Here is a 72,089-nt window from a genome sequence, read left to right as displayed (position 1 = left end):
TGCCCGTGCGAGATATCTGGGGCTTAAGGCCTCGACTCAATTGTTTACTGTACACTAAAAAGAAGAAAAGAAAACAGCCTGAGCAGTGGTGCAGAGTGGAAAAGATGAATTAACAGTGTGAGTCTTATTTCAGAGCGCCACATCATTGTGATGGAGATTTAATGAAAGGAGGAACACACGGACAAAGAAGAAGAGAAAGGGGGGGGGGGGGGCAGCCCTTGAACACGATTGCCTGAGGTATTAAAGATCTGTACTAAATTCTGGTTTCCAGTGTGAGAAAAGTCACGCAGTGCCAGTATTAGAGCTAGGTTGAGTGATGATTCTAAATTATTGTAAGTAAATCATCGTAGACCGAAGTTTCATGATAACTAGGATCTAGACTTTGTTGAACCCTGGGCAATTTGAACAGGTAAGATTTGAGTGACCAAGTAGCATGTGAATAAAAGTTATTGAATAAGGGTTGAGATAAACTGGCAGAATTAAGAGAACTAAAACATTTCAAGAGCTCAAATTACTTAATATGGAAACGGTTCAATTTTGTTTCACGAACACAAAAACATATAGGTTTATGAATATGAAAAGGTTGAGGTGGTGTTGATTTGACTCTGTGTAGGTTTAGGTTTGGCATTTTTACTGATAGGAGGAATATTCAGTGAGAAGTCCTAAGACCCGGGCGTCTGTATTTGTGTTTTTGTTATCCTTCATTTTATTTTGTTTTATATTTTGAACAGTGCACTGATTTTTGTTGGTGAATCTTTTCTTTAAGCAGATCTGCATATCGGAAATTACAAGCATTACACGTCGGCGAGGAAAATTGTTGCAAGTGAGTTTCTCTACATTAAAATGGGCTCTGGAGAAAGCCACTGAGTGGGACAATTAGAAAATGAGAGTCCCTGCCTAAGAAGGATTCAGCGAGGTAATCCGATCTAAAGTTCTTGTTTTTCTGTTTGAAATGAGCTCATTTTGCTGAGGGCGGAAATCTAAATGCGGCGAGGGTTTCCACTATCAGCAAAGAAAAGAATGGATGAATGAATGAATGAATGGATGAAAGACTGGAAATAAAAACAAACGGACTGACTGGTAAAAGCTGACAAGACTTGACCACGACTCAAGGTTAACCTCCACCTAGATAGAATAAGAGGGTGGATGAATTTATGTGTGTTTCTTTTTACAGGAGTAGAAGGATGACAACATATTCGAGGATGAGTGAACTTTTAATTGCCACTTTTGTGTCGTGTGTTGCTTACAGAGGTAACTGCGCAGCGTTAACATTTAAATTTTCTTCTCTACAGCGTTACAGTCCTTAATGTTTTTCTATAACAGGATTCCTGGGCTGATGTGTGAAGAAACGGTGTTTATAGGTTAGGAGTTGGTGATGCCATTACACTGTACTCTTGGGAGAGTGTTGGATAAGACACATTCTGTCTTGAAAACTGTGATTCTTTTTACAGGAAATCTTTTTATAGCACCTCTGGAATGTGGATGGCTGACCGCGGTCAATGTGCTGCTAATGTTTGCTTTGCTTTGTTAAGAATGCGTGAGGAGGGTGCAGTAGAAAACAGACAAGTGACATGAAAACAAAGAATAATAATAAAACAAGTAATAATAACAAATAACAAATTTGGGGACAGTTTAACGTAGAGCTCACTAACTGGCCATTAGGGGGCTCTTAGTGATAAACAAGTGGAGTAACATTGCCCAAGTGTGAATAAAACAAATTGCGGCAATAATAGTGATTTAATGATCGGAGAAAACCTGAACATGATACTTGTCTGTTGTGCTGAATCTTTTATTACTCTTATGATTTACAGGTGGTTGTAAATAAGCTGTTTAATTTAACAGATTTGCTTTTTAGGTGAATTGGGAGTTAAAGGAGCTTAACATGTAACTGCTGACTAATGTTTTACACAGGGTTACAGGTTGGCGAGAGAGTGTTTTAGAGAGGATGTTCTTGTGCAGTTTGCAGTGGGGAGATTGCAAATACAACTAGAACTATTAATTGAGACTAATTAAAACTAACCTGAAACTGAGGAGGTTTTAGATAAGGAAGAATTAAAACGGATATAAAATGCATCTGATCTTTGATTGCAGGTGTAACCATGAAGATTTTTGGTACATATTGCAGGTTGTTGCTCATTATAGAATTGTGCTCAGGTTCATAAAGGCAAAAAGCTATATAAGGGGTCTATGATTTCGTTTGTGTTTTAATAATTTAGGTATGGCAAAATTAAAGGTTTCTAGACAATTTAGAGAACCAGTGAGAAGCATAATTAGATGATCAGAAACTGAGTACTACACTTAAATGGAAGTTATAATTAAGAATGCCCAATTTGTTGTGAGGTCTGTTGTTCACTTTTATACACACATTGCAAATGTGCTTATAAGGAGCTGGCACTTAGTCTGTGAAGGTCAAAAGCTTCATCCGACAACGGATCGGATTGATATATTGGAGGTATTGACTTCAAGTGCAGAGGGTTAAATGCATGCACGCTTACACACATAGGCATAGCATAGGATTGGAATAAACAAAGTCAACAACATTAGGTTAGGAGAGCCAGCGAGGGAGATGTGTTGGGTTTCTGTCTCTTGCAGAGAAAGGAGTAGACACCAGACCAATGAGGTCTCGGGGAATGCTTGGATGAGACGTGAGCGGAGAGAGGCGTCAGGGATCATCTTGAGCAGAACAGCGGACATGGCACAGAGACCTGGGCTACTGAGCTTCCAGGAGATGGAGAGGAGCCTTCGCATAGTAACATGCTCTGCCTTAAACCTTCAGCAGCATTGGAACATGAAAACCGGAGGGATGGAGGGAGCGTGCCAAGCTCCGGAAGTAATAGTTCTGCTCCCAGTGGTCTCAAGGTGAATGAGCAGCGGGGAGCTCAGGGAAAAGCTCATTCCAAGTCACAACACGGGTGGTAAAACAGGGGCAGAATAATCCTCTGCAACATGGCTGGCTCACTCAGTAGTCTACCTGGGGAGCTCAAGAAAGAAGAATCCGAGGGCGTTTCTTCACTCCAAAGAGGAGGTGGCAAAGAGGCCTGAAGCGTGACAGGCGGAGACTCAAGTCTGAAGCTAAAAGGACAGCTGGGTTGTGGGGAAATTGGAAATAAAGGGGGTGTTGACATGTATGAGTGTTGCTACATGTTTGTTTGTTTTTTGACAGACGGGTGAATTGCCCAGACGCAGAGGTCTACCCGCTCGAGAGTCCAAATTGATTGAGTCGCCGGATGGGATGGCTCAAATTACTAAAGGACAGCAAGTAGATAATTGTGTTGCTGGTGCTATTCCCAGGCCTCGTCTGTTTACTGAGCCTGCGCCTCTGTATCCAGAGGATGACTGGGGTTATCAGTGCATTTTGAAATTAACTAGAGAGGCTGTGGACACAGGTAACTGCACCACCTTATCAGGTTTATATCCGCAAATTGACAAACGTACGCAAACACGTCGATCCACGCCTAAACGAAATATTTACACATGTCTTGAATTTGCGACGGACGTGGTGAAAAACACTTTAACAATGCATGTACATTCAGGTGTGAACACGGCACTGGAGGATTGGATGACGTCTGTTTTTGGGCAATGGAAGGGTGTGTTTATGTCCGCCATGTTTTCTTTTGTTACTCTTATAGGTATATTGGTGAGACACCTGGGGAATGTTGGCCTTTTTCAAGGCCAAAGAGGAGGAGTGTGGACAAGAGATATTTTATTTTGTATTCTTATGGTGACAGTTTATAGTCAGAACTATCATTGATCAATCATTCATCATTGTTGAATCAGTTGATAGAATATTCTTTGAATTACATCTATGTTAATCTGAGCAAATATTAATGTATACAGATTATCATCACTTTAATCAGTCTATTGTTGTTCTGTATTATTCTTTCTATCTGCGTAAGCTGTTGTCCATCAGTGTATTCACACCACTCGATCTGGTGGGTCCAGCTGGGCCTGTTCCAGTCACTTGCACATATTCAGGCGAATAACAACAGGCACATAGTTATGTAAAACACGCACGTTCACACACACACACACTTATTAAGGACACGGAGGGCGTCTCAGGACATGCTCCCTGTTTGACATACACACACTCACAATCGACACGAATAGATATACACACCACACACACTGGTTTTCTCTGAGTGTTGGACTGAGTGGAAACATCTGGAGGCCATATAAGGAGAACTTCTTGAGTTCTGAGAACTGACTGATACTTATCATGTGACTTGACATCATCATTGCAATAAAAGCCTTGTGACATGGTTGTTCGGGGGAGATCCGCTCTGAAAGGTTTATGATGCTCATCTTCCCCACATATATATGTGTATAATAAAAACCACTATTTTGACATCTACTGAGGACCATGCAGTCGTTTGTCTCCTCCTCAAAAACTCGAACCTTGACAAGTGCTACTGCCCACTTCCCTCGTTAACCCTCTTTGTATTTATGTCCACGTTTCCCTCAGTTCAGTGTCGTGTCATCAATGTCTCTTCCCTGAACCTGTGTGCCTTTCTCTGTATTCCTTCAGTCCCCAGTTTAGTTCTGTTTCTTTGTGAAGCCTGCAATAAAGCAGAGATTTTGAATTCAGCTTTTGTCTCAATGAGTTTTGCATTTGGGTCCTCATCTGCCTACACACAGCTAGTTCATGACAGTTAGTGTTTCAGAATCAATTCCAGTAAACATTGAAGCTGTTGCAGAGGCATGTGTTGTACAAATACTCATGAACTTGTCTTTGCCACCTGCTTGTACACATTGCTTCTTTGGTTTGGGTCTGTCATGTGTTTTTACATAGTTGTGTGTTCCAAATCTGCCGGAAGAGAATACTTTTTGTGTGTAACTTAATAAAAAAATAAAAACTAATTTGTAGGTCTAGGGCATATTAAAGCCCAAATTAGGCATTCATTTATTAAGTGATTCCGCAACTTACTGTTACTGTAATACAAAACACTTCATCAAAAGGAATGAAACAGTAAAACACAAAGACAGCACTGCAATCAACCAGTAAAACACAAAGACAGCACTGCAATCAATCAGTGAACTTGATTCTGACTGGAATGCAAGATTTTTTAAAAGATCAATTGTGTACAAAAAGGTAAAAGTATAATGTCTTGATCACTGTATTGTAAAATACTACATGAAATAAAAAAAACAAACAAACATCTGCAATCAGTGATATTTTAAAAGAGTACAAAAAGCTAAAAGTTGAATGTCTTGATCAGTTTAAAAGTCAATTTGCCTGCAAATCCATATGGGGTGCCATACCAGGTCCTGCTCTGTAATGGAAAAGCCTTTTTGAACCTCCCCAAGCTGGTCGACCATGGAGGTAAAGTGCTTGTAGCTGCTAAAAACTATGTTTTTCAGACCCGTTGATGGGGACGTCATTTTTACAGAGCAGAAAGTGTTTTAAAAATATTTTTTATGTCCTTGGGTTGGTGAGCTCATATTTCAACAGGGGGTAGTCTTGAGGAGGGAGTACTGCTGGCTGGTGTGGTGCTGGAGGTAGGTGTGCAGATGAGATGGAGGTGGTCTTTGTCAAAATTGATGGATGTTTAGTTGCATGCAGACTGAGGATCCTTTCTTCCTGACAGATGAAGTCCCGCGCAGTCTTGATGTTAATTTTAGGGAGAGGAATGTCTGCTTTACAGAGAACCATATCTTCCACCAGAATCCGGTGCTGTATTCGCTCGTAAGCCTTTAAAATAGAAAATTTCTCTGGACTGTTGCGACACCCCTGAGGGGAGGGCAACCACAAAAGTTAAACCAGAGTGCTGCTCTGAGCGCTGGTGTCATGTTGTGTGGGTGCATAGCGCTTGGACATCTTTATTCTCTGTATAAGAGCAGCATCAAGAAGGTCATCCCTTTTAATGCGGCAGTAGAGGGTGTTGCCCCAGTGGGTTTTGTACAGCTGGTTAAACTTTTGTGGCTGCTCATCATGCTCCTCCATGGTATTCCAGGTTTGGAGGACCTTGTTCCTCTGCTCAGTGGTAAGTGATAGCTTGTCCTCTATCAGGCCAATCTCCACAAACACAGAGCAGAACATTTCCAGCTTTTCAAATCCAGGAAGAGGGTTTGAACTGCAGGCATCTTCCAGGAAAATGAATCAGATACAAATTTGGTTGGTAAAGATTAGAGATGGACTGATCCGATATTACGTATCGGTATCGGTCCGATACTGACGTAAATTATTGGATCGGATATCGGAGAGAAATAAAAAATGTAATCCGATCCATTAAATATCAAAAAAGCACCTCACAAAACTTGCGACACGGCGTAACTCGGCTCATAACCATAGCACGTCGGAGCAGTGTTCTCACGTGATAGAGCGGCTGTGTGTATTTGTAGCCTCGCTACCAAACCAGCATTTCATCTCCAAGGAAGTTATCCCAGAGAGAAGTAAAGCAAGTGTGTAAGTTCATCTCTGAATGTTTGTAAAGCATTCCTACGTTAAGCTTAACAACCGATATATGGAGCGACTGCCTCTTCTTTCCCCCGTCTCCTGCTGCTCCTTCAATCATGAAACTGATCAATGATCAGCTGATCGGCTTTTCTGTCGTGAGGCCGTCTCTCTTCTTTGTTTTTGGCCCACTTTGCACCAGAAAGAGGAAACCAGCAGCTGAACAACAGCAGCACGTTTAACCTTGGTAAGCTGTTGTTAGAATTTATTTAACCCTTTAAAGCCGGTCGGAGCGGACACGCTCCGTTTTGCTACTATTTTAGAATCCCGGTAGCACTGCAACCAGGTAAGCTAGCGCAATATTTTTTTTTGCATATGAAACCGGAGGAGTTGTACTTACATCTTATGCCATCAGCTTGTCCTAGGTCACAGTTTCCTTCCACATATAGCTTTGCAAAAACTGCATAAAAAGCACTTGCAGCAACAAAAACATAATATTCCAGAAACACGCTTTGCTGATCCGATCAGCTGTTCATAACACTTCCTACGTTCATCGGCGTGAACTATCGCATGTCCGCCATGACCTGCCCAAAACCGGAAGTGACGTCATTTTGAGGAAATGTAGTTTTTTACCATCAGGGCCTCATGAGCCCATACTTGTGTTTTTTAAAGTTATCTTTGACTTTATGACTTTCTGAATAGTTTCTGGGATGCTTAGGACTCATATTGCACTGCTGGAAATAGTTTATTTTGATGCATATGCTGCTTTTTTGCAAATTTGCATTATAATATTATTTTCGTTTTTCCTGCAGTATATGAAAATTGGTGTATTTCAAAAATAAAACTATGAAGACACTTAAAAAAAATTTCCTGTGGTGGGAAACTATTTTTTGCAACTTTTTTGTATTTACAGTTTTGAGGGATAAGCCTCCCTTGCAATTTCTGTAATTACTATGCACTTAATGCATACATATTACTAAAATTTGGGCTATAATTGTTGTATTGATGTATATCAACTTGAAATGCTCCCAAAAATGGCACTACAGCATGTAAAAATATAATATAAGCTCTGGCGGACTTGGTTCTATGGTAGGTCTTAATGGGTTAATATTACTTTCTACACCAGGATTCTTTTCTACGTAGCTGACGGCTGGTAACTGTGCAGGGGGGGATCTAGCAAAGTTTAGCCAGGGGGCCAATAGGGCATTAACACGGAAAAGAGGGCACAAAGACATACTTTTCTTTCTTATTCTCATTTAAAATGTCTAGCTTTTAATAAGTAATTATCTGAATCTTACACACCAAGTTTTTATCTTATGTAAAATATATAGAAGTCCATTACTGTATATAGTAACTGTTAAGTCTAATATACCCTAGTAAGCTATACTATAGCTTTTTTTTTAATAAGTAAATTGAACATTAAGTGTTAGTTTTTCAAGCAGTTTTACGTTAGACAAGGCCACTGTTAGCTGTTTCCATTCCTTAAAAAGGCTGAACTACCTGCTGGATTTGAGAGTTAATCATGTTATTAACTCTGGGCCTTACACAGAGTTTCTGTCTGATTTCTCAGACTTTATATCTAATTTAGTTTTGAGCTCAGATAAAATAATTATTGTGGGTGATTTTAACATCCATGTAGATGCTAAAAATGACAGCCTCAACATGGCATTTAATCTGTTATTAGACTCAATTGGTTTCTCTCAAAATGTAAAAGAACCCACCCACCACTTTAATCACACTCTAGATCTTGTTTTAACATATGGCATAGAAACTGAACATTTAACAGTGTTTCCTGAAAACCCTCTCCTGTCTGATCATTTCCTGATAACATTTACATTTACAATAATTGATTACACAGCGGTGAAGAGTAGACTTTATCAAAGTAGATGTCTTTCTGAAAGTGCTGTAACTAAGTTTAAGAATATAATCCACCCACTGTTATCATTTTCAATGCACTGTACCAACACAGAGCAGAGCAGCTATCTGAACGCTACCCCAACAGAGGTCGATTATCTTGTTAATAATTTCACCTCCTCACTACGTACGACTCTGGATACTGTAGCTCCTGTGAAAACTAAGGTCTCTAATCAGAAGTACCTGACTACGTGGTATAATTCTGATAGAAGTAACTTTTAAGTTTAAACTGCAGATGTCTATTATTAAAAGATACCTCCGTTATAAAGCTTTCAAATGTATTAAAATGTTCATATATTTTTGTATCACATGCCATTACATCCTGTCACGTACACACACACACACACACACACACACACACACACACACACACACACACACACACACACACACACATGCTGATAAGTAAGCTTGAAAAACAGGAAATGCTATGCAACTGTCTCTTGGTATAAATAAATCTGACTGCAATGCCTCGGTTGTGAGTATCACCCGATCACTCACCCGTGCACGTAGCTCTATGAAACTCCTTATGACTGTCTTGTATTCCTTCATCGTATTTAAAAATGTCACACACCACTGACAAATTCTCAAACACGTACCCTAAAGCAGATGACTCGTAATCTGGAGAGGAAATGGCGTGTCACAAATCTAGAGGATCATCATTTAGCCTGGAGAAATAGTTTGCTGCTTTATAAGAAAGCCCTCTGCAAAGCCAGAACATCTTACTATTCATCACTGATTGAAGAAAATAAGAACAACCCCAGGTTTCTCTTCACCACTGTAGCCAGGCTGACAAAAAGTCAGAGCTCTTTTGAGCCAACCATCCCTTTAACGTCAACTAGTAATGACTTCATGAACTTCTTCACAAATAACATTTTTATCATTAGAGAAAAAATTACCAATAATCATCCCACAGATGTAATATTATCTACAGCTACTCTTAGTACCATTGATGTTAAGTTAGACTCTTTTTCTCCAATTGATCTTTCTGAGTTAACTTCAATAATTACTTCCTCCAAACCATCAACGTGTCTTTTAGACCCCATTCCTACAAAACTGCTCAAAGAAGTCCTGCCATTAATTAATTCTTCGATCTTAAATATGATCAACTTATCTCTAATAATCGGCTATGTACCACAGGCCTTCAAGCTGGCTGTAGTTAAACCTTTACTCAAAAAGCCATCTCTAGACCAAGCAGTCTTAGCTAATTATAGGCCAATCTCCAACCTTCCTTTCATATCAAAAATCCTTGAAAGAGTAGTTGTCAAACAGCTAACAGATCATCTGCAGAGGAATGGTTTATTTGAAGAGTTTCAGTCAGGTTTCAGAGCTCATCACAGCACAGAAACAGCTTTAGTGAAGGTTACAAATGATCTTCTTATGGCCTCTGACAGTGGACTCATCTCTGTGCTTTTCCTGCTAGACCTTAGTGCAGCATTCGATACTGTCGACCATAATATCCTATTAGAGCGATTAGAACATGCTGTAGGTATTACAGATACTGCACTGCAGTGGTTTGTATCATACAGTGGGGCAAAAAAGTATTTAGTCAGCCACCGATTGTGCAAGTTCCCCCACCTAAAATGATGACAGAGGTCAGTAATTTGCACCAGAGGTACACTTCAACTGTGAGAGACAGAATGTGAAAAAAAAATCCATGAATTCACATGGTAGGATTTGTAAAGAATTTATTCGTAAATCAGGGTGGAAAATAAGTATTTGGTCAATAACAAAAATACAGCTCAATACTTTGTAACATAACCTTTGTTGGCAATAACAGAGGTCAAACGTTTACTATAGGTCTTTACCAGGTTTGCACACACAGTAGCTGGTATTTTGGCCCATTCCTCCATGCAGATCTTCTCGAGAGCAGTGATGTTTTGGGGCTGTCGCCGAGCAACACGGACTTTCAACTCCCGCCACAGATTTTCTATGGGGTTGAGGTCTGGAGACTGGCTAGGCCACTCCAGGACTTTCAAATGCTTCTTACGGAGCCACTCCTTTGTTGCCCGGGCGGTGTGTTTCGGATCATTGTCATGTTGGACGACCCAGCCTCATTTCATCTTCAAAGTTCTCACTGATGGAAGGAGGTTTTGGCTCAAAATCTCACGATACATGGCCCCATTCATTCTGTCCTTAACACGGATCAGTCGTCCTGTCCCCTTGGCAGAAAAACAGCCCCATAGCATGATGTTTCCACCCCCATGCTTCACAGTAGGTATGGTGTTCTTGGGATGCAACTCAGTATTCTTCTTCCTCCAAACACGACGAGTTGAGTTTATACCAAAAAGTTCTACTTTGGTTTCATTTGACCACATGACATTCTCCCAATCCTCTGCTGTATCATCCATGTGCTCTCTGGCAAACTTCAGACGGGCCTGGACATGCACTGGCTTCAGCAGCGGAACACGTCTGGCACTGCGGGATTTGATTCCCTGCCGTTGTAGTGTGTTACTGATGGTGACCTTTGTTACTTTGGTCCCAGCTCTCTGCAGGTCATTCACCAGGTCCCCCCGTGTGGTTCTGGGATCTTTGCTCACCGTTCTCATGATCATTTTGACCCCACGGGATGAGATCTTGCGTGGAGCCCCAGATGGAGGGAGATTATCAGTGGTCTTGTATGTCTTCCATTTTCTGATGATTGCTCCCACAGTTGATTTTTTCACACCAAGCTGCTTGCCTATTGTAGATTCACTCTTCCCAGTCTGGTGCAGGTCTACAATACTTTTCCTGGTGTCCTTCGAAAGCTCTTTGGTCTTGGCCATGGCGGAGTTTGGAGTCTGACTGTTTGAGGCTGTGGACAGGTGTCTTTTATACAGATGATGAGTTCAAACAGGTGCCATTCATACAGGTAACGAGTGGGGGACAGAAAAGCTTCTTACAAAAGACGTTACAGGTCTGTGAGAGCCAGAGATTTTCCTTGTTTGAGGTGACCAAATACTTATTTTCCACCCTAATTTACGAATAAATCCTTTACAAATCCTACCATGTGAATTCATGGATTTTTTTTTTCACATTCTGTCTCTCACAGTTGAAGTGTACCTCTGGTGCAAATTACTGACCTCTATCATCATTTTAAGTAGGAGAACTTGCACAATCGGTGGCTGACTAAATACTTTTTTGCCCCACTGTATCTATCTAATAGACTCCAATTTGTTCATGTAAATGGAGAGTCCTCTTCACACACTGAGGTTAATTATGGAGTTCCACAGGGTTCAGTGCTAGGACCAATTCTGTTTACATTATACATGCTTCCCTTAGGCAGTATCATTAGAAGACATAGCATACATTTTCACTGCTATGCAGATGACACCCAGCTCTATCTGTCCATGAAGCCAGATAACACACACCAATTAGTTAAACTGCAGGAATGTCTTAAAGACATAAAGACCTGGATGGCCGCTAACTTTCTGCTTCTTAATTCAGATAAAACTGAGGTTATTGTACTCGGCCCTGAAAAGCCTAGAAATATGGTATCACAATACAATACAATACAATAATCTAACCCTACTCAACAAAACAGAAATTTTCTCTGGTAAAAGCAAATTGTTTGTCCACATTTATTCATCCCCACCTTCATCCAGTCACACACATCCACTCACATGCATTCACACCATATTTTTTGCTAATAGTGGAGCCTCCTGCGCAAGTGATCAGATTCTCCACCCTCAGCAAAATGAGCTCATATATTTGTTTTATTTTCCATAGGAAAACAGTTCTTTATGCTTTTGGACTGGATTGACTCGCTACAATCCTTTTAGACAGGGACTTACGACCTGATCAGGTCCCCACAGGTAGCTTTCTCCTCAGCCAGTTGTAATCTGGAAAGCCCACCTTATATTCTCCCGAGAATTTGTCAGCGCTGGTATTCACTGTTGCAGGCCTGCTTAGAACAAAAATGAGAAAAAGAGAGCTGATTATTAGCTCATGAAAACACAAAACAAAATCACCTGACAGGTTTTCTCTAAGTGCACTGTTACAAAAATAATGGGCCCCCTCTTAGACATGTCCATGTTTCCTAAAACTCCCTCTATTAAAACAAAAAACAAAAACAACCCGAACCTAACTGACAGAATCAACCCATCACCACAACAACCTCAAAAACCTTAAACACACAGAAGTTTTGCCACCACATAATTTCACCTCCCCAATACACCGAAAGTCTTGTTAAAACCACACAATTTGCACACAACAATCACCCCCTTTATGCACTTTAACATACTTAGATTCAACATAAGACATAACCCCCTTACAACAACGTATCATCACTAAACTATAAATTCCCTATTTAAATCTGCACTCCTGAACATTCTGCCATGCTTCCTCTCCTGAAAGCCTCAGTCACACACACACACACAGGAAGCTCCTTCGTCACCACTCACTCCAGCTAATTTGCATACTGAGTCATATCTCAAGAAGTTGCCGTAACAAGAGAAACATATGTTTAAACATTACCAACTTATTAAATTATTTTATTTCTTTCTACAGTGATCACTAGTGTTGATCACTCAGTACCAGAGCACTCCTAAGTCACTTTTTTTTAAAACTACTTTAATCACTTTTCTTTTTCCATAACTCACTCCCTTCATAACTCATAGCTTCTTTGAGTTATTCCTCAACTTCAAACTCAAATGTATTTTATTAAACATTCACACCATTCTATCACTCATACAAATAGCAAGCTGTTCTTCATTGCGTATGTTTGTGTTCTTAGCCAGGTTTAATCAGTGTCTATGCATTAATCTTTATGAGCTTGTCCTTGTAAGGTTAATGCATTTTCTGCTTGTGTATGTAAATTTGCATATGTTGCTTTTTGCAGTGTTTCAGACTCCTGCACAATTCTCCACCTAAGCCGTCAGTTTTCTCTTTCCCAAATTTGCTAACCCAAATTTTAAGTTCCCACCTTAAATAACAGCATTCCTGGTCCTCAAACATAGGTCGGAGTTTGCCTGTGAGGTTCAGGGACACATGGCACTGTGAACAATTCAATCAAAAACTTGCCTTAACATGTCCAGTCATGTTAACCTATAGGTTTCTTCCGACCGCTGCATGTGGAGAATTGATCCAGGTCTGTTTCGCCCCTGAAGAAACACACTTGAGAGATTTTCATTATTATCATGAGTACTTAAACTACCTGTTTCCCTCTCTCTGGTCAGAAATACCAACTTATGTTGTGTGTATAAGTGTAAGCAGGTCTTCATTGCTTTTCCTATGTATGTATGTTAATGTTCAGTGAGTGTAAGCTGCTTTCTTCATTGCCTCTGTATGTTATAATCAGGTTTAACTCATGCATCTTTTCACTGATTTCTTAATTCAAAACTATCTCACTTCTGATTCTTTCCAGAAATAATTTCACATGTAACACTTTGTGTATGTGTGTTTTCTATTCATTGATGTAATTGTCAGTTATTTTCTCTCTTCATTTTACCTTCTTTTTCTTTACCTCTTTAGTTTTCTGGTGGACATCTCTAAACACCATCATGAGTTCAGGCTTCAATTTCAACTACAGATGGCACGATACCACTTTTTTATGTCCGATACCGATACCGATATCATAAATTTGGATATCTGCCGATACCGATATGAATCCGATATAGTGTTTTTTAATCAACAAAACTGTTTTTTTAAAATATCTTGCTGCATTTTGTATAAGTTCATACTCAAGTTTAAAACAACAACTACACTAAAGCTATTCTGTTATACCTGTATGCAAAAAAAAAAAATTCATATTTCAGCAATACTGATCGATCTAATAAACTTAAACCTACACCATCCTTCCTATTCTGGTATTTTAAAGAGTACTTAGCGTAAATATTAAGCAAACTAACTAATAGGGTTCCAACTCCCAGCAACAAAAATAAATAAATAAAAAATAGGGAACCACCCCTCACGCTCCACCTCATGATGCTTAATCGACGTAATCAACCTTAATTTGATGCAGTGTGAAAAAAAAATGCACAGAAATCAATTATTTTTCAAGAAATATTAAATAGATTCAACATCTTTCTTCAACAAAATTGCAGACTGCACAGAAGGTACCTTCCCAAAGGAAAAAGTACTATAGCTTACTAGGGTATATATATTAGACTTAATAGTCACTATATACAGTAATTGACTTCTATTCATTTTAAATCAAATTAAAACTTTGGGTGTCAGATAATTATTTATTAAAAGCTCGACATTTTAAATGAGAATAAGAAAGAAAGTATGTCTTTGTGCCCCCTTCTCCCTGTTAATGCCCTATCGGCCCCCCTGGCTAAACTTTGCTAGATCCACCCCTGCACAGTTACCAGCGTCAGCTACGTAGAAAAAGATCCTCGAGTAGAAAGTAATATTAAATAAATTCTAACAACAGCTTATCAAGCTTAAACGTGCTGCTGTTGTTTATCCACTGGTTTCCTCTTTCTGGTGCAAAGTGGGCCAAAAACAAACAAGAGAGACGGACTCGCGACAGAAAAGCCGATCAGCTGATCATTAAGCAGTTTCATGATTGAAGTAGCAGCAAGAAGAGGCAGTCGCTTGTTAAGCTTAACGCAGGAATGCTCTACAAACATTCAGAGATGGACTTACACACTTGCTTTACTTCTCTCGGTGATAACTTTGTCGGAGATGAAATGCCGGGTTGCTAGCGAAGCTTCAAATGCTATCCAGACCACTGACAGGTCCCGCATGCCACAGCCGCTCTATCACGTGATGCATACTGCTCCGACGTGCTAACGTTCTGAGGTGAGTTACGGCGTGTTGCAAGTTTTGTGAGGTGCTTTCGTGATATTTAATGGATCGGATTACATTTTTTATTTTTCTCCGATATCTGATCCAGTAATTTAGGTCAGTATCGGACCGATACCGATACGTAATATTGGATCGGTCCGTCTCTAATTTCAACCCAATTATACCCTCTATTCTCACAGTCGAACTCGTCCGGCTTCACCTCTCACTGGTCCCTGTCCTCTTCTCTCAGTGTCCTTTTGTTGTCTTGAATTCTCCAGCAAACACAGTCCGTTTCTTCTCTGTTTCTCTTCAGTATTTTTGGATTAAGTCCCAGCCTGGCAAAATATCACATTCAGTGCCTTTAAACAGTTATGTCACACTGTTCTTACCAGCCTGCAGTCCACCGTGCATGTTTCATCACGTGGTTTCTTCTTCTCTGTTCATCCTTTCAGTTGTCTCTTTCAAGATTACTCCAAGCATGGCAAATCTGACAATCAGTGTCCAGTGCTTTACCACCATTCATTATCCCACTGTCCAACTGCCCAGCCTGTAATTCACAGTACATGTTTCCACCTCGTGGTTCCTTACATGCTGCTGCTGATATCACCAGTCGACAGTGTCAATGGTTCAGTAGCACTGACTTTTGCCTGCTATTACTGTAATTCTTCTCAAGTCCACGTTCTGTCGGTCTTCATCAGGAGATTAACTGTCCTTTGAGCTTCTTCTCAGGATCGGGACAAGTGCGAGTGTAACCGGTGTGATTCTGCATTGTGTCTGATAAAAAAGGTAAAAGAAAGAAAGACCTCCAAGTAAATAATTTGCCCACTCCAGCTCCTCTCCCACAGGGGAATTGTAGAAAAAGGGGCTGGCATTTATTTTTACATTACACATAAAATATGCATTTACACGTAACATATTTGACATAAGATAAAACAAAAACAACAACATGAAATCCGACATACCTGATAAAAAAGGTAAAAGAAAGAAAGACCTCCAAGTAAATAATTTGCCCACTCCAGCTCCTAGACCAAATACAAACAGTGGGGAAGAGGGTTAGCTCAACCCACCACAGCTCCCAAGCTAGCAAGGAGTATATATTCATGCTAGCATTTATGGCGCCTAAAACACATTTATGATACACACATACTACACACTTATCACATCTTACAAAAACAGGCTTAATAATGACAATAACTGAACTAACATCGCAATCATAAACATCAGGGTGGCTAAATATGAATTATGTGTGTTTTTAAGGTGTTGGAAAGAAACCTCTCCCACAGGGGAATTGTAGAAAAAGGGGAGAGGCAAAAGGGGTACACTGTATTTATAGCATTACACCAAAGAAGAAGAAGAAAAGAATGAGGAGGGGCTCTAACTGATAATGAACACAACTACAGGCTTGGAGGTCCTAAAAGTCAGGTATAAAAGGAGCAGTTTGGGGGTTTAGAACACATTTTGTGTAATTATAACAATGTGATTTATGACCCTGTTACACGAGGTCAAGCTGTAAGATTTTAAGCCAAAATCTGGCCTGTTTTCTCCCAATTATGCTACTCTACTGGTTTTGGCGCCGTACTCAAAATTCCAGGTTGAGAGAAGTCCACCTTTATTTATCTGTAACCTGTATTGACACACTAAAACATACAATTAATATCCTTTTCATTTCTTTTCTCAAAACCTCCATTCGCTTTATCTGCCTAGAGTTTAACTCATCTGTTTCTCTCTCTGGGTGCTCACTCGTCACAGTCTCTCCTTCTATGGGCATGCAAAGTTCCTGTCACACACATCATTTCCTGTTAGACACACACAGCACTCAGAGGATTATTTTCGGTTTCTCTTTCCTATTTTACAACCTAATCAAACTGTTTAGTTTTACTAAGTCTTGATCTAAAAACGATGCACCCTTATTTCACGCACACACACTTTTAAATATACTAAATTCTTTGCATTTGTCAGCATTCACATCACAGCCTTCAACGTGCTCACTTTCAATCCTGCAAGACGCAGAGATGGACATCTCCTTCACCTAACATAAAACTAAATTACCACATCAACATACAATTACTGAAATTCAAACTGAAATACACCGTCTGTTTTAATAAAGTCAAAGAGTAAGCGGGTGTACCAAATGTATGTACTTATGTGTTTTTGAACTGAAAGAAAAAGAAACTCAAACTCTTATAACATCACTCATGCATCTCTTAAGTTAAAAACACTATAAAACTTTAAGACATCCTACTTTGCATCACCAAAAAATACCTCTCACACCTTTATTTATCATTCAAAACCTTCTACTCACCGCATTCACACACTTAAACTGTGACCAGAGTTGAGGAATATACTCAAAACACGCTTTCCTAAGAGTATTTTAGACATGCCTTTCATAATCAGAAGGAGCAAGTCAAAAAACAAACAAAAAACGATTGAAACCTTTATTAATTCTCACAGCACACACAAGAAATTGAAAAAATAAAACACACCAGCATTTATTGCTGATGAGAGGTTACTACTGGAAGTAATATGTTAGTCTTAAGTATCTACAATGCACTCAATATATTTATATATCTACATTCTAACTCAGTCGATTACTATACATCCACTACGGCAACTCAAAACTTTATTTATAGTCCTCTAATGAACATAAATGGCATTTTAAACACACACTCAACAATGTTTGCAGCAGTATTTGTAAAACCAACTGTGGTTTAAACAGTTCACTACTTACTAATTTGCATTTTCACACTCACACACACACCGTCTAAAAATAGCATCAGACAGTCAGTGCAATACTGACTCGACACACAGCCTCCTCTCACACCAAACTCTCTTATTTTATATTACAAAGATGTCTTATATTTACAACCACTGTCAGATCTCTCAGCTTTAGCGGCTAAACAATTTCGACAAATTTAAGTTAACGGTCCAACCGATAAAGTCCAACTTTTTTCAGAGCTCACGGGTGCGTCACTGCAACTCCCCCTGGCTTCTGCTCCGCGGCTGCTGAGTGAGCCCTCATCTGGGACTCTCCTCAGCTCTTTCTGGGACAGTGGCGCGGCTGCCCCTCTGTTAGTCTTCCTTGGTCTCTTGTGTTCTGGGGGCCTCTGGATGTCTGGAGTTTTGATCTCCTCCATACCTGCTTCATGCCCTTTAGGACGGGGCTGTGGCCCCCCCACACCCTCTAGCAGATCATTACATGAAGGAACCTTTTAAAAAAAAACAAAAAAAAAAAACAAGCGCGTCCATGCTCACAGGTGTACACACGGGTGATCACACCCACAAACTACACCCTTTTTGGCTCCTACCTCAAAGCACACTGTGTTCTGTTGATCTTATGTGCTGAACAATAATGTTTAATATTTTGTATTTACTGTCATATTCCCATATATCATTGTGATGTTGTTTATTCTATTACTCGTTCTCTTCTGCTTGCTTTCTTTTTTCTTTCTCAGCAGGTGATCCAGGTGATTGATATATGCATTTTTTTTCTTTTTTTTTTCTTTTTCTGCCCGTTCTGTTGGTTTTTGTCTTTTGCCCTTCTCCCCCGTCCCTCTTCTCAGCTGTTTCTCTTTCCCTCTTTCTTTCTCCCCTTCTTTCCCCCAGTCAAGTCTGTCCCGTATTCAGTAAGTGAAAATAAAATAAACAATAAAAGGTGAATCAAATGGACCATTACGGCAAGGCTGGGATGGTCAATTTGGTAAAGTAAATCCGTTGGGCATCTTTCTTTGCCTTTAGACAACAATTCTGATGGCAAAAGAGCCAAACGGGACAGGCAAAAAAAAAAAAAAAAGTCCAACTTTTTTGTGATCAATTAACCAGTATCTGTCCAACAGTTTCTGGCCTCATCTCTAAAATCCCTAACTCAACTTAAGAGTGTCCAACTCCCAAGGTCCAACCTTTGCTGCCCAAAAAAGCGCAGATTACTGTTACAAACGGTAAAGTGGTCCAACCACTAGCTTATTCCAGGATGCCCTGTACCCCACAGTTAAGCCACACTGAACTAACCCTCTTCGCCGAGAGGTCAATGTCGCGGGTCCACGACAAGGAGGGAGCGTAAACTCCGGACTATGCGCTTCTAACCAGTCCAACTGGCGTTCTTGAGTAATTTATAATACTTTGGAACAACAGTAAAACACCCAACAAAGTGTAAGACTGAAGCAGGTCCAACCTTATAACCAAAAAATAACTAAATTCCCTAACATACTAAAATCATTGAGCAGTCCAACTGCTTTCCACGGTCCAACCGTATTAAATCCTTTTAGCGGTCCAACCGCATTCAATCATTTTCAGCAGTCCAACTGCTTTTTACGGTCCAACCGTATTCAATCATTTTCAGCAGTCCAACTGCTTTAAATCCTCAGTACTGTCATGAGATTCTCATCAAAATCAAAGCAGACATTTACCGGCAACTTTTACTGAATAGACATTTAATTTTATCATCCAATTCAGCACACTTCGGATAAAATCAACAGGCCTGTGCCTACCTCTTTTATAAAGGCGCCTGTCCCCTCAGTTTGGTTTCCGGGTCACGCCTGCCTGTCTGACCACAACGGACCACCAAATTTCACCGTCTACACCTCCAATTCTCTCCCTCCTCAACCACCGGACGAAGCCCCCAAATGTTAAGGTTCACATATTGAGGAAGGAGAGTACAAACAACCATTGGTCCAGAAGAGCTTGGTCAAACAATTGATTTTAATGAATACACGTGTGGGAAGACCAGTCTGTACGCAGACAGGGATTGATCTTCGACTTAATCAAAGCATACACAGATTTTTATAGCATCAGGGTTTGAATTAATGACGCCCCTTCATACGTCACAGACAGAATATATACATACGTCAAATCAAAACCACAATGACTTTTAACACAGTTTAAAAGAACGTTGTCTTCTATCTTCATGGCAGGTACATCCTGTCACTGCCGGATGCTCGCTTGTCATCTTGACACCTCAGCAGCAGTTCTGCGACAAACTGCTCTTTTTGCAACCCCAAGCAAAACATGATTAAACTTCCACCTATAAATGATTCTCTTTAACTAAGTGTGTGTGTGTGTCTATGTCGTCCTCAAATGCTCTCTCAATTCACCCGTTGCACTTCTGACCTTTTACCAGAACCGAGGCTCATCCTCACTTGTAATCCTCAAAATAACCTCCACTTAGACTACTTTCGGTTTCAGTTCTGCAAAGCCTGCAACTTCCTGTCAGCCTGCAACTTAGTCTTTCTGAAAGACACACACACTGTTTAAACATCTGAATGCAATATCAATACTGTAAATTATATTATTAATGCAATGGTAATGATGATGATTATTTAACAATAGCAGTAAAATAATTTCCCTGATCCACAGAACTTTGCTTATCAACTAATTCATTTCAAAACCATCCACAATACATGTATTACACCCTGTAAGAGTTTTCAGATGAAACTACAGGCTACATATTACTGTCACATATGCAACAATTCATCACCAGCCACATTTCTACACATACTTCGGAACAGTCCAGGTATATCTGACTTTTGGGTCTATGTAAACTTTGTGTTATCTGATGTACTAAAGTTTTTTAAGTACATCAGATTTAAGTTTTCTAATCCTGGTCTTTGCCTCCTTAATGATACCTCTGACATCTTATTCAAACAAATCTAATGCAAAATGCTGTTTGCTGGATTCACATCCGTAAAAAAGACAATTACAAAGCACTGGTTCAGTCCTGACATTTGTATGAAATCATTCTGGATACAATGTCTTCGCTGTATCGTTAATTTCAAACATACCATTGCAAGATTTAATAAGGCTCGACCCACATCTGTCAAAGCCTGGAAAATCTTCCCTTCCAACATTATGTGTTGGCAGAGGCAATAACTTATTGTAACTTTGTGTACGTATTATTATTTGTTCTTCCTCTGTTTTTTTTCTTCTATTCTTCTTTGCTTTGTTGCCAAAGTTGCATTGTTATTGCAGTTTATAATGATGCTGAATATGTCTGTACCCTCACTCCCGCTCCCGAACCCTGTTGTAAATCAGTAAAATTTTGATCAGACATAAAAAAAAACCATTTTAATTGTTGCTAAAAAGAATTTAAACGCTAGTAATCCTCACCCCAAAAGTTTTTTTTATAAGTCTCTCTACATCATCTTTACACTGAGGCATTAGGAAACTACTGTAATTAAAATCACTGTTAGCAGAAGAGTACTACCAAATTTTGATAGAATACAAGATGGAAAAATAGAAAAGTCACTTTTTACTGTCTCACAATGACATGAGAAATTATTATAACTTAGCTACACCTGACATGACAAAACAACCTTTTTAGGTGTTTAGAGATTTCTTTCATTTTCAGACCATATATAAACGGATTTAAGAGAGGGTTATAAAAAATCACTTGCAAAGTCATTATTAATTGTGCAGTTTTTGGAAAATCTAGTTCTAATCGACCTATAATGACATCATATGCACACAAAGTAGTAAAAATGCTTAAAACAAACAGGTGAGGTAAGCAGGTCTCTGCTGCCTTTTTCTGGATAGCTCTACTGCTTCTGTAGGTTATTAGAAAAATCTTTGCATAGGTGAAAAGTATGAAAAACACAGGAAAAATAACAACACTTAGCATCACAACTAAACCATAAATTAATGTTGCTCGTGGGCTCTCACAGTAAAGTTTCCACAATGAATTATTGCAAAGGATTCCTTTCAAAGTGAAATTACATAGTTTATTATTAAGAACTAATGTATGCAACACTGCAATTTGAAGACCAGGCACAAACCAAGATAAGAATAGCAAAGTATTGATGGTTGTTTGTCTCATGATGACTGGATACTTTAAAGGCTTACATATAGACACATATCTGTCAAATGCCATTGCTGATAACAGTAAGAAATCAGAACCAGCTATTGAGTAACACATGAAGTGCTGAAATCGACATGCTGAAATAGAAATAATCTGTTTTTCAGATAACATATCAACAAAGAGTTTTGGGTAGGTCACAGTGCTCAGGAGAACAGAGTTCACTGACAAAGCTGCAATAAAAATGTACATGGGTTCATGGAGATTGTGATGAATGCAGATTAGGAAGACAATCACTGAATTACTTATAATTATTAAAACATAAAGTGCAACCATAATTAAAAAATATAGATATCCGAATCTCTTAAGATCAACATAACCATCAATGGTTATATGTGTTATATTTAATTCATCATCCATTGCTATATTCAAACAATTTAAATCCACAAACAATATGACAGACTGTATAAACAGACTGAGAAATCAAGAGAAGACTATATCAATTTTATACGTATGAGATACCAGAAAGTCCTCTATCTCAGTCCACATCTGTGAATGGTTGCGATCAGTTGAATGGTCTTATGAGTGTTTTTAATCTGTGTGGATCTTATTAAGAAAACTTTACTGCTGTCGTGCAAACATGTTAATCAAACACTGTAGGCTTAAATCTCTGGGATTTGTTAGTGTTTCTGCAAATTTTGGTAAGATAATAAAAAATATTATACCAGTAACATTCAACTCTTCATCCAATCTTATATTCTTGAGAACATAATTATGATGAAAATATTATATAACAATATACAAAGATATGAGACAAGTAGTCACACGGATGGTTAACAAAAGATTTCTTTTCACAAAATTGAGTCAAATAACTTATTTCCAATTTTGTTTTTCAAATTTTATTCCATAATAAGATCTGTATGTTTTGTAGTTTTAAATAATAAATAAAGCAAGGGAAGCAGAACAAGCAAGGCCAGAATTAAATAACTTTTTTTTAAATATAGTTGCGCATTGTGGATATTTACATACAGTAGATCTTTACATATCTATGGTACAGTGTGTTGTGTGGGTTGGAGGTCTTCTTTACTCTTACAGAGTCTGCCACTGCTAATCTCCTTCCCAAACCTAGTAGATCAGTGAGCGTGAATCTGAGTGAACCTGTGCTAATTCTGAACTGGAAGGCCGTAGATCTAAGATTTTTGATATACACTCAACAAAAATATAAACGCAACACCTTTGTTACTGCTCCTATTCCCCATGGGATGGACGTAGAGACCTAAAATTCATTCCAGATACACAATATAACCATCCCTCCCAAACAGTGGTCACAAATCAGTCCAAATGTGTGGTAGTGGGCACATCTGCTATATTGAGATAATCCATCCCACCTCACAGGTGTGCCACATCAGGATGCTGATCTGACATCATGAGTAGTGCACAGGTGTACCTCAGACTGCCCACAACAAAAGGCCACCCTGGAATGTGCAGAATCTGCAAGACCTCACATCGAGTACATCTACTGCGGGTGTGGTGCCTGTTATCGGACCTGGAGTTAGCAACATCTCCCAAGAACCCGAAGAGCAGAGTTCTGGCCCCTAGCCAGTGTAGCAGAAATGATGATGGATGATGATGACCCGTTCTTCTCTGGGTGAGTAGCTTAATGTTGTTCATGTGTAATTTACGTTGAGTAGGCTAACCACATTATTAAATTAATGCACGTAAGGTGAACTAGCAAACACCATCGCAGTTACATGAGGCTGTCTTCTTGTTTGATGGCAGATACTCCCTTCACCCTGGACAAGAAGGATAAAATGACCAAAGAACAAGTGGGAAACAGCTAAACATGAGATGTTTTTGGACAAAGTTTGTGTTTTTCCCATTGTTTAAGCACTGCTTCCAGCCAAGAGTGATACCATATATGCCCTATAGCCGCAGAAAAGGCTAACACTGTTATCTTTTTACAAAAAAACAGCTAAATATGAGAGGTTTTTGGACAAAGTTTGTGTTCTCCACTCTTTAAGCACTGGTTCAAGCACCGTTTAAGCACTGGCACCGTTTCAAAAGTACCAGTTTGGCACTGGTATCAGATAAAACCTAAATGATACCCTACCTAAATGATACCCATCCCTAGTCAGATCATGCTGTCACAGCTGAGCAGCTAAACACGGGAAAATGGACTCAGAACAGGCAAAAGCTTCAATTCTGTCACTTTAAAGTCATACAAAAAGGGAAGCCTGAGACTAGCTTAACTGTCCTACTACCAGTGGGATTCAGAGTTGGCACTGAGTTCACGGGGAAGTGGGGTCCATGAGTGAGTCTTGGAAAGAAACCTTGCAGCCACTGCAATGATGGAAAAGGTGTTAGGTGGTGACCCAGTCATTGTTCCAGAGTGCAACAGGTGTAATGCAAACAGTCTTACTTTGGTTCAGCCGAAAACAAAGCGTGGAGCGGGTGGCAGGCAGGAGTAGAGTAGTGGATGAACTGTGAACCGATCCACCTCTGACCCATGACGAGACTTAAGAAAATCAGAAATCAGGGACGGATCAAGAATAAACAAATGAGGAACCCACATGCGTTCCTCCGAGCACAGTCAGCTCCACGTGCTTCTCAGGAAACATGGGAGGTTGATAATCTTAAGCCACTTCGAAGGGCGACAGGTTAGTGGCGGCGGATGTCAGGAGGCCGGATTGTGTGAGGCGAAGCAGCGGAGCACTGTCTCCAGTTCTTGGTTCAGCCATTCAGTCTGACTGTTCGTCTGGGGGTGATAACCTGAACTAAGATACGGTTTGGCTCCCAGGGCAGAGCAAAACGTGTTCCAGGCCTGGGCTGCTAACTGTGGACCCCTATCTGGAACGGTTTCCGCTAAAATGCCATGTAATTTAAAAACGTGGTTAATGAGCAGTTACGCATTTTCAGAGGCAGACCATGAAAGGGCGCAGATGACATCGCTCCTCGAGTGCCAGCTTCACTGCGAGCAGTTCCCGGTCGCCCATGTCATAATTTCTCTTAGCAGGTGACAACCGACGCGACAAAAAGGCGCATGAGTGAATTTTCACTGAGGGTCCACTCCTTGTTCCACACATTTTGTCAATGACGCGATCGCATGCCACATACAGTATGTAGATGACACCTGGATCAAAATCAAAACACAAGAAGTGGAATCCTTCACTGCGCACATGAACGCCGTGGACAAAAACATCAAGTTCACCAGGGAAGACACAAAGGATGACTGTTTGCCCTTCCTGGACTGCACTGTGCACATTGAAGAGAATGGCAACCTCAACATTGAAGTTTACCGGAAGCCCACACACACGGACCAGTACCTCCTCTTTGACTCCCATCACCCTCTGGAACACAAACTTGGAGTAATTAGGACCCTACACCACCGGGCAGAAAATGTTCCCTCTAAGCCTGAAGGGAAAAAGAAGGAACACACACATGTAAAGGAAGCACTTAAAACATGCGGTTATCCTAATTAGGTGTTTATAAAGTTAGCAAAGATGTACAGAAAAGAAGACCAGACACTAGTGAGGGAGGCTAAGAAAGACAGACGCAACAACATTGTCATCCTCTATGTAGCCGGTGTATCAGAGAAACTCAGGAGAGTTTTCGCCAAGCACGACATCCCAGTGCATTTCAGACCAAGCAACACACTCAGACAGAAACTGGTTCATCCCAAAGACAAAACTCCAAAACACAAACTTAACAATGTGGTGTATGCTGTACAGTGCAGCGAGGAATGCTCAGACCTCTACATTGGAGAGACCAAACAGCCACTTCACAAGCGCATGGCACAACATAGAAGAGCCACCTCCATGGGACAAGACTCAGCAGTTCATCTGCATCTGGAGGACAAAAGTCACTCTTTCGAGGATGCCAACATTTTGAACAGAGAGGACAGATGGTTTGAAAGAGGAGTGAAAGAAGCCATTTATGTCCATTGTGAGTGACCATCTTTGGCGGTGGTTTACGACATCAACTGTCTGCCATCTATAATCCAGTTTTGAGAACCCTTCCCATACGCCTTAATGCCCACTCACATCCTGGGCCATCTGACCTCAGGAAATCACATGATAGGGTGGGGCCAGGTTTCACAATGAGCTCACCCGAAACCCTGGCTGATTGGGACTCACACCCGCTTTCACACCTTGGCTCATGTGATTAGGTAGAGGATCATCAGGGGGTCCCACTAGGTTTAAATCTGGGACTCTCCACCATTTGACCCTTAGAACTGAGGAAGCTTCTCGGATGAGAGGTGAAACGTCTCCAAGCAACTCAAACAGTTGGTATTTTTGTTGACCTCAAAAAGGCCTTCGACACAATCAATCACTCAATTTTACTGGATAAATTGGAAAGATATGGTATTCGAGGGAAAGCTGGTAACTGGTTAAAAAGTTACCTAACAGGTCGGGAACAATATGTTAGCATAGGGCATTACCATTCAGAGAAACTTGGTATTACATGTGGTGTTCCCCAAGGGTCAGTGTTGGGACCAAAACTTTTCAATGTATACATAAATGATATTTTTGATGTTTCTCAAGTACTTAAACTCATACTGTTCGCAGATGACACCAACATATTTTTCAGTAGCGATGATTATACTGATCTTGTAATGACTGTAAACAGGGAGCTAAAATTAATAAAAAAATGGATGGACATAAATAAATTATCATTAAATATAAATAAAACTAAAGCAATGTTTTTTGGTAATTTAAAATATAATATAGAATTACCAATTATCATTGAAGGTGTACCAATTGATAATGTGAGTGAAAACAAATTTTTGGGAGTTATAATTGATAACAAAATTTCATGGAAACCCCACGTCAGACACATAAAAACCAAAATTTCCAGAAGCCTCGCAGTTTTGAACAAAGTGAAACAATTCCTTGATAAAGATGCACTTCGTACTCTGTACTGTACCCTGGTTCTTCCATATCTTACATATTGTGTGGAAGTGTGGGGAAATACATATAAAAATACAACTAATCCATTAGTCACAGTACAGAAACGAGCACTGCGTATTATTCACAAGGCTGGTTATCTAGATCATACTCACAAATTCTTTCTTCAGGCAAAGTTACTTAAATTCCAGGATCTGGTTAATTACAATACATCCATAATTTTGTATAAAGCTTTTACTAAACTTTTACCGGCAAATTTACAAACTAGATTTGAAATTCGAGAAAAGGTTTATAATGTGAGAGGCTTTGGAGAATTCAAATTACCCAGAACTCGAACAACCCGTAAAGGCTTTTGTGTGTCTGTATGTGGTGTGAAAATCTGGAACAGTCTGAGTTTACAATTGAAACAATGCAAAAATATTCATAGATTTAAATTTCTCTACAAACAGTTGGTCTGGTCACAGTATACTCAATGATGGGTTTTAGTGTGCTCTGTAATGTCTGTCCTCTTACCATTGCTGGTATGGATTCCAAAATAAAAAAAAATAAATAAAGTGTGCGTATGTATGTACATATATGTACTTGTGTGTGTAGATATATATGTATGTATATGTATGTGTGTCTGTTACTTGTAGTTATTACTGCCTGTTACCTGTGGTAATGCAATTTATAATTTATATATTCTGTATTCAGTTATGAAGGCTCTAATTGTTGGTTGCGAGCTGCCGCTTAGATGCTTGTATCTGCCCGGGGCTGTTGATGGGTCTGTATGCAATGATGGGCGTAGCTGCGGGAAGTTTATTGTTTTTTTTTGTTGATGAGTGAGTATAGGGGTGGGATTTAATAAGTTTTCTTCGTCCCACTCCTTTTTCAGGCAAGTTTTGTTTTTTGTTTTGTGTATTTTATGTTCAATATAGGTATTTGTTGTGCCTGAAAATGAATAAATAAATGAATGAATGACAATGAATGAAAAACAAGTCCAGACGCTTTTATTGTCAATCTCCTTAGACAACCCCTCTTAAATTAATCACCTGGGCATAGGAGGTTGGACCAGGGCATAGGACGCCAAGAAACCCACGAGGGACCCACGATGCTTCTGTTTGTGTGCAATTGTGTTGATCATGTTTCTGTAATTGGCTATTTGTTTATTCATGGGTGTGCTGGGAGGTGGGGATTCCGACCCGCATGTATTCGCATATATTATAGAGGCCACTAGTGCTGACCAAGCTGCCAGCTTTCTCTCTTCCCGTCTTTCAATGGCTGCTTCAATTTCAGCTTGACCCTCTAAACCGCAGGTAAGTAATCTGTCATGGTCCTGGGTCGGTGACCGAGCGCTTTAAGTTTATTATTATCATTTTTCTAGTTTATTCTGATTTTGTATTTGTTCTTAGGGTTTGAGTTGTGTGTTTCTATCATCCCTACCTGTGTCTCTCCTCTGTGTTCTGTTTGTGTCCCCAGTTGGTTGTGTAAAACAGTCTGTGTGTTTCCTGTTTTACTTTGTAGGTTTGTGTCATTATGTCCATTAGTTCCAGCTGTGTCCCCGGCAGTCTGCCATTTCCTAATTACCTGGTGTGTGTATTTATTAGAGATGGCACGATACCACTTTTTTATGTCCAATACCGATACCGTTATCATAAATTTGGATATCGGCCAATACCAATATGAATCCGATATTGTGTGTTTTTTAATCAATAAAACTGTTTTTTAAATATCTTGCTACTTTTTGCATAAGTTCATACTCAAGTTAAAAAAAACAAAACAAAAAAACACTAAAGCTATTCTGTTATACCTGTATGCAAAAAATGCACTGCACCCAAAATATTTCATAGTTCAGCAATACTGATCAATCTAATAAACTTAAACCTACTCCATCCTCCCTACTCTGGTATGTTAAAGAGTAAGCAACCTAACTAATAGGGCTCTAAAACTCCTAGCGAAAAAAAACAAACGAAAAAATAAGGAACCACCCCCCACCCTCCACCTCATGATGCTTATTCGACGTAATCAACTTTAATTTGATGCAGTGTGAAAAAAATGCACAGAAATCAATTATTTTTCAAGAATAATTAAATAGATTCAACATCTTTCTTCAACAGAACTGCAGACTGCACAGATGGTACCTTCCCAAAGGAAAAAGTACTATAGCTTACCAGGGTATATTAGACTTAATAGTTAATATATGCAGTAATGGACTTCTATTCATTTTACATCAGATTAAAAGTTTGGGTGTAAGATTCAGATAATTATTTATTAAAAGCTAGACATTTTAAATGAGAATAAGAAAGAAAAGTATGTCTTTGTGCCCCCTTCTCCCTGTTAATGCCCTATTGGCCCCCCTGGCTAAAGTTTGCTAGATCCGCCCCTGCACAGTTACCAGCCGTCAGCTACGTAGAAAATAATCCTGGTCTAGAAAGTAAGATTGAATAAATTCTAACAACAGATTATCAAGCTTAAGCGTGCTGCTGTTATTCAGCCGCTGGTTTCCTCTTTCTGGTGCAAAGTGGGAGATAAACAAACAAGAGAGACGGACTCGCGACAGAAAAGCCGATCAGCTGATCACTGATCAGTTTCATGATTGAAGTAGTAGCAGGAGAGGGAGGGGGAGAGAAGAGGCAGTCGCTCCATATATCGGTTGTTAAGCTTCTTTTTTTTTTTTTTTTTTTTTTTTTGTGTCCCGTTTGGATCTTTAGCCATCAGAATTGTTGTCTTAAGGCCAAGAAAGATGCCAAGCGGATTTATTTTACCAAGTGGATCATCATGGCCTTGCCATATTGGTCCATTTGATTGACCTTTATTATAATTATGAATTTATTTTATTTTCGGTTGCTACAAACGAGACAGACATGACTGGGGGATAGGACAGGGAGAAAGAATGAAAGAAAGAGAGGGAGAGAAAGAAAACCAAAGGGGAGAAGAGACGGTGAGAAAGGGGGGAAGAAAGAAAGAAAAACAAACAAAACACCTGGATCACCTGTATGGAGAAAAAAAAAACAGAAGAGAAATTAAACAAAAAAAAAAGAGCAACATAATAAAAAACAGCACCATCACAATAAACTAGCTAGCAGTAGATAACAGTAGATACTAAATATTAAACGATATTGTGCAGCACGCAAGATAGACAGTGCACAATGTGCTTTGAGGCAGCAGCCAAGAAAGGTGTAGTCCGCGTCTGTGAACACCCGTGTGTACACCTGCGTGCATACCTGTGTGGATCAGCATGCTTGTATTCCAAAGGTTTCTCCATGTAACGATCTGCTAGGGAGTGTGGGGAGCCATAGCCCCGTCCACCAGGGTATGGAGCAGGTATGGAGGAGATCCAGGCCCCAGATATCCAGAGGCCCCAGAGTACAAGGACCCAAGGAGGACCACCAAAAGGGGGGGGGAACCATGCCACCCTCCTGGGAAGAGTTGAGGAGAGCCCCAAAAGAAAGGTCACCCAGCAGCTACGGAGCAGAGGCCAGAGGGGGTTGCAGTGGCGTGCCCGCGGGCTCTGGCACAGCTGGCTGCTGGCAGAGTGGACCGAGCTTCAGGCCCAGAGGCCAGAGGCCTGAGGGCATCCCACCCCGCGGAAGGGGCCCAGCCAGGCCACAGGCGCCAGGCCCTGCCAATCGGCCACCAGGAGTGAGCCGGTACATACATGAGCGCCCAGCCCCAGACGACAAGGACCACCAAAACACCAACGTCTGAGGGCATCAGCCACCGGCAGGGAGTGTGGTGAGGGGAAATAGGCCTCCGTACTTTGGAGGGCCTGAGATGTACCCAGAGAGGTTGAGTCTAAGACCCAACCTGACATATCCTCCTGAGACCCAGGGAAAAAAAACTATTTTGATTTTTTTTTTTTAGATAAATCAAGTGTTGGGATGGCAAAAAACACATAAAAAAAACCAATTTTTTTAAAAATAATTTCATTTAAATTTTACAACATGTGCACTTCAGTGCACAAGGGGAGTTCATTGATCACGAATGTGAAACTAACAAAATTCAAGAGCTATTTCAGAAAATTAAATGCTCCACTGAAATTTTTGTAAGCAGGATATTAAAACTTATTTATATAACAATATCATAAAAATGTAGATCATGGGTCAACTTAGAAGTCACTGACACTTCACTAGCTGTAAGCCACAGCTTTTTCCATCAGGCCATCAGACTGCTGAACACTTCATAGACACCTCAGCTTCACTACTGGAACTTTAACATTATGCACTCCATACTGTACAGTAATGCCACTGTTTTGCACATGTCTCAACTCTGTATATTTTATTTTATATATTTTATTTATTGTTTACTCTATTTAATTTGTAAAATATGTGTACACACACACACACACACACACACACGTAGAAAAATATTTAGTATACACATCCAGAAATGCATATACTATTATATATTGTACATATATTTATTAGTTTCAGATGTAGCCATTCTTGTATTTTGCTTGTTTACATTATTGTATTTTGCACAACTCTGTTGCTTGTGAAGCTCGCACACAAGAATTTCACTCACATGTACTGTACCAATGTACCTGCACATGTGATGTGACAATAAAAGTGATTTGATTTGATTTGATTTGAAGCCACTGGTTCAGGAACAAGTGATTGCACTGGGCTTTCTATTTCACAAAAGTCAATTCATTTATGATATCTGAGGAAGTAATGTGATTTTTTTATTTGGAGACACAAAGGAACATTTGGCACTTCCCACATCTCACATATGTTTTACTGTTGCACCCAACCATTCTACAACTAAAATGCCTTGGACTGTTAACCATTTCAGGCAAGTGGAGTGAATCATATTTTGTTACACTCTCATCTGGTTGGGGCCTCCTTTTCTTGATTTGGAGAGAACTCTTCATCACTGGTATTATTCAGGTCTTGTTCACATGTTTGTCCCTGGTTTCTCAGCCAAGAGGAGCTTGAACTCCAGATACTGTGAGTTCTTTTCACACATTGAGATCATTGACAACTGTCAGCAAAGACGTGATCTTGTAGAAACAATCAGGTGTCATGGATTCAGCTATAATTGCGACTCTTGTTTTTTTACTTTACTGGAAAACATTTCTGCATTTTACCCATATTTTATTTTTAACTCAAAATCAAAAATTCCAGATTCTCCTACATGTTGATTTTGGACCAGATAGGACGACAGATTTCAGGTAGCCTTGTGTCTTTCTCTATTACATCTGCCACTGCATCTCGATAATCTTTGTGTGGCTCCTCCTGGGTTCTCACCCTCTCCTATCTGGCTCACATGACTCTCATCTTCTGAAAAATCTATGTCTGAATCTCCCTCAATGATTCTGTTAAGAATTCTCTCTGCCACTGTCAAAGAGTTGTCTACTAGGAAAAAGTGAAATAAATATAAGTACAAAGTCCCGACGTGCACTAGAGTACACATTAATAAATTAGTCATTTCCTCTGTAAAACTAAATAAGCTTAATTCTTAAACCCCTCAAATTATTTACTAGATGTTTATTTTGAAAATTAATCAAAATCTGATTTTAAAAAAACATTTTAAATGTAAATATCATGCTTACCATTCTTTCTTCCATAAAATGTGCTTGTGGGCATGCCAGCCATTTTGAAAAGGTGGGAAAAAGACAATTGGCAAGGCCACACCCCCAAACATGTGATATCAGAATCAGAATCAGAATCAGAATACTTTATTGATCCCTGGGGGAAATTATTTTTTGTTACAGTGCTCCATTATAAACCAACATTAAGACAAGACAGACAATACACTAACTAAGAATAGTACAATATATACATATATATATACATACATACATACATAAGTCACTCATAAATAAATAGCTGAACAAGAAACATGTGTAGTTATAGCAGCAAACACTGTGTTAAGTGTTAGTTTAACCCTGATGCACCCGCCAGGGGGAGAGCGGCGGGGTCGGGGGATGCGGGTCCCCCGCGGAGGGGGGGAGGAGGTTGGGGTCGCGAGATCCGAGGGGATGGGATGGAGAGAGAGAGAGAGGGAGAGAGAGAGGGAGGGAGGGAGGGAGAGAGGGAGGGAGAGACGTGAGTTTGACAGAGAATACACGTGCAAGCGTGGACGATAAAGTTGTGTAAAAGGTGGTCGAGAAACACCCCGGCGAAAGCACAGCGCGTCGCGCGGCGAGATGATAAGAGCGTGGATGGCGGGTACTAAGCGTGTCGGGGTTACAGGTTACAGAGGCGGTGTCCGGGCGCGTGCTGTAGAACAACAACAACAACAACAACGGCAACAAGGTGCCAACGAGAAAGAAGAAGACGAAGAAGACAATGTCACGCACTAGACCGTGGGAGCCAAAGAGCAATAAGGTCAGTACAGGCGGATCGCAATCGCCGGCGGTGTCATAGTCGTCCTCCTCCTCCTCCCGCTCACCATCGCCATCGCCGTCGCAATCGCCATCATCATCACCATCACCGTCGCCAGCGCGTTTGGCGTACGCGGCGGGGTCGGCTACGGTCGCTCCGTTGTTGCGACCGGCCACGTTTCGCTATCGAGGGCTAGGGGTTGAGGAAGACAAAGAGCGGCAGCAGCAGCAGCGGAGGCGGCAGCAGCGGTGGCGGCAGCAGCAGCAGCAGCAGCAGCTACAGGAGAACTTGGAGGAGGATGAGAGCGAGGAAGAGGAGCAAGAGGCCGAGGGGGACAACGACGACCCGACGGAACGAACGCTCGCAGACGAGGAGCTCTCTCTCTCTCTCTCTCTCTCTCTTTCTCTCAAGCTCTCTCTCTCGCCATCAGGACGGTGTCCGTTCAGACAGTACATGCCCAGCAAACCGGCCAGGTACGGGATCAAGATATGGGTGGCGTGCGACGCGCGTTATAGCTACGCGTGGAAGATGCAAGTCTACACCGGCAAGCCGGACAAGCGCGGCCCTCCCGAAAAGCACCTGGCCACTCGAGTGGTCATGGACCTCACCGAGGGATTGACGCCGGGACGCAACGTCACGTGCTACAACTTTTTCACCTCGCGCGAGCTCGCCGACAGGCTCTATCGCGAGAGAGGCCACACCGTGCCGGGCACTCTGCGATCGAACAGACCCGAGATCCCCAGAGAGCTGCGCTGCGTCAAGGGCAGGGCCATGGGCTCCGTCCAATCCGTAGTACTCGGCGGCTCTGCGGAACGAGGGGGAGGAGGAGGACGAGGGCCCGACACGATCATCCTCACCTACGTGGCCAAGAAGAACAAGAACGTGCTGCTCCTCACCACCGCTCCTCGCTACCACCACCACCATCGCTCCGGCCCCGAGCCCCGGCCTAGCCGCCGCATCAGCAACGGCATCAGCAGCAGCAGCAGCAACAGAAGCAGCGGCAGCAACAGAAGCAGCGCAAAACCGCCCTTGGTGCTGCATTACAACCGAACCAAGGGAGGCGTCGACAACCTGGACAAGTTCGTGAGCACGTACAGCTGCAGGAGAAAGACCTGCAGGTGGCCCGTGGCCCTTTTCCACAACATGGTCGACGTCGCGGCCTACAACGCGTTCGTGCTGTGGAGGGAAATTCACCTCAACTGGATGGCGGGCAAGCTCAACAAGCGAAGGCTCTTCCTCGAGCGACTGGGCAAAGCGCTCGCGCGCCCCATGCTCGAAGCCAGGGCGTTAGCACGAGGAGGAGGAGGAGGCAGAGTCGCGGCCCGAGGCGCTACCACCGAGGCCGACGGTGCCGACACCGACGATCGTACTACTCGTGCCGCCTCTAACGCTACGCCACGCGACTGCTCTCCGGTCAAGACGCGAAGGTGCCGCGTGTGTCCCAGGAGCAAAGACCAAGATCCTGTGCCACGAGGGCCGAGCGCACGTGTGTACACACTGCGCCATCGCGTACTGTCCCAACTGCACCGCTTCTTCCCGCACCGCCGCTCCCCAAACGCCACCGACGCCGTAATAACACAAGTGCCCCACGGGGGTCCTAGCGACCCCCCCACCCTATCATCGTCGTCGTCCTCATCATCAACATCATCATAACACATATATGCCCGAAGGGGGGGGGGGTCCTAGCGACCCCCACCCTAATCACCATAACACACATATGCCCCGAGGGGGTCCTAGCGACCCCCACCCTATCATCATCGTCGTCATCATCATCATCATCAGCATCAGCATCATCATCACATATGCCCCGTGGGGGTCCTAGCGACCCCAACCCTATCATCATCATCATCATCGTCATCATCATCATCACATATGCCCCTTGGGGGTCCTAGCGACCCCAACCCTATCATCATCATATCATCATCATCATCACATATGCCCGAGGGGGGTCCTAGCGACCCCCACCCTAATCACCATAACACACATATGCCCCGAGGGGGTACTAGCGACCCCCACCCTAATCATCATAAAACACACATATGCCCACCCCCCCCAGGGGGGTTACCAAGACCCCCCCATCACCACCACCACCACCATCATCGTCATCATCGTCATCATCATCATCATCATCATCAACAATACCATCCTAATAACAACACACACGCCCCTCGGGGGGTCACCACGACCCACGCCCCGAGAACAGGCGGGCGCACAAGGGTTAAGTTATTTTGTTATTTACATAATAATGTAAATAACCTAATAATTATCCTTATTGCTGTTTAAGAGAGGAGCGGTGCTTCAAAGGATAGTTGCAGATTTCTGTCAGAATCTGCAGATTATACAGTACAAATAAAATGTTCACGTTTCTCCAACGTTGTCTTCCCAACAGTTTCACTGACATCTACGCTGGATGGCCAGGAAGCGTTCGCGATGTCTTCTTGGGTGCTTCTCTGGCGCTGATTATTGGCGTCTGTCTTGTGTCAGTGATGTAAAAGACGGATTTAATGCGACATGACTGTTCAAACTGTCACGGGGCCGAGTGGCCTGTACTGAACAGGACTCAGGTGCAGAAACCCAGAGCAGAGACAGCAGATGATGTAACAATTTATTAGGCTTAAGTGCAAAAAAAGAAAATGTAGCAAAGACAAAAAAAAAACAATAAGACGTGGAGTTTGACGAGGCGTGGCCTGGGGAACGTGGCTAGGGCGAGGGAATGAGGCCTGAGATGCGGAGTGGAGCTGAGCAGGGAACAGTTACACTGAAGAGAGAAGATAGAGGAGTTAGGGAGGTAGTGGAGGCAGCTCTGAAGTGGCCAGTTGTAAGAGTAGCAATTCTTACTTGCAGTAGGGGACATGGAGTGTTGAGAGGGGGGTGATAAGAATCCAGGGGAGGTTGAGTGGCATGGAAAGGCTGACCTGAGATCCGGGGCTTCAGATGGAGTGTGATGGCAGGAGGGCAGGCAGGTGAGTCACAGAGAGATTTTGAAAATTATTGCTTGGTATCCTGAGTCCGGAGGTGGAGCGTGAGCCAAGGTGAATACAGCAACTGCAGCACAAGAGAGTCTTGTTAACAAGATAGATCACAGCAAGACCATGAAGTATAAGGGCCTGTTACCAACATGTGTTGATGATGAACTGGCAGTGAATGAACATCCCTCTGGCTTGATTGCCTGCAATAGGCTCCAGGTGTGCAGGAGCTGGAGTTGGCCCTGCCCAGGGGCGGATCCCAGGTAAGTTCAGGAGCCTTATGGAAATTCCAGCCACCCACCGCAGACCATGACACAAACAGCAGTCGCTTTCTAAAACATCGGATATGTATCGGATTCAGTACCACATACAAAAGTGACACAGATCAGATTTGAAAATATCGGATTTGCGCCGTTCACACTGTCATAGCATGATCGGATATGGGTCGCATGGGGATTTGATGCGCTTTCGCCTGCAGTGTGAACGTAGCCTTAGTAACAAAAGCTCAACACTGCGCATAGCATTCTGGAGCACTTCTTTTGTCTTTTGTATGTGTTTTGAGTTTTTATGTGCTTCTGAGTTTTTACGTGTTTTGGAGTTTGTACGTGCTTCAGGGTTTGTACGTGCGTGTTTTGAAGTTTGTACGTGCTTTGTCTGTAGGGGCCACCGTAAATATACTTTTATTTATTCATTCCACATAAAATGTAATAAATAAATCATTTATTTATATAGCACCTTTCAAGATAAAAATCACAAAGTGCTTCACAGAAGCTAAAACCTAAAAATAAAAATCAACTAAAAGCAAGTTTAAAAAGATGGGTTTTTAGCTGTTTTTTAAAAGCGACCACTGAGTCCACAGATCTCAGGCTCAAAGGGAGAGAGTTCCACAATCTGGGGGCCACAGTTCCAAAAGCTTTGTCGCCTTTTGTTTTCAGCCTCGTGTGCTGGACAGCAAGCAAGCCCTGGTCACATGACCTCAGGGACCTGCTGGGAATGTATGGATGCAAAAGTTCACTTATATATGTTGGTGCTTGTCCATGCAGGGCCCTGAAAGTCAAGGTCAAAACCTTAAACTGGATCCTGAATTTAACGGGGAGCCAGTGCAGCTGAATCAGCAGGGGTGTGACATGGGAGAACTTGGTCAGAAGCTTTGCAGCAGCATTCTGAACAACTTGCAGACGATCCAAAGAGGCTTTACATAAACAAGTAAACAAAGAATTACAGTAGTCCAGACGAGATGAAACAAATGCATGAATGACAATTTCTAATTCGGAGCGCGATACAATGGGACTCAGCTTAGCAATGTTTCTCAAATGATAAAAACAGGAGCGAACCAAAGATTTTACATGGGCATCCAAAGTCAGAGCTGAGTCAATACTAACACCAAGGCTCCTGATAGACGGTTTTGCAAATGTAGCAAGTGGACCCAAGTTTTCCATAACACTAGGTACAAAAGTTTTAGGAGCACAAACAAGAACTTCAGTCTTCTCCTCATTTAGTTGAAGAAAGTTTCCAGCCATCCAACATCTAATGGAGTCTATGCACTTGTGCAAAATCAGTAGCTTGGAAACATCATGGGGCTTAAAGGAGATATATACCTGAATATCATCTGCATAGCAGTGATACGAAATGTCCTTAAAAGTGCTCAATAAGTGTTGAAGAGGAAGTAAATACAGTAAGAACAATAAAGGCCCCCAAACTGAACCTTGTGGCACACCATAGGCAAGAAAAGTAGAAGAGGAACTGTACTTAGAGGTAGCCACAGAAAAGGATCGTTCATGCAAATAGGATTCAAACCAGTCCAAAGCAGCCCCTGATATACCCACCCAGTCTCTCAGCCTATCTAGCAGAATATGATGGTCCACAGTATCAAAGGCGGAGGTCAGGTCCAACATCAACAGAACGGAGCATTCTCCTGCATCATATCTCATTAAAATGTCGTTGGAGACTCTAAGAAGTGTAGTTTCAGTAGAGTGAGCTCTACGAAAGCCAGATTGGAATTTATCCAGAATGCTGTATTCATCTAGAACAGCTATAAGCTGCTTAGCCACAACCTTTTCTAAAATCTTAGAAATGAACGGTAATTTTGAAATCGGTCTGTAGCTACTGAGAAGAGAAGCATCAAGCTTAGGTTTTTTTAACAGTGGGTGAATAACAGCATTCTTACAATAAACAGGGACCTGACCAGAAACCAGTGAGGTATTAGTAATTGTGAGCACACAGGGACCAATAGACTGAAAGACATTTTTAAACAAGAGAGACACAGAAGGAGAGATACTGTTCCTCACGTTACTGACTTTTTCAACGAAGAAAGAAAGAAATTTTTCACAATCTTCATTTGATGAAATTGGGACAGCAGGTGGAGCAGGAGCAACAATATCACTAATGGTGTCGAATAGTACCTTAGGGTTACCTCTGCTCTTAGACACTAAGTCTGAGAAATAGGCCGCCCTCGCATCTCGAACTGAAGTGTTAAAAGAGACTAAAAGGTCCTTTAGATAAAGGAGATGGACATGCAAACGCGTTTTCCTCCATAAACGCTCAACCTTACGGCAGCAACGCTTTAAGAAGCGAATGCTGTCATTTAACCAGGGAGACGACTTTGAAACCGGAGCTAGTCTAACTTTGACAGGACAAACATTGTCTAAAATACAAAGACAATGATTATTAAAAAGATTTGTTAAAAAATGAACATCATTATAGGGAGATAAAACCAAATTAAAAGCATCGGAAAATTTAACAGCACTAGAGGAAGTTAAGATGCGAGAGCTAACCACGTGTCGAATAGGAGAGAAGGACAAATGAAAAGACAGATTAAAAAGAATACAATGATGATCCGAAATAAAAATGTCCTCAGTACAAATAAAATCAATGTTTAAACCTAAAGTAAAAACAAGGTCCAGTGTGTGTCCTTTGGTGTGTGTGGGACCAGACACATGCTGAGTAAAATGAAAAGAATCCATGACGCTAAGGAAACCTCTGGCAAAGAGGTCAGAGTCAACATCAACGTGTATATTAAAATCCCCGACTATAACCAGTCTGGACAGCTTCAAAGTCGAGGATAAAAAGTCACTGAACTCCTTTAAAAACATAGTGTTTAGGCCAGGTGGACGATACACTACAGCGCAGTAAAATGGATCTTTATTTCCAATTCTAACCAGCTGTAGTTCAAAGGATGAAAAATGTCCGACCAACACTGCGCGACAGTAAAACCGGCTTCCAAACACCGCAGCGACACCTCCTCCTCGACCCGACGTCCGAGGCTGGCTGATGAATGAGTACCCACTCGGACAGAGTTCAATGAAGGATGAAAAGTCACCATCGCGCTGCCAGGTTTCGGTTAGAAATAAGAAGCCCAGTTTCTTGGAAAGAATAAAATCGTTCAGCAGGAACGTTTTATTAGTCATTGATCGAGCGTTGAAAAGCGCCACTCTCAGCGAAGTAGAAGACATATTATTAACAGAAGCGGCCCGATTTAGGGGACAAAGAAACAGAGAGTTTGATCCGCGACGTTCATAAATTCCACTCACCGCGGGGATGGAAGGCCAAACAACAGGAGAGTCTGGATGAACACTCCTGAGGTAGCGCCGTCTCATAGATCCAGGCACAGTTAGTCCCCGCTTCCAGAACAGTCTGAGTTTTACCTGGACACCTGCTCTTTTTCCTCTCCTTCTCCGTGACTTGCGCGGACACAGAAAGGCGCCACTGATGACACCTAACGAAGATCCAGACACCGGTGTCGGCAGCGGAGGATGGAAAATACCGCAGGAGGATAAGTCATCTTGACTTATCATAGAGGATCGGATGGATATTCTATGTTATATGGACCTGCATGAATAAACTTTCTGAATCCTTTATCATCTGCAACTGAGTTGCAGTTGCAGTAGTTGTTGTCCCTGGCTCCTCCCCCCTCATCCCAGCGTAAAGCACAAGGCTTGCATGCGGAGTGAAGCGGAAAAAAAGTGCGAGAGAATGTCATTCAGACACTTCTCCTGTCTGAACGACATTCCGATGTCATAGCTGTATATCCTGCTGGTGTGAATCAGTGAATTGATGTCTCTTTCACTCTTGACATACAGCTTGATGTCATCCCTGTAGAGGAGGTGGCTGACATCAAGCTGTATTCCGTAGCCGGTATCCGTAGGGTGTCTTGTTAATGATCTCACTGAGGAGGTTCAGGCCTATGCAGAAAAGCAGTGGGGACAGCGCATCTCTTGGTAGATCCTGCACTTGATGGCTATGGGCTTGAAGTTGGCCTCTAGTGGTGCATGCCACATCCTTGAGTTGCCTGATGAAGGTTCTTGGTCCTGTTGATCTTGTACAATTCTAAGCGTTCCAGGATCCAGGTGTGGGGTACTGAGGCATTGGCCTTTTTGTACTCAATCAGGAAAGTGCGCATGTTAGTCAGGCTAGTCTTGCATTCTCAGGCAACTGCTCGATCTACCAGTAGCGGGTGTTTTGTGCCTCTGGTAATCTTGCCAATCCCTTTCTGTGCCCCGCTCATGTATTGATCCATGTACCTGCTCATCTTAGCCTTTATGATACCTGACAGGAGCTTCCATGTGGTACTGAGACAAGTTATTGGCTGGTAGTAGCATGGGACCAATCCCTTTCTGTCCGGCCTTCAGTTAGCCATTCTGGGTGTCTCTCATCAACTAGCAGCTGGTTCATTTGTGCTGCCAGACGCTCATGGAGCGCAGTCAGCTTCTTCAGCCTGTAGGGGCCATGCCGGGCCCTGGTGCTCTTCCAATATGATGGTGCCTGTGTTTAGCTTTGCAGCTGCCGGCCATGGTTTCTCTGTGCTTTGATCTGTGGTTGTTGATCAATGGTCATGAGAATTTGCATAATTATGATGTAGGAACTGACCTCCCAGCCCATTGTTACTTCAGTGGGCTGGTTTCAGTCATTATGCAAATGTACTGTTTATAAGATTGGGGAAACCTGCAGCCAGCTGAGACTGAAGAAGTCCAGATGAATTGAATCAACTTTTGGAGGTTTCTCTGTGCTGTTTTCCTCAGCCTTTTTACTTTCGCTTTTTGTCACTCATGCGTTGGCTGCCTTAGTCTACGATTGCCTGACGCTGTTATCCATCCGATCCTCTATGTTTGGTCAAGATACCTCATCCTCCTGCGGTATTTTCCATCCTCACTGCCGACACCAACACACCGGTGTCTGGATCTTCATCAGGCATCATCAGTGGTGCCTGTGGGCTAGTTAAAAACACAGAAAATCTTTGCAAAATGGTGAAGGAAAAAGAGCAGGTGTCCAGGTGTCCTTGTTGAGCATGGCGCTTTTAAACGTCTGATCAATGACTAATAAAACATTCTTGGGGAACGATTTTATTCTTTCCAAAAAACTGGATTTCTTATTTTTTTACTTGGCAGCGCAATTGTGACTATTCATCCCTCATCAAACATTGCCTGGGTGGTTAGTCCTTCATCAGCCATCCTCCGAGGTCTGGTTGAGGAGATCTCGCTGCGGTGTTGGAAGCCCGTTTTACTGTCATGCATCAATGGTCGGACACTTTTCATCATTTGAAATACAGGTGGTTAGAATTGGAAATAAAGAAACATTTTACTGTGCTATAGTGAATTGTCCACCTGGCCTAAATAGCAGGTTTTTAAAGGAGTTTGGTGAATTTTTGTCCTCCTCCTTCAAGCTGTCCAGACTGCTTATAGTCGGGGATTTTAATAGGTTTCCTTAGCGTCATGGAGTCTTTCCATTTTACACAGCATGTGTCTTGTCCCACAAATACCAAAGGATACACACTGGAACTTGTTTTTACTTTAGGTTTAAACATTGATTTTATTTGTCCTGAGGACATTTTTTATTGTAACTTGTTTTTCCATCTCTCCCTCTCTCCTGTTCATCATGTGGCATCTTAAATTCCACTACTGCTGTTAAATGTTCTGATGCTTTTTGTTCAGTTTTACCTCCTTATAACCATGTTCATCTTCTAACAAATCTTCTTAATAGTTCTTGTCTTTCTATTTTAGACAATGTTTGTCCTGTCAAATCCAGACTAGCTCCGGTTTCAAAGTTGTCCCCCTGGATAAATGACAGCATTCGCTGTTTAAAGCGTTGCTGCTGTAAAGTTGAGCATTTATGGAGGAAAACACGTTTCCATGTCCAGCTCCTTTATTTAAATGATCTTTTATTTTCTTTTAACACTTCAGTTCAAGATGCGAGGGCTGCCTATTTTTCAGACCTAGTTTCTGAGAGCAGAGGTAACCCCAAGGTATTATTTGACACCATTAGATATATTGTTGCTCTTGCTCCACCTGCTGTCGCAGTTTCATCAAATGAAGGTATTAAACCCCAATTCTTTTGTCCCCATGACAGAACAGAGAAAACCGACTCATAGTGTGTTAAAACACTTTTATTTCTTTTTATCTTCTGGAAGAGAGAGACCCCTGCACAGCCCAAACGGAGGATCTCTAACATTAGAATCTAAGAACGTCTCACATATAGGTGTTATTTTGGTACTTTACACATCACAGTTTCAATACAACCATTGCTTATATGGCAAAGTTCCTCTTTTCTGTCTGGCTTCCTGTATTTATTAATATACTGTACAGCTCTACACTTCCCGTTTTCAGTCTGGCTGAGCACTTAGTTTATGAATCAAAAGTGGCCTTGCTCTACAGACCTTCATTATTAAAGTACATAAAACAATATAATAAGAAAATAAGGATACTAAGGATATATTAATTACATGACAGTTCTCCCCCTTTTCGTTTTTTGTAAGAAACACGACATAATTCCTAATTTATCCCATTAAGTTTACTTCAATTCAATCCAATTCAATTTTATTTATATAGCACCAAATCACAACAAAAGTCGCCTCAAGGCGCTTCATAGGTACAGAGAAAAACCCAACAATCATATGACCCCCATGAGCAAGCACTTTGGCGACAATGGGAAGGAAAAACTCCCTTTTAACAGGAAGAAACATCCGGCAGAACCAGGCTCAGGGAGGGGCGGCCATCTGCTGCGACCGGTTGGGGTGAGATAAGGAAAACATGATGAAAGACATGCTGTGGAAGAGAGACAGAGATTGATAACAGATTAAATGCCATGTTAAGGCTGTCATTTTTATCATCTACATGGATGTTAAAATCACCCACAATAATTATTTTATCTGAGCTAAGTACTAAATCAGATAAAAAGTCTGTGTAATCAGACAGAAACTCTGTGTAAGGCCCAGGTGGACGATATATGATAACAAGTAAGACTGATTTCTGAGTTTCACAGCTGGGGTGAACAAGGCTAAGCATCAGGCCTTCAAATGAATTAAAAGTCTGTCTTGGTCTTTGGTTAATTAATAGGCTGGTGTGAAAAATTGCTGCCACACCGCCCCCTCGGCCTGTGCTTCGAGGTTTCTGGTAGTTAGAATGACTCGACGGTGTTGATTCATTTAAACTAACATAATCATCCGGCTACAACCAGGTTTCTGTAAGGCAGAGTAAATCGATTTGTTGATCAACTATTAAGTCATGTACTAACAGAGACTTTGAGGAGAGAGACCTAATATTTAATAATCCACATTTCACTGTTTTACTTTTTGGTTCAGATGTGGATACTGTATTGTTCTTTCAATCCCAGTTTAAAACCTGACTTCCCTCAGTGCTCACTGTAAACTCCAAACAGATACAATTAGCTTTTCTGGTAAAAGGTCCTAGATTATTTTGTCAATCTTCGGAAACCCCCTCTATAGAGTTAACCCGTTTCATCTTTAAACTTAGTCCTGGTTTCTTTGCCCCCTTTAACGGGTAGCGCAAATCTTTTATGCTCACATTTAACCTGTGTCTAACGAGCTTCTAGTCTCTTAAACCAGCGGTTCCCAACCCCCGGGCCTCGGACCGGTCCGTGAGTCATTTGGTACCGGGCCGCGAGAGTTGAGGCTCAGGTTTGAAATGTATAGTTTTCAGGGATTTTATCGGTTTTCAGCGTTATTTTGTTACCGTTTTTACCGTTAACTCGGTTTTCCTGGGTCTTTTCACGTGTGTTATGAGTAAATCTTCTTCTTTTTTGGTACCGATACTAGTTTTATTTTGTTGTATTTATCTGCGACACCTCAAAGGCCGGTCCGGGAAAATATTGTCGGGCATAAACCGGTCCGTGGCGCAAAAAAGGTTGGGGACCACTGTCTTAACCCTTGTGCGCCCGCCTGTTCTGGTGACCCCCCGAGGGGCGTGTGTGTTGTTATTAGGATGGTATTGATGATGGTGGTGATGATGGTGGTGACGGGGGGGGGGGGGTAACCCCCTCGGGCATATGTGTGTTATGATGATGATGATGTTGATGATGATGATGATAGGGTTGGGGTCGCTAGGACTCCCGTGGGGCGTTTGTGTTATTACGACGTCGGTGGCATCTGGGGAGCGGCGGTGCGGGAAGAAGCAGCTCAGTTGGGACAGTACGTGACGGCCACCTGCAGGTCTTTCTCCTGCAGCTGTACGTGCTCACGACCTTGTCCAGGTTGTCGACGCCTCCCTTGGTGCGGTTGTAATGCAGCACCAAGGGAGGTTTTCCGCCGCTGTCGCTACTGCGGCAGCTAGGCCGGGGTTTGGGGTCGGAGCGGTGGTGGTAACAAGGAGCGGTGGTGAGGAGCAGCACGTTCTTGTTCTTCTTGGCCACGTAGGAGAGGATGATCGTGTCGAGCCCTCTTCCTCCTCCTCCTCCTTGTCCCGCGGAGCCGCCGAGTACTACGGATTCAACGGAGCCACGGCCCTGCCCTTGACGCAGCGCAGTTCTCTGGGGATCTCGGGTCTGTTCGAACGCAGAGTGCCCAGCACGGTGTGGCCTCTTTCGCGATAGAGCCTGTCGGCGAGGTGAAAAAGTTGTCGCACGTGACGTTGCGTCCCGGCATCAATCCCTCGGTGAGGTCCACGACCATTCAAGTGGCCAGGTGCTTTTCGGGAGGGCAGCATCATGTCAAATCTTTTCGAACTCCTGGCTCCATCCAGAGCCTGCATCCTTGGAACTTCCTAAAAACAAAACCTGTGTGTTAACCTGAACTTCACATTTCATACTCTGTTTTCCCCACCCCGTGGTCTGAGATGCTGCTGCAGATGAGATGGACTCACCTTCACTGCATCTACAATCATGCACCGACTTAAAACCTGTGCACTGCTTGTGCTGTTGTTTTTGGTGTTGATGTGTACAGCTGGCAGCAAGAGGGCTGCAGCCGTTGAATGTAGGCTACTGTTACAGCAACCGGGTGATCGCTGTAAGGGTGGACAGCACGCGGCTCGGGGTGAGCCGGAGGCTGGCGCGCCAGCGGGACCTGCCAAGCTGGAGATGGAGGTTGAGGTGCGCGGGGGTCCTGCCTGAGGGCGGCATGCAGGCAGCATGGCCGGCCGTCTGCCCAGCTGCCTCTGAGCCCTGGCTCACTTCCACTCCTGCTGCACCACTGCTGCTTGCCATATGGGAGGCCATCAGGCCAGCTCCTGGGCTTCCACTGGAGGCGCGGGCAACCGCCAGAGTGGACACTTCCCCGTCGCTGGGCATGGTGCGCCGATGGTCCGGGCCGATTCCCTCGCCTGCTCGCGGGGTGGGGTGAAGCGGTCGATGGGTGTATGTGGCAGGGCGTGTTCTGCGATGAGGTTTGGTGGTGGTGATGTGTACGGCTGCCAGCGGGAGAGCTGCAGCCGTTGAATGTACTTTTACAGCAACCGTTTGATTATTGTAAGAATAAACTATGCTGCGAAGCATGAAAATGCCATCGGGTCTGCTGTGGTGGCGATCTTTTTGTTTTTTTGTTTTTTTATCTTAAGTGCACGCAAACCAGTAAACAAATTAAAACAAATACTGTTGATAAAATATAACACAAAAATTACAATTAAAACTCTCAACAACAAAAACGGTAAAAATATAATTAATATGTAAACAACTTAATAACCCCCAAAGTGTCTAAGTCACGTGACGTGTCAGCGCAACACCGAAACATAAGGGGGGGGGGGGGGGAGCAAAGTGTGCCTGCTCTCCGCTGACACAGGAGCGGCGAGTCCAGCGACCTGGCTGTTTCATTTTTGCCGAAAGCACAGCATAGCAAACAAGCAAAACTCAAAGTAAAGAATCAATCTAACCAAGCTAGTATTAATCCGATACCGATCCCGACTTGGGATCGATACTATCGATATTTGGATCGATCCGCCCACCACTACCAGTCACACACATTCACTCACACGCATTCACACGAGATATTGCTGATAGTGGAGACTTCCACGCAAATAATTAGATTCTCCACCCTCAGTAACATGAGCTCATTCATTTGTTTTATTTTATTTTGTTTTTGTTTTTTAGGAAAAGAGTTCTTTATGCTCTTGGACTGGATTGACTGCAATCCTTTTAGACAGGGACTTACAACCTGATCAGGTTCCCACAGGTAGCCTTCTCCTCAGCCAGTTGTGCTCTGGAAAAGGTCACCTTATATTTGTTCTCCTGGAAATTTTTACAGCGCTGTTAATTCAATCTTTCAGGCCTGCTTAGAACAAAAATTTTCTAAGTGCACTGTTACAAAAATAATGGGCCACCTTAGACATGTCCATGTTTAATAAAGCTCCCTCTATTAAAATAAGAAGAACACCCAAACCTAACCGACCGAATCAACCCATCACTAAAACAACAACCTCAAAAATCTTAAACACAGAAAAGTTTGCTTATTAATCTATCCATATGTTGTTGGGATTTGAACTTCAGGGCCACAAAAGTTTTGCCCTACTTTTGGCTTAACTAATACTTACATAGTCTGAAATCAGACTTAAATCACTCCCTCTGTTCATTTTCCCTACACTGTTAAAAAAAACATCTTAAAAAAAGGGTAATATTCCGGCAGCTGGGGCGCCAAAATACTTATAAACAAGGTCAATGAATGTGGCCATATGAATCATAATATGTAAATGTACAGAAATATACAGTTAACAGTTGGTTTGTGATATTTTCACAGATATTTGTGAAATCATGATACATTTTTGAATGTATTTTAACAATCTAAATATGCATATGTACAGACAGATACATTTAATAATCATGAAAATGATGTTTTCTTACATTACAGTGATTTAATGTTAATTTACATTTGAAATGTGAAATCACAGTCTATTTACGTACCGTATTTCCCGGACTACAAAGCGCACCTGAATATTAGCCGCACAAACTAAAATCAGGGGAAAATCCTGTTTTGTACATACATTAGCCGCACCTGACTAAAAGCCGCAGGTGTTTCAATGTTGACTTATCATATGTAAGAGAATATGCACAAAGCGAATTGTCAGGAAAGAGATGGCTGTTTGGAGACATCACTTTTATTAATATTTTGAAAAACAAGTTATGGGTACATATTTGCATAACTTTTTAGGGTACCGGGTAATTACAAGTACAAGTACAAAACATGTACTGTGCTTCATAAATGAGTAACAAATGTAGTACATAACAATAACCTACAGCACACCAAAAAAATAGATTCGGCCTACCTTTTAGGCTCAGGTGCAGTGACACGGCTTTAACACTTAAACCCCCACGGATCGCCATTTGGCGTTTTCTACCTTTAAAACCCGGAGAGCAGCCAAATGGCTTTTAGCTAGGCTTTAGCTTCAGCCAAGTGGAAGCTAAATTGGCTAGTCATTCATATGTAAATTGGGTCGTTATCTGGGAATTCTGGAGGGAGGGGAGTGGGGGTGTGTGATTGAGGGCGTGGGGGAGCTGCTAAAAGCTGTGCACTTCCTTTTGTGTTTCATCTTGATGCATTCTCAATCATCCAGGGAAATAAATCTCCAAAAGTCACCAACTTGGAGTGTTTCAGTTTGCCATCTTAGGGAGAAATCAACACACATGGGTGTATGTCCTTTGTTGCTGAGATTTATTGATAAAAACAGTACAAAAAACCAACCATTTGTACACATATTTACAAATGGCCTGCTGAGTGGTGCATGGAGCATGTTCATTGGTTCATGGACCTCCCTGAACTAATGGCATTTATTGCAATTGTCATCTTGCGGGGGATTAACAGGGTTCCATCTCTAAATGACTGCTGGTGGGCAAACCTGGGAAACCCACAGATAATTGGAACTATGGCACGAATCATGTTATAAAACACGGCGACTGGCCAGCGCAGTGTTCCTCTGCGGACAGTGTACTCCCGAACCATCTGGTCCATCACATCCACGCCACACTTTGTTTTGTTGTAAAGGGAGACAGTGTTTGGCTTCCTTTTGGTGGTGTTATCAGTCTGAACCACCATGCTTTGCCATAATTGAGCAGCCCTAAAATGCACAGTAAAATACTTTTATATTAGGATTTTGTCCTACAGTACAGCCATACTGCGACCTTGTGGTTGTTAGTTCACATTCATTGGCCGATGCTTAGCATCATGTTATTATGTGTCCCAACATCCAATGGCATGTCACATTCATGGCCACACCCTCACCCCAGGTGCAGAGGCCTATTTCTGTTCAAGAATGTTGTGAATACTTTGAGATTTGTCACGGTCGTAATGGCAGACCGTGTGGAGAGTGTGTGGAGGACTCAGGTGCAGACACAGGCGTGGACATGAAACTGAGTTCGAACGAAAAGCGAGCCTTTATTGTGGCTGAAGACAAGGAGTGCAAACAAGGCAGAAGCGCAGTGACAAAACTAAACTATAACTAAACTGGGAAAGTGATACCAGGATAAACTATGAAGACACAGGAAACCATAACTATGAATACAAAAGACTGGCTGTGACAACATGGAGGGTGGGAACACAGACGACGCGACACAGACTGTATGAAACACAGAGACTAAATACAAATGAGGGATGATCAGGGGAAGTGGCCACACATGGGAGCACAGCTGACACACCACACATGAACCTAACGACAGGACAGGAGAAGTGAAACTGAATACACTGACAATGAATACAGACTTTCAAAGTAAAACAGGAAACATGGAGATTAGACATGACACGAACTAAACATAACCACGCAGACATGACGCATGAACCAGGGAGACTTAGTACAGGGGGAGATGACATAAACAACTAAGGAACAAAACTAAACTGCAATCTAGAAATTAACTAGGTGAACTAAGCTAGGCACAAATGAATACAAAAGATACATAAAACTCAAACACTGGGTCGCTCGACCCAGGACCATGACACCACCCCCCCTCTAAGGGCTGGCTCCAGACAGCCCCAAACCAAAAAATGGACCACCGAGCCCGGGCGGGCGGCGGGGGACCATGATGGAGGGCCCAGAACAGGAAACAAAAACAGCCGACAAGAAACACTGGAGCACATGACAAAAGTCCAAACATAGTTCAGGGGGTCAGGCCTGGAGGGCGGCAACACAACAGCCCACAGTTTATGAGTTCAGGGGGCCGACCCGGAGGTCGAGGGCACAACAGGTCACAGTTTATCAGTTCAGGCAGCTGACCCGGGGGTTGGCAACTCAACAGGCCACGCCACCTCCCATGTGGGAGGCAGTGGCGGTGCAGATCAGGAAGCCGCTCCCAACGGCAATGATGTCCAGCTGACGACCCGGAAAGTAGCCGGCGATTCCGAGGGGCAGAACATGGCTTGGGCGGCGGCAACACAGCCGCAGGACCAGGCGAGGCCGACACAGAAGCAGAGGCTGGACCAGGCGGAGAAGAAGCAGAAGCTGAAGCAGAAGCTGGACCAGGCAAAGCTGTAGCAGAAGCCGGAGCAGAAGCCAAAGCAGGAGCTGAAGCAGGAGCTGAAGCTGAAGCTGGACCAGGCGACGGCGGAGCAGGAGCTGAAGCTGAAGCTGGACCAGGCAACGGCGGAGCAGGAGCTGAAGCAGAAGCTGGACCAGACGAAACAGAAGCTGAGGCCGAGGCTGGACCAGGCGACGCAGAAGCTAAGGCCGAGGCTGGACCAGGCGACGCAGAAGCTAAGGCCGAGGCTGAACCAGGCGACCGTGAGGCAGCCGCAGGTGGTGGCTGGGAGGGCTCCACGGGCCCTCCGGCTGACGTGGCATGAGGCCGGACGGGCTCCTTGGGCCCTCCAGCTGACGTGGCATGAAGTGGTGTGGATGCTGCAGGGTGCTGGATAGGCACACCCGGGCATCCAGCAGCAGGCGCAGGATGAACAGTTATGGAGGCCCCTGGCTAGACCGGGAGCAGAACTGCCACCTGGACAGGGAGCTGAGCTGCTAACTGGACAGGGAGCTGAATAGGAGGCTGTCGTGGCGGCGATGATTCTCTTGAGCCTCCAATGGAAACATGAGCTGGTGCAGGCGCCTGCCGAGCGACAACCACCCCCACCCGAGTGCCTAGGCTGGGTGCAGAGCTCAGCTGTGTACTGACTGGCATAACCTTGGGAACCAACCTGGGTGCAGGAACAAACCGGACGGCAGCCATTCCCACCTGAGGTGTAGATACAGGTGCATGATATGGCTGACCTATGGCTGCCCTGACCCTAGTGGTGGGAACTAACGCAGGTGCTGGCTGGGTGACCACTGCCTCTACCTGGAGATCAGACGGAGGTGAGAGGTCAGGCAACGCCACAGCCACCCTGGGAGTGAGCACAAAGTTCTGAACATTGACTTTGTCAGGTGTAAGCAGAGGAGCAACGACAGACAAAGACCTTAAATTCTCTTAGTCCTTAACACATTCCAAATTGTCCTTAGTTGCCCTTCTTGGGGAGCTAAATGCACCTTCTGTCTTGGAGCACGATTTAAACAACATTTCAGACCTGAAATAAGTTGGCTCAGTGACACAAGTGATAGTTATATTGTCCCTGGAAGCATGATTCTTAAGGCCAAGACTTGATTCATGAACCCACATAAAACAACCAGGACTATGTGCAGATGATTTTAACACAATAATTTGGCAGTCACATGGGAAATAACTACGCTTATTGGAGTCTAAGCCCCCCGTTGGCGAGACTGAGTTATGGAGGGGTTCAGCCACACACACTGATCGGCTGTAGAAGGCTAGTGAGTGGAATGCACATGGACTTGGCTTTGCACAGAAAACATAGTGGACTGTCCCTGAGCAATCCGGCTGAATTGTCTTTAGATCGGCCAGTTCATTAACTGCAGTCAAAAGGTCCTGGCCCAGGGGTCCAGTTAAAGGGCTAGCTGGTTTGTACTGACTAGCATGACTTACCCCCCCGACAGTCTTGGACAGACCTTCACTTTAGTATTAACAGAAATCACAATGCCATTCTCAGACATAGGAAAACCCGGCAGACCCTTAATAATCGTCCAGCCCCGGTGGACTGGTGTAGAAAAGCAGTTGCTGATGTCGGGCTCCAAAGCACTCACTCTGGTCAAACCATCGGCAGAGTGAGGAACCTGGGGACCGATTAGCGCCGGAACATTACATACATTTTCATGATCAACAACAGACATTCCTTCTTTCGCTGGCCTAGTTACACAAACAGAACATTCATTATTTGGCTTGAGAACAAGGGAAACAGACTCAAAAAGGTGGGTGCTAGCCAAAGGTAATACAGTCTTACTACTGGTCAGATCAGAAGCTTTCTCACTTGATTTGTAGTTAATGGACAGCAGGGGCTGAGACACAGTCTTCAAAAAGGCTCCAGATGCCGTAACTGTCTTAAAAGACGCCTCCTTAGCGAAAGACGCATGTCGTGGGTGTGCAGAATCATCTCTACCTTCTGTTTCCCTAACCTCCCCCTCAGCCTGCACATTCATAATATCAGGGTTTAAAAGTACATCACTTGGTTTGATTCCCAAGACTGAAGAGTCTATGGCCGGTTTGGCAGTGTCAGATTCACAGTTCTGTGATGGCAGTGTGGCTTCCCCAAAAACAGCATGCCCAACACCAGAAATTTTAGCTTTATTGTCAATACAAAACGTGGGCACGAGATTAACACCTTCAATATTAGTAGTCAGAGGCATGGAAAAGGCAGCATCTTCACTGGCCCCCGAGAAAACAGACTGTGACGAGGTGCATGGGGGGGTGACAGAGGTAGCAGTACAGGTAAACTGAGTCTCCATCTCCGAGACATTTATTGTCCCTCCGAGCCCCTCGCCGTCAGTACATCCAGGGCGATTAAGTGGCAACAGAACGGCAGAATTAACTGTTGGGATCGGGTCTTCTTCCTCTGCCCACATCCTCGCCAGACCAGCGGCCGGAGACGAGAAGTCCTCGCGAGGGGGTGAAGGTGAGCGGCCGGTCTGAAGCAGGGCGACAGGTGGGAGCTCCTCCTCGGGAATGAGCCAAGGCTTCCAACGGAGCTCCTCCTCCCGATAAGCCCGTAACACCTGCTGACGCTCCTCGTCACCAAAATCTATGGACATGACATGAATTAAACATAACCACGCAGACATGACGTATGAACCAGGGAGACTTAGTACAGGGGGAGATGACATAAACAACTAAGGCACAAAACTGGGTCGCTCGACCCAGGACTCTGACAGAGATTTATATTAATTGCAATTCCTACCTCTACATTTATTTTTTAAAGTATATAATTAGCACAGCGTGGCCATGCAATGTTTTATATGTTTCTATTACTATTACTTATATTTTAACTTGTTACCTCTGAATTATTGAATCAGACCTAGATGACATGACATTTTCAGCAAAATTATAATTCAAATGCTCCTTTAACTATTGATTATTCTCATTAATTTTTGATCATTTTATATATTTTTCCATAGTATTACATTTGAATTTAACAGATCATTCTCTCACAGACAAATATTTGTGAAGTCATGATACATTTCTGAATGTATTTTTACAATCTAAATATGCATATGTACAAAAAATATATATTTAAAAAACAAGTAAATTGTGTTTTACTATATTTACAGTGATGTTATGTTATTTTATCTTTGACATGTAAAATCACAGTCTACTTATGTAAATTTAATGATATTCTAGAAAGACAGTACAAAACTGTAAAATATACAGTAAGATACTTTGACATTACTATTTTTTGGAACAGTGCACATCATATTTCAGTGGCCTCAGGTTCTTCAGCATCCTGAGACTCTGAGGTCAACTGACATAATTTCACCTGCTCAATACAAAGAAAATCTTGTTAAAAGCTACACAATTTGCACACCATCATCACTAAATTCTAAATTTTCTTTTCTAAAAACTACTACACACTAAGCGATTTGGACAAGATGATAAACAGACTCACATGCTCAAGATGATGTCTACTTTTCGTGAGCTCTCTTGTATTTCTAAGGTTAATGCACTTTCTGTTTGTGTGTGTGTGATTTTGTATATGTTTATTTTTGCAGTGTTTAAGACTCCTTCACAATTTTCCCACTTGAGCAGTCAGTTTTCTCTTCCCCAGGTTTGCTAACCCAAATTTTGATTTCCCACATTAAATAACAGCATTCCTCTGTGTTCTCACCTACTGCTCCCACTCCATTGTCCTCTCTCACTTCAACAGTCCAAAACAGGCAGTTCTCTTTCAGAGACAGAATCCACTCTTGGGTTCGGTCTCCTCTGTGTACACATGGCTGCCGTTAATGTACAGGTTGTTCAGGTCACCGTTGCTCTGCTTGGAGCGGCCCATCAGGGAGAAAGGACCCAAAGACACCTTGCTGTCAGAGCTGCCGGTTCGTTTGTGTCCCAATTTGAGAGAGAGTTGACATTGAGATCAGATGAGTGGCTGCCACTCAGAGATGAATTCTTCTCAGGCAGCGTCCCCAGTGTGGACATGGACTGTGAGATGTTACGCTGCAAGTTGATTTTCGGGCAAAGAGCTTTTGAGCTTAGATTTCTTTTTCTCATCCATGTTATTGCTCTTTGGAACTGCATTCCTTGTCTTCAGCCAGAAGTGAGAGCTCGCTGGTGAGGTTTAATAACACATGGCGCTGTGAACAATTCAACCAGAAACTTGGCCTGAACGTTTCCAGTGATGTTAACCTATAACTTTCTTCCGACTGCTGCATGTGGAAAATTAATCCAGGTCTGCTTTGCACCTAAAAGTGACAAACGTAAACAACCCGCTTCTCTCTTTCCGGCCAGAAAAACCAATTTATGTCATGTATTCACATTCCTAAGTGTAACCGTGTTCTTCATTGCATTTATGTTATGTGGTCATATTAATTGAGTGTAAGCTGCTTCTTAATTGCATGTGTATTTTATATTCAGGTTTAATTCATGCCTCTTTGCACTGAGCTGTGGATTCAAACTATCTCACTTCTGATTCTTTCCAAAAATAATTTCACATGTAATAATTTGTGTATGTGTTTTCTATTCATTCACGTAATTGTTAGTTCATGTATTTATCTTTCTCTGTCTTTTTCTTTTCTTTCTTTTTTTTTGTGATGTGGTGGACAATCCTAAACCTCCATGAGTTCAGCCTCCATTTTTAATCCAATTATATCCTGTACTCTCTCACTTGGACTCGTCGGGGCTTGACCTCTCACTGGTCCCTGTCCCTCTTCTCACAGTGTCCTGTGTGGCCTTCAAATCTCCAGCAAACATAGGCCCAACTCAGCTGTTTCTTCTTCTCTGTTTCTTCTCTGTTTATCTTTCAGTCTTTTCTTGTAGGTTAACTCCCAGCTTGGCAAATATCACATCCAGTGCCTTCAAACAGTCATGTCACTTGTCAAGTTTCCAGCTTGTGATTCAAAGCTCATGTTCCATCAGTGGTATTCATACATGCTGCTGCTTGACCCTTCAGTGTTATAGGTGAGTTGCACTGTCTTTTGCCTACTGTTAACTCTTCAAGTCCACGGTGTTCTGTCTGTCTTCTGTCTTCATCAGGAGATTGACTGTCCTTCAAGCTTCTTCTCGGGATAAGGACAGAATGAGAGGTCAAGCTGTAAAATGTTTAAGCCAAAGCCTGGCCTGTTTGTCGTCCCAATTCTGTTGATCTATCCTTTTGCCGCTGTACTCATATTTTGAGGTTGAGAAGAGTCCACCTGTATTGACACACTAAAACATGTAATTAATATCATTTTATTACTTTTTTAAAAGACATTCAGTCTCTAATTCTTCTGTTTTCATGTTGCAACGTCTCTCACCAGCTCACAAGATATATTTGTGAGCTGGTGAGCTACTTGCTGGTTTACATCCTGTTTGACACACACACACACACACACACTCTCTTCTCTCAGACTTCCTCTTTTCCCTGCACTCTGCTATGAACCCACGTAGTGTTATTATTACTTACTGGTGATGGCCGGAGTGGCCGATGGCGCGATATGGCAGCCTTGCTTCTGTCAGTCTGCCCCAGGGCAGCTGTGGCTACAACTGTAGCTGCCTCCACCAGTGTGTGAATGTGAGAGTGAATGAATAGCGCTTTGAGGTTCTCGAAAAGCGCTATATAAATGCAATCCATTATTATTATTATTATTATTATTACTTATTTATTATTTGGTATAAATCACACAGAATCACTCAAATCCAGTACTCACAACATTCACACACTTACTCACTCACTCAAAATACGCTTTCCTAAGAGTATTTTATCAAACACGCTGTTTAGAATCAGAAAGAGGAAGTAGACAACACCCAGTAACTGCATACAGTGGGGCAAAAAAGTATTTAGTCAGCCACCGATTGTGCAAGTTCCCCCACTTAAAATGATGACAGAGGTCAGTAATTTGCACCAGAGGTACACTTCAACTGTGAGAGACAGAATGTGAAAAAAAAATCCATGAATTCACATGGTAGGATTTGTAAAGAATTTATTCGTAAATTAGGGTGGAAAATAAGTATTTGGTCACCTCAAACAAGGAAAATCTCTGGCTCTCACAGACCTGTAACGTCTTCTGTAAGAAGCTTTTCTGTCCCCCACTCGTTACCTGTATGAATGGCACCTGTTTGAACTCATCATCTGTATAAAAGACACCTGTCCACAGCCTCAAACAGTCAGACTCCAAACTCCGCCATGGCCAAGACCAAAGAGCTTTCGAAGGACACCAGGAAAAGTATTGTAGACCTGCACCAGACTGGGAAGAGTGAATCTACAATAGGCAAGCAGCTTGGTGTGAAAAAATCAACTGTGGGAGCAATCATCAGAAAATGGAAGACATACAAGACCACTGATAATCTCCCTCGATCTGGGGCTCCACGCAAGATCTCATCCCGTGGGGTCAAAATGATCATGAGAACGGTGAGCAAAGATCCCAGAACCACACGGGGGGACCTGGTGAATGACCTGCAGAGAGCTGGGACCAAAGTAACAAAGGTCGCCATCAGTAACACACTACAACGGCAGGGAATCAAATCCCGCAGTGCCAGACGTGTTCCGCTGCTGAAGCCAGTGCATGTCCAGGCCCGTCTGAAGTTTGCCAGAGAGCACATGGATGATACAGCAGAGGATTGGGAGAATGTCATGTGGTCAAATGAAACCAAAGTAGAACTTTTTGGTATAAACTCAACTCGTCGTGTTTGGAGGAAGAAGAATACTGAGTTGCATCCCAAGAACACCATACCTACTGTGAAGCATGAGGGTGGAAACATCATGCTATGGGGCTGTTTTTCTGCCAAGGGGACAGGACGACTGATCCGTGTTAAGGACAGAATGAATGGGGCCATGTATCGTGAGATTTTGAGCCAAAACCTCCTTCCATCAGTGAGAACTTTGAAGACGAAACGAGGCTGTGTCTTCCAACATGACACTGATCCAAAACACACTGCCCGGGCAACAAAGGAGTGGCTCCGTAAGAAGCATTTGAAAGTCCTGGAGTGGCCTAGCCAGTCTCCAGACCTCAACCCCATAGAAAATCTGTGGCGGGAGTTGAAAGTCCGTGTTGCTCGGCGACAGCCCCAAAACATCACTGCTCTCGAGAAGATCTGCATGGAGGAATGGGCCAAAATACCAGCTACTGTGTGTGCAAACCTGGTAAAGACCTATAGTAAACGTTTGACCTCTGTTATTGCCAACAAAGGTTATGTTACAAAGTATTGAGTTGTATTTTTGTTATTGACCAAATACTTATTTTCCACCCTGATTTACGAATAAATTCTTTACAAATCCTACCATGTGGATTCATGGATTTTTTTTTCACATTCTGTCTCTCACAGTTGAAGTGTACCTCTGGTGCAAATTACTGACCTCTGTCATCATTTTAGGTGGGAGAACTTGCACAATCGGTGGCTGACTAAATACTTTTTTGCCCCACTGTATGTCCTCTTAAAAGAGAAGAGAAATAAACACATATGGGACAATTCTCCCCAAATTAGACAAAATATGACCATAAATATTTTTTTGTGTCTTTTTTAAGTCATGTTCTTCTCTACACACAACTCTTGGGCTCCAGGGCATAAAACTTTGGACTTATAACCGTGATATAAGTCCTCACAGCGCACCAAGCATGGAGAAAATTCAACTTCAGTGCTTCAGAATTCTCCTCAAAATTCAGAAACTGTTTCTGTCATTTATCTGCCCAAGAACTTCATCAAATGGACATCTATGGGTCCAGTAATCTTCAGCACATGTATATCACTGCAGCCAGTGAAGATTTAAAAATAGTTTCTTGTCTCAGTCCACCCAACATTAACTTATCACATGGACCGCAGCCGATCCATCAATATCAACACAATTGTGTATCCACATGTACACAACTGATTCGTCACTTGTATCACAGCACATCTAGCAACATCATCAGAATTACTTCAACGAGGTAAGCATTGATTTTCCTTTCAAATCAACTTACCAATAAAACTCAAGACCACAAGTGACTCGATTCTCTGAAATGCTGAGTCACTTAGACACCTTGCCCAGTTCAAGGCGTCCTTTTGTCGGACTTCCACGTCCGAAATTACTCTTTTTACTGAACAAATAAGTGTATCCCAAAATGATAACCTATTTTTACACCAAGGTCCCAAGTCTTGGCAGATGGTCAGTCTGCAGTCCCGCACGCCCACGGCCCCTAGTGGACGTCTCCAATAGGGAGGGGGTCTGCACACCTGAACTTGACACTTATTAAACCATAAAATGACCAATAACCTATGATCCTGTGTTATCCTAAACACACATTGGTCTCTTTTCTCTTTTACCATGAAATACCACATTACCTTTAACTCAGTACTGTCATTCTCAAAGTTTCATTATCCTTACTTCAAAGCTTCTCATTGCTTCAAAGTTTCTCATTACTTCAATGCTTCTCATTACCTCATTCTCCAAGTTTCATTATCATTACTTCAAAGCTTCTCATTGCTTCAAAGTTTCTCATTACTTCAAAGCTTCTCATTACTTCATTCTCCAAGTTTCATTATCATTACTTCAAAGCTTTACTTTATTCTCAAGAATAAAGTAAAGCCACTACTGAGCCAATTTAATAGTTAAGATCATCAACTCAGCGAACAGATAATTTAGAATTCATCCAATATGCACAGATTTGCTTTTTCTCTCAACAGGTTTGTGCCTGCCTTTTTAGACCGGTCTTCTGTTCGCCTAATATCAGATCCACATTTGTTCTCTCTGTTGCAAGGAGAACCGGGCGGAAACACCAAATATTAAACCCCGATTCTTTTGTCCCCATGAAAGAACAGAGAAAACCGACTCATAGTGTGTTAAAACATTTATATTTCTTTTTATTCAATCATCTTCCGGAAGAGAGAGACCCCTGCACAGCCCAAACGCCAGTTGCAGGATCTCTAACATTAGAATCTAAGAATGTCTCACATATAGGTTTTATTTTGGTACTTTACACATCACAGTTTCAATACAACCATTGCTTATATGGCAAAGTTCCTCTTTTCTATCTGGCTTCCTGTCATGGTCCGGGTGAGTATGGGGTTATTCCACTCCGCTGGGCTCCACCTTCAGGCAGAGACTCCAATCAGCTTCCACACTTGGTTCCAATCAAGTCACCAGCATATAAGACCAGCATTCACAACAGACCTCTGCCAGATCTTCTGCTAACTCATGACCCACCTGGCAGTCACACTTCCCAACCTAGACTACTCACATCTCTGCCTGGACGCTGGTTGTGTCATCTGGTTGCTTCCTTTCCATCATCGGACTACACCTGCCTGCCTCCCTGCCAAGTCCCTCACTCCAAGCATATTCTGGATCCTCTCTGGACACTCCTCACCTGGAACCCCCTGGACACCCCCTCCTCGCATGACACTTTAAACCTGCAACGCTGACTGCGTACCTCCATCCAAGCCGCTGCCCCTTTTTTCCATTCCCCGGATCCATCCGTGAAATCTAGCACCTAGTCATAGCACTCAGAGTTTCATGTTCACAGTTTGGCCTCACAGTTCTCAGTTCATAGCTTCCACAGTTCATAGCATTCTCCGTTCATAGCATTCATACTTTCCTGCTTTGTAAGTTCACTAGGCACTGTAAATAAAGCACTGTGTTCACGCCCGTTTTGCCTCCCTCTGTGTCTGCATTTGAGTCCACACCCACAGCCTGGCCCTCTCGGCCGTAACACTTCCTGTATTTATTAATATACTGTACAGCTCTGCACTTCCTGTTTTCAGTCTGGCTGAGCACTTAGTTTATGAGTCAAAAGTGGCCTTGCTCTACAAACCTTCATTATTAAAGTACATAAAACAATATAATAAGAAAATAAGGATACTAAGGATATATTAATTACATGACAAAGGTTATGAAAAAAATATTTCTTTCTTCGTTGGAAAACTCAGTAATGTGAGGAAAAATATCTCTCCTTTTTTTCACATTCCTGTGGCAGCGTACTCGGTGCTTGCTCAGAAGTTTTTGGGGTTTTTTTCATATTTGTGTCACTTTTTACAGAATCCAACTCAAAGTAAGGTCAGTACTTCAACGCTTTAAAACCTGCACGCTCATACTCTCTCCCACTCTCGATATATTATCCATTGTTGATCTGCACAAAGCTGTTACCACAGATATTGCACACGCTTATGTCATTGTCGTGCTTACATCACTCTCGCAAACAAAATCACGGTTTAGTAACGCAGTACTCTAATTACCTTTTTTGCAATAGTAATCCCTTACTTTACTAATTTCTTGAAAAAAGGAATCAGATTACTGCCCCTCTCTAAACATATTCAGTGTTATAAAATTAAGGTTGTGATTGAAGAGAAGCAGGTTAGAAAATGGTTTCGAAGCAAAGATGGTTTTATGTGGGTTTCATGTTTATAGAGTTATCTGACAGTAAAGCTACTTTTTCACAAGAGGCTGCCATAGCATCAGTTCCTGATGCAACACCACAGAGATTTGTTTCTCTTTGTGGGATCTTTCAGGTTCAAACCAGGAAACTTTCACTTAACAGCCAAAAGTATAAACCCCTTTGCTATGGAGGCACTCTGGCCAGATGTCAGACAATAAAACCAGGAATGTGTGTATATGGCAACAGTTTTATTGTGAATTCACTTGGACTGAAATGCAACTGATGTTAGCACAGAAACAAATAGACAGATGTGACACTACTTGCTTACACTGAATGCATATTGGTTTCCCCACTGTATTGCAAATCTAAATGATCCAGTAGGTCATCAATTACTCTTATACAAAGTGTTTATTATATGCACAAGCATGATGCAGAAATATGAAGGTTAATGGTGAATCTGAAAAGATGTGTCACACACCTGTAAAAGTTTACTACAAAGAAATTTACGGAGATCATTTCCGTCAAACCATAGGCAGCATAAAGGGAAACACAAGGCAGGCACTATCTAGTATATGTAGTATCTACTATGCAGTATCTATTAGTACTCTGGGCTATTTCACTTTATATTTTCTTGTACTTCCCCAGATATAATATACTAATTTGAAAAATGTTCTGCCTGAAAGTTGGAATGATTTGATTTGATTTGATATACCTTTATTAGTCCCACAAGGGGAAATTTCATAAGGCTGCCTACCTATTGCACGTAATGGCGGCGCCATCTTACCCTCCGACCATACATACATTACACAAAAAATCACATGGGGAAGACAGGTCAGAGAGGTATAACAATGGAAAATTCACAGCATGAGGAAAGATAAGGAGAAAAAAAATAACTGCCCCCAGACTGAGCTCCAACGGGGAGATCAGTTTGAGAACAGAAAAAAACACCTCTGCACATAGCACATGAAAGAAAGAATGATTTGATTATGTAGAAAGAAAAGTGTTTTGAACTGCACAAAACTGGTTAACAACCAAATTAATTCACCTTAGCATTAGGTTTTAATACAAGAAATGATTTTGGCCTGAGAAAGCAGTTTATTTAAGTGTTTAGAAATGTCCTTCATTTTGAGCCCATAAATGAACGGATTTAGCAGAGGCTGATAGAGCATTATTTGTAATGTCATTATTATGCGTGTGGTTTTTGGAAAATCTGATTTCACACGAGCTATGCTTATGTCATACACAAAAAACATAGAGTAACTGATTAAAACTAACATATGGGGTAAACAAGTCTCTGCAGTTTTCTTCCTAATTTCTTTACAACTTCGATGAGAAACAATAAATATTTTTGTGTATGTGTAAACTATGAAGAGCATAGGAAGTATTGCAAGATCAATTAGAAGGAACACACCAAAGATAGTAATTAATCTTGATCTTTCACACTGAAGAGTGTAAACTGCATTACTACAAAATATTCCTTTTATATTAGAGTCACACAGTTTAGCTTCAGCACTCGCTATTGCTTGGACTGCAATATGACAAGCAGGTACAAGCCAAGCCATGACCAGGAAAATACCCACAGTGGTTTTTCTCATGATAGTTTGATATTCCAGAGGTTTACATATGGCCACATATCTGTCATAGGCCATGGCAGCCAACAGAAGGAACTCTGAACAACCTAGAGTGTAAAACATAAAAAACTGAAAGAGACAGGCTGAATATGTTGTGACTTGGATTTCAGATAAAAAGTCAGTCAGAAGTTTTGGGTAAATAGTTGTGCTGTAAAGAACAGAGTTCAGTAGCAAAGCTGCAATGAAAATGTACATAGGCTCATGGAGGTTTTTATGAATCCAGATGAGATACAGAATAGTAGAATTAGTGCAGATTATTAGAATATATAATGTAAACATAACAAAAAAGAAAACATATCTGTACTTGTTAATCTCTGTGTACCAGTCCAGAGTTAGATAGGTAGCATTTGACTCTTCATCCATGAATTTTTCAAAGACAAAACATAAAACATACAGAACTTGTAAAGTAAAAATCCAAAACAACAACAAAAACAAAACTATACCAGTATTCACCTGCTCTTGTGTCTCCGGTTCATAAAAACTTCTAAACTTAAAATCTGTCTCTGAGCACCTTCGTCAACCAAACACACACAGTGTATCATGGGAGTCTCTTTAAGGTTTTTATCAGGTTGCCTCATCCTCAAGAGAGAAGGAGGTATGAAACATTATTGTTTAGTCTCTTGTAATTTAGGCTTTAGGAGTGTACAGTTAATCTCTCCTCTCTGTTCAGTGTGAACTGAATTGTTTGCCATACCTTATGTTTAATTTCAACACTGGAATTTCAGTAGTCAAGGAAGAATATATTGCTTGATCCCAGCTTGACAATGACTTGAGTTTACTTGATTTTATTCCTTTTTCCAAGAGGAGCCCTTCTCTTTGCTCTCTTATGCTCAGAACTAGTATATTGGCCTTTACAGCTAGTGTGGCCTTGCAAAGTACACTTGATCCTCAAAACATATTTCCCACTGCAAACTTTTACAATATGATGTATTCATTCAGGACACGCTTCCTGCCTTGTAATAATGCCACTGACCATATGAAATACTTTTTTTCATAATTGTCATTATACTGCTCTGACATGGGAAATTTAGTTTTTTCATCATAAAGGTGAAGTGCAGAACAAGTTTGATTTATAGAAATATTCAAAATATATACCGGGCTGTTGTTATGTACGTACTTGACCAGTGCCACAACTGAACATACTGCATCTGGAGCACTATAGACTTATGAAATTCAGCTACATTTTTGCATGCAGTATGCAGAGTTGCTTTGCAAAATTTTATTTGTCACACAGTATGACATTAGGTGAAATGCTTATTGCTGTGCAATGCCCAACCATTAAATGACAGTAAGAATTGACAGTAATTTACAGATTACTACAAAAATTTACAGATTTAACTTTTTAAGTTTGCAGTTTACATTCTTATGTAAATTGTTATGTAATTATGTAATTATTAATAAAAAGACATTATAAATTATAAGAAGTGTGCAAAAAGAAAAACCAGAGTGCGTGTGGAGATGAGATGTGTGTGTCCAGGCCTAAAGTGATGTGATGTGTGTGGGAGAGTTCAATCCTACACCTGGTTCAGGGCCCGAATACCCTGGGGGAAGAAGCTCCTCCTCATTCTCTCTGTTTTGGCCTTAAGGGAGCAGAAGCGCTTCCCAGACCTCAACAATGAGAAGAGTTGATTGTTGGGATGGGAGAGGTCCATCATAATCTTCCTGGCTTTGGTCTTGCACCACTTGGTGTAGATGGACTTGAGGTCAGGAAGCTCTGATCGAATGATGCGTTTGGCTGAGCGCACCACTCTTTGCAGATCTCGTCTGTCCTGCTTGGTGCTGTTCCCAAACCAGGTGCAGATGTTTCCCGTCAGCATGCTCTCAATGGTGCAGGAGTAAAAGTTTTTAAGTACCCTCAGTGGCAGATGGAAGTCTCTAAGTCTTCTGAGGAAGAAGATATGCTGGCGGGCTTTCTTAACCAGGGTGTTAATGTAGCAGGACCATGACAGGTCCTGAGACCTGTGGACACACAGGTACCGGAAACTGTCCACGCTCGCCACTGGTGTGCCATTGATGTTCAGAGCCTCATAATTCCTCACATTTTTGTAGTGAAGTCCACAATCAGCTCCTTAGTCTTCCTGATGTTAAGGAGGAGGTTTTTCTCCTGGCACCAGGTCTCCAGGTTCCTAATCTCCTCCAGGTAGGCCTTATCGATGTTGTCAGAGATAAGGCCCACAACAACAATGTCATCAGCAAAACTTGACAATGGAGGTGGTGTCTGATGTGGCTACACAATCATAAGTGTACAATGAGTACAGTAGGGGGCTTAAAACACAGTGCAGAGTGAGATGGAGAGGGAGACTTGTTTTCCCACCCTCACTGATTGGGTTCTGTCTGTGAGGAAGTTGAGGATCCACTGACAAAGTGGTGTGCTGAGTAGAACCCTTAACTTTATGAAAAGCTTTGAGGGAATTATTGTGTTGAATTTTGAACTGTAGTCCAAAAACATCCTCTGCCAGTGTCCAGGTGACTCAGGGATGTGTGAAGCAGGTGAGCTATGGCATTGTCTGTGGAGTGATTAGTCCGGTATGCAAACTGAAGTGGGTCAATGGTGGCAGGAAGTGAAGAAGTCTTTCAAAACACTTCATCACAATTGAGGCCAGTGCTACTGGACGGTAATAGTGTGGCAAGCGGGCTGTTGTTTCTTTGGGACAGGGACCACTCCTTTGGCCAGGGAGACGTTGAAGATCTCTGTGAACACCAGTGCTAGCTGGTCAGCGCAGGTTCTCAGGACCCGACCAGGGATTGCATCTGGTCCTGCTGCCTTCCTGGTGTTCACCCTCCTGAAAGCTTTCCTCACGGCATGCTCTGTGATGATGAAGACGTTGTCTTCACTGGTGCACTCTGTGCGCTCGCAGCCATTTGTTGTTTTAATTGCTGCAGCATAGAAGCGAGCATAAAACGTGTTCTGCTCAACAGCTGGTAAAGCGTCGGCATTCTTCATTGGAGAAGCTGGATGTTTGTAGTCCGTTATTGTCTGTAGTGTCTTCCACGGTCTACTAGAGTTGCACTGTTGTAGCTGTGACTCTAGTTTCCCCCCCTTGCTCTGCTTGGCCTCTCTGACCAAGCTCTGACCAAGACGCAGCCTTGTATTGGTTCATATTACTGGAGACGAGCCCTTTATTGTAGGCAGTGGTGCGCAATCTCAGAGCATCGCAGATGTTTTTATCCACTCACAGCTTCTTGTTCGGATGATAGTTCTTTCTACTGTGTCATCCGCTAATTTCCCAATAAATCCCACAATCCATAAAAATGTTGATGTCATCTCTCCCCCAAACCTTAAGAACTGCGGACTCAGTAGTTGTTTTTAAACAACAACTCAAAACTCACCTTTTTAAAACTGCTTCTGATTCATTTTTGTATGTTTTATGTTGTCTGTTTTACCTTTTATTATTTATCTTATGTGCAGCACTTTGTTACTCTGTCTAGAAAGGTACTATACAAATACAATTGTATTTTTTTAATCATTATTGTTATTATTATCAGAGCTGCGCCGAAACATATCCCAGTCTGAATCATCCAGTGCGTCCTGCAGCGTGGTCATTGAGTGGGCCCTCCAGTGTGTGACCTCCCTCCTGATTGGTGCTTGCTTCTTTAGCCTTCGTTTGTAAGCAGGCATAAGGAAGATGGCCGCATGGTCCAATTTTCCAAATGCTGACAGAGGCTGAACCTTGTAGCAGTCCTTGAATGGGGTGTAGCAGTGGTCTAATGTCCTAGTGACCCTGGTGGGGCAGGTGATGTGCTGGTGAAGGTTTTGAAATGTCTGTTTGAGATTTACTTTGTTAAAATCTCCCATAACAATGAGTGTGGCGTACTGGTGAAGTGCTTGTTGTTGTGTGAGGGCCTCATGTAGCTCACATAAGGCAGTGTCCAAGTCTGCGTGAGGCAGAAAATAAACAGTGCAGGCAATGAGCACAGTGAATTCTATGGAGATAGAAACGGCGACATTTAATGATCAAAAGTTCCAGATTGGGTAAGCAAGAGCGCGTGAGTGGAGAGATGTTCGTGCTGTCGCACCATCTGTTGTTCACCATGAAACACACTCCACCACCTCTTTTCTTCCCCCACTCCATTGTCCTGTCCATGCTGTAAACTGAAAAGAATCAGAATCAGAAAGACTTTATGTATGTCAATTGCCCCTTGGGGATAAATAAAGTCTTTCTGATTCTGAGAACCCCGCTGGCTGCACAGCATAGTCTGGTATCGCTGGGTTCAGCCGTGTCTCGCTGAAGCAGAGGTTGCAATCCCGAATGTCTCTCTGGAACTTAATTCTGGCTCTGAGGTCATCAAGCTTGTTCTCGATGGATTGAACATTGGCTAGCAGGATACTGGGTATGGGTGCACAGCAATGTGCCGTCTAAGCTGCGTGCGTGCGCAATTGCGCCCTGCTGGCACGGTCTTTGCACACAGAAAAGCTGCGTTGCGCACAAAAAAAAATCTAACCTGAATTGAAATTATAATTAATACTTTAACAATTCTGTTTTGCAGTGTTAGTCAGTGAGTGACTGGCTGCTCTCGTATGGGATTAGAACGATGCCACCTTATCCCATAGTCCAGCCAATCACGCGATTCACATTCGTATATATGCAGCTAATCAATGTCGTTGACAGACTATGACAGCGTCCTTATGTGCCGACACCGGTGTTTTAACTAGCAATGCGGCGTGGCAGATGTGGAGTGAAGCCACGTTAATGACAACGTGTACAACCATTGGAGATGTGAGCAGGACAGACGGAACAATTGACGGAAAAAGTGTGGACTTTATACCAGTTTTTAAATTGTGCTGATAGGCCACGTAAAACCAGAGTTATGATAAAAATATATGCAATGTTTGGTTTTCTTCCTGAATACTATCGTTGTTTATATTTACTGCGGGAAGAAACGCTTGGAAGCACTCTCTGCCTGTGAGCAAAAACAAAACCAAAAAACCCCCACCCTTTCCTATTGGTCGAAAAATGTACCATGTCGACCAATCAAAAACTGATATGGCAACATGGCATTTAGTTGTTATGAAGGGGGGAAGTTTTAGGAGTGACGGCGGTGTTTAATCCAAGATGGCGCCAGTGTGTACGGCAAGCCGTCTTTGGGTCCGTCTTCCCGTTTCCGCTGTGGTGTGCCCCAGGGCTCGGTACTGGGTCCTGTGTTGTTTTCTCTGTATATGTTGCCCTTGAGCTCCATTTTTGAAAAACACAATGTTTCTTTTCACTGTTATGCTGATGATATTCAAATCTACCTTCACCTGACTGGGGATGCTTTATCCTCACCACATCCTCTGTTTGACTGTCTGAGTGATGTCAAGGACTGGTTATCACGTAACTTTCTTACTTTAAATGGAAAGAAGACAGAAATTATTGTTTTTGACCGAAATATGCCTCTGGGACAATTGACTGGCACATTTGGGCCTGTTGCTAACTACCTTACTGATACTGCCAGGAATCTTGGAGTTTTCATGGATAGTTCCTTCAAACTTGACAAACAGGTCTCTACTGTGGTAAAAACTAGCTTTCATCAACTACGCCGAATCTCTAAGGCTAAACCCTACATACCACACAAAGATATGGAGAAACTCATTCATGCTTTCATTACGTCAAGACTGGACTATTGTAACTCACTCTACTTGGGTCTACAATCTTCTCTTCTGCAGCGTCTGCAGCTGGTCCAGAATGCCGCAGCACGTCTCTTGACCGGCACTAGAAAGTTTGACTCTATCACCCCTGTTCTGAAAAATTTACACTGGCTTCCTATCAAATATCGAATTGATTTTAAAATTCTATTGTTTACTTATAAAATTTTAAACAATATGGCACCTGACTACTTAGCTGATCTCCTCTGTCTGTACAGCCCTCAGAGAGCACTAAGATCATCGGGCCAACTGCTCTTGGTGCAACCTAGGTCTCGGCTGAAGACCAGAGGAGACCGTGCCTTTGCCGTTGCTGCACCCAGGCTATGGAATACTCTCCCTCTTCATATTCGCGCGTCAGATTCCATTCAGTCTTTTAAATCACGTTTAAAAACGTATTTGTTTGATCTGGCATTTAAGGCGAATTAGGGTAATTTACATCTGGCTCTGTATTTAGATTATGTAATTATCTTATATTTTATATATTTGTAATTTATATTTTAGTGTGATTTTATTTGTACTGCGATTTTACTGGAAAGCACTTTGGTGTACTTCGGTCTTAAAAATGTGCTATATAAATAAATTTTGATTGATTTGATTGATTGATTGTTTTGAGATGTGAGAGATTTGCGATGTTTAGCGCAAATCTTGTGTAGTTAGTGTGTAGTTTAGTCAATAGATTTGTTGTGTGTGTCAGAACAATGAGGTGACTACTGAATGTTACAGCTGTTACAGGAGTGATGCATCTCCTGTTGTCAGGCCTGCAGGTATCAGGCTGTTGTTCTCCTTTATCTCATAGTGGACAGAAATTATTTTTTGGAGTGGCACAAATAATTTGTGTTGCATCAAATTTGATGCAGAGCACCTGATTGTTCTGTAAATAGTTAGACATTTTTATTTAAAAAAAATGCCTTGGCTGCATTTTTAGGTAAATAGCTGCAAAAAACTTTGATGTTTGCATAACTCAGTTACTTTTTTGAAGAAGTAACTATATAATTAATTGCCCAAAACTGGTCAATATATACTGTATTTTGCAGACAGAGAGTTACAGGACTCTCTCCCAGACCACAGACTCATACTCATAATACAAGTCAGAGCTTTATTAAAAAAAAAGAAAAAAAAAGACAGAAAGTTATTTTTACTTCCAATAGTGTTAACATACTACACAGGTCATGAACAAGATTTGTTTAAATTTTCATTGTAAGTGGGCTAAAGCAGTTAATTAAAAGTAGTCTAAGATAAATGTAAATGCTGTAATTTGATTATTTTAATAAACCATGTAACTTGGATGGATTCGATGCTGGCGCGACCACAGTGCACGGGTCTGCTGTTGCTCACAGTGGTCCAAGGGACCGCTCAGGGAGTTTGTGTGTTCGCTCAGACAGATGAAAAATTAGAGGGAACATTGGTGCACGGTGTGCGCGAGCCCATAGCCTGTTCCTGATGCTGGCTCGTTTCCCTCGAGGCCTTCACTTGGAGTCGCGTCCTTTGTTCTCCCTCGGGATCTCCCTTGGCCAGGTTGGCTCCGGAGTTAAACACAATGAAATGTGTTTATATTGTAAACCAATAGAAACCAGAGTGTCTCTACTGTAACAAATTTGTGTGTTTTTCACAATGCCCATGCAAGATTATGGCAGATAGAGCAAAAAGAAACGAAAATCAGGAAAAAGTGGAAAGTTTGGTCAGAGCATCCAGCACGGCAGCTGACCTCACTGGCACCATCTTGATATAAATATCAATCTGGTCAACTTTAGTTTGTATGAGAACTGTTGCATGCATGTCAGTCTATTAACCATAACTCACATAAATGTACAAGTACGTCATGTTGATATCTTTATGACCATGTTATATATAATATTCTAGTATTAGGAGGGAGATGATGTATGATCAGTGAAGAGTATCATGGCACTGGATCTGTGACCCAGTGTTCATGTGTTTTTGAGTTTTGTCAATATTCCATAGTTTAGTGTCAGTCATGGTTTTGGTTATGGTTATAGTTTTGTGCTTATGTTATAGTTTTTATTCTTTAGTTTTCTGTCTCTGTGTCTTCCCTGTGTTTCTCATTTTCATGTCTCCATGTTCCATGTGCCCTCTTTGTCTCTCCAAGTCAGTGATGCGACCATGTTTGTATCTAACCCCTGTGCCAAGCATTAGGCTCGTGTGTCTTCATCCTTGCCTTGTATTTGTCATGCTCCCTGTTTTATTTTGACAGACCTTGTCCTGTTTTCAGTGTACTTAGTTTTGCTAAGGAGGCATCCTCCTTTGTCTTGTAATGTCAGATTTGTCCCAGCTGTGTTCCTACCTGTTCCCCATCCTTTTGTTACTTTGTGTATTTAAGTCCTCAGCCACGTGGAGTAACCAGCTGCATAATTATTTTTTGTATTCAGCCATTTGTAGGTTGATAATTACTCAATCAAAAGATCAATAGATATGACTACAGAAAAACTCAAGGTGTTCTTGCTCTTAGACGACAGTGCTAATCACCACGCCACCATGCTACCCGAGCACCTAGCAGTCTATATTTCATGGATATTATATAGTTTTTAAAAAATTACATCTGAATATTTCATAGTTTTAACCTGCCCCAAACCTAAATAAAAAAGCAGTTGTGTAAGAAGAAGAAAAAATAGTACCCCCACACACAGTCTCACTTACCACAAAATTTTGGTCCAACCAGCCTTCATCAGATACTTTACTGAAGAATATTTACAGAACCAATCACACACATTGATATCTCTATCTATATAGCTCCCCCTCTCTCTCAATATATATGTGTATATATATATATATATATATATATATATATATATATATATATATATATATATATATATATATTAGGGGTGCAACGATATTCGTATCGATATTGAACCGTTCGATACAGTGCTTTCGGTTCGGTACGCATATGTATCGAACAATACAACATTTGTAATTTATTTTATCAACTTTCCTTCTGACGATGCTGTCTGTGTGGAGCGCTCAGTGAATCTGCGTTCGACTACTCCGCCTAGGCTGCACTGTCGAGCGCAGATCCACTGAGTGCTCCACACAGACAGCATAGTCAGAAGGAAGAGCGCAGGGCACCTCCCCCACCCTCATTCAGATCTGGCGTTTGGAATTATTTTGGTTTTCATGTGACGTATGACCCTGAAGGTAAGCGAGTCATGGACTAAAGTAAAACAGTATGTTGGATGTGCCATGCAATGCTCAATTACACGGGTGGGAACTAGTGTGTTAGCGCAGTTAGCTCGTTAACGTGTTAGCCGTCTAGCCCCATGCACGGGGCGATCGGCGGTAGCTCGTTAACGGAGATTTGCCGTGTTGTGGCGTTAAGGTCATTTCAACGAGATTAACCTGAAAGCACTAGTGGGAACACAACGAATATGACTGCACATTTACGCCGACATCATCCTAGTGCAAAGACAAAAACAACAAGCATGCTACTAACTTTAGCCGAGTCATTTAGACAGCTGTTAGCACATGATTCTCCTTATGCTGCTGAGAATATAGCCCAGAAGAAGCGGATAGTATAGCTTTTATTTTGGAAAGAGACATTTCTCTGTAATAAACTCTCTTTTCCAAAGATGAGTGATTCCTCAATCAGATACAGGGCTTGCAATATCGCTAGCCTGACGTCCTGGGGCTAGCGATTTTTTCAGTCGGGCTACCCTGCCCGTCGGGCTATTGTAGGAAGGAAAAATATATGTCAATGCTTTTGCATTCTTTCAGAAATGTAGCTGGGTAATTATGTCATTGGCATCGGTGAGCCACTGTCAATATGTGACATATTGAAATCGCGTTTGAATTTGCGCTTGTTTTTTTGCTTTCACTTTGCAATCGTGCGAACTGTGTATAGAGAGCGACAGCACTGATCTGTGAGTGATGATAATTTGCGCACCAATTCCTCTGACATCGTCTTATTAATCGTTAGCTTACTATGCAAACATGACAAGTGAAATCTCCCGCAGCTTAAACATGTGAGAGGTTGATCGCGCAGAGAATCGCTGAGCTTATGTGAGTGAGTGTGTAAAAGCATTTCAGTTCTGCTGAGCCAAACAAGACAGGTCAGGGTGAAGAAGTGACAGCCAAAGAAAAGCTTACCACAAAACGGAGAAGTTATGACAAATCAGACTATAAGGCAAAAAGAAAGTGCAGCTTTATGGTTTCATGGACAAAATTTCTGTGGCTGCAATATGACGAGCTAAATAACCAGGGCTGCACATAAGTGGTCCGCAGGTGCGCATTCGCTGTCAAAATAAAAAACACGCACAAGGGTTAGGGTTAAATTTAAAAACTGTACTTTTGAGTTAAAATATATATTTATAATTTTAATAAATGACAAATTAAAAAGGCATGAACATTTTTTTTGTATCGAAAAAATATCGAACCGTGACACCAAAGTATCGAACCGAACCGAACCGTGAATTTTGTGTATCGTTGCACCCCTAATATATATATATATATATATATATATATATATATATATATGTATATATATATATATATATATATATATATATGTACACGGTGTCAACACGTTAACAAGCTAACTGTGCTAACGTACTAGTTCTCACAAATTGAGCATTGCGTGGCACATCCGACATACTGTTTTACTTTTGTCCATGACGCTCTTACCATCAGTGTCATGCTTCACATGAAAACCAAGATAGTACCAAAGGCCAGCTCTGAATGAGGGTGGGGGAGGTTCAATTTTGGGTAGCGTTGAGGCAGTTGCCATGTTGCAACGAGCTTAGCTTCTGTCTTGCTAGCTTGTGCTGCGCTCAGTGGATCTGCACTCCACAGTGCAGCCTAGGCTGAGTAGTCGAACGCAGATCCACTGAGCGCTCAACACAGACAGCATCGTCAG

General features: G+C 42.2%; 2 protein-coding genes and 2 pseudogenes across 2 annotated transcripts; 1 reads left to right on the top strand and 3 right to left on the bottom strand.

Moving 5' to 3' along the window:
- Positions 1-21,293: 21,293 nt before the first annotated feature.
- On the bottom strand, positions 21,294-22,220 carry LOC146556309 (olfactory receptor 11A1-like). The gene has a single exon (XM_085250287.1). It carries the CDS (start codon positions 22,218-22,220, stop codon positions 21,294-21,296), a length of 927 nt encoding a protein of 308 aa, XP_085106413.1.
- Positions 22,221-24,976: 2,756 nt separating this feature from the next.
- On the top strand, positions 24,977-25,965 carry LOC146556308 (uncharacterized; annotated as a pseudogene).
- A 10,749-nt stretch (positions 25,966-36,714) lies between these two features.
- On the bottom strand, positions 36,715-45,088 carry LOC146556307 (uncharacterized; annotated as a pseudogene).
- Positions 45,089-61,023: 15,935 nt separating this feature from the next.
- LOC146556306 (olfactory receptor 2AT4-like) lies at positions 61,024-62,030 on the bottom strand. The gene has a single exon (XM_085250285.1). The coding sequence runs from the start codon at positions 61,963-61,965 to the stop codon at positions 61,024-61,026; it is 942 nt and encodes a 313-aa protein (XP_085106411.1). The 5' UTR covers positions 61,966-62,030.
- Between the last annotated feature and the right edge of the window lie 10,059 nt (positions 62,031-72,089).

This window comes from Mchenga conophoros, linkage group LG16, assembly GCF_057382185.1.
Source record: "Mchenga conophoros isolate Kocher_MC1m ecotype Shallow Benthic linkage group LG16, M_conophoros_male_GT1.1, whole genome shotgun sequence".
NCBI classification, from domain to species: Eukaryota; Metazoa; Chordata; class Actinopteri; order Cichliformes; family Cichlidae; genus Mchenga; species Mchenga conophoros.
This window is presented reverse-complemented; position numbering and strand designations above follow the sequence as displayed.

Bases quoted from the DNA above. Each gene is read 5' to 3' on its own strand.
- LOC146556309 (XM_085250287.1), bottom strand. From the start codon at position 22,220: ATGGATGATGAATTAAATATAACACATATAACCATTGATGGTTATGTT.
- LOC146556306 (XM_085250285.1), bottom strand. From the start codon at position 61,965: ATGGATGAAGAGTCAAATGCTACCTATCTAACTCTGGACTGGTACACA.